The 60,948-nt window shown below is 34.8% G+C and overlaps 5 protein-coding genes across 6 annotated transcripts in view; 2 read left to right on the plus strand and 3 right to left on the minus strand.

The window, feature by feature from the left end:
* LOC144433849 (serine/threonine-protein kinase Nek1-like) overlaps positions 1-1,013 on the minus strand; it is a 12,293-nt gene extending 11,280 nt beyond the window's left edge. The window contains exons 1-2 of the mRNA XM_078122229.1: positions 900-1,013; positions 1-100 (exon numbers count right to left, since the gene is read on the minus strand). The exon at positions 1-100 is cut by the window's left edge and continues 77 nt beyond it. Of these exons, the coding sequence (XP_077978355.1) occupies positions 1-6 (6 nt within the window). The 5' untranslated portion in view covers positions 7-100; positions 900-1,013. The remainder of the gene's footprint in view (positions 101-899) is intronic.
* Positions 1,014-1,238: 225 nt separating this feature from the next.
* LOC144433851 (E3 ubiquitin-protein ligase RING2-like) lies at positions 1,239-9,879 on the plus strand. Of its 2 annotated transcripts, XM_078122230.1 has the most exons (10): positions 1,239-1,267; positions 1,386-1,422; positions 2,685-2,880; positions 3,372-3,495; positions 3,766-3,870; positions 4,419-4,700; positions 5,668-5,802; positions 6,260-6,422; positions 7,099-7,178; positions 8,122-9,879. In XM_078122230.1, exons 1-10 carry the CDS (start codon positions 1,250-1,252, stop codon positions 8,218-8,220), a joined length of 1,239 nt encoding a protein of 412 aa, XP_077978356.1. In that variant the 5' UTR covers positions 1,239-1,249; the 3' UTR covers positions 8,221-9,879. The 2 variants fall into 2 exon arrangements, with proteins under 2 accessions (XP_077978356.1, XP_077978357.1); XM_078122231.1 differs by lacking the exon at positions 5,668-5,802.
* A 9,745-nt stretch (positions 9,880-19,624) lies between these two features.
* Positions 19,625-27,392, minus strand: LOC144433690 (vacuolar protein sorting-associated protein 26B-like). The gene is made up of 9 exons (XM_078122042.1): positions 27,344-27,392; positions 26,819-26,959; positions 25,945-26,014; positions 25,150-25,306; positions 24,656-24,820; positions 24,275-24,381; positions 23,329-23,397; positions 21,696-21,838; positions 19,625-21,266 (listed from the first exon to the last, which is right to left on the minus strand). Exons 1-9 carry the CDS (start codon positions 27,344-27,346, stop codon positions 21,174-21,176), a joined length of 948 nt encoding a protein of 315 aa, XP_077978168.1. The 5' UTR covers positions 27,347-27,392; the 3' UTR covers positions 19,625-21,173.
* A 3,072-nt stretch (positions 27,393-30,464) lies between these two features.
* On the minus strand, positions 30,465-35,293 carry LOC144434595 (TBC1 domain family member 7-like). Its single transcript, XM_078123066.1, has 7 exons — positions 35,180-35,293; positions 34,029-34,109; positions 33,494-33,678; positions 32,519-32,659; positions 31,683-31,828; positions 31,025-31,154; positions 30,465-30,759 (listed from the first exon to the last, which is right to left on the minus strand). The coding sequence occupies exons 1-7, from the start codon at positions 35,289-35,291 to the stop codon at positions 30,673-30,675; spliced, it is 882 nt and encodes a 293-aa protein (XP_077979192.1). The 5' UTR covers positions 35,292-35,293; the 3' UTR covers positions 30,465-30,672.
* A 492-nt stretch (positions 35,294-35,785) lies between these two features.
* On the plus strand, positions 35,786-58,920 carry LOC144434637 (uncharacterized). The gene is made up of 8 exons (XM_078123135.1): positions 35,786-35,892; positions 36,183-36,379; positions 40,926-41,083; positions 43,556-43,708; positions 43,962-44,080; positions 45,132-45,242; positions 47,764-47,831; positions 55,755-58,920. The coding sequence occupies exons 2-8, from the start codon at positions 36,225-36,227 to the stop codon at positions 55,966-55,968; spliced, it is 978 nt and encodes a 325-aa protein (XP_077979261.1). The 5' UTR covers positions 35,786-35,892; positions 36,183-36,224; the 3' UTR covers positions 55,969-58,920.
* The last annotated feature ends 2,028 nt before the right edge of the window (positions 58,921-60,948 follow it).

Consider the following 60,948-nt stretch of genomic DNA (forward strand, 5'->3'; position numbering starts at 1 on the left):
CTCCATAGCTTCTAACTTCTATTGCATGTTACTGACTGGTGTATTTCATATGACAATGCTGGTTTTATCAAATTACATCATGTCTGTGTAGCCAGGTTTTCTGTGAGGCACAAAATGTTACTTTTTTGTTAAAAATCAAAGCTGGTATTTGTGAAAAGAGAAGAATTGGCGAACTTTACTTTGGGTTATTTAACTGCCTGGTTTTAATTCAATTTTATGACCAAGTAACACTATCAGAAAATGAACATAGAAGTCGGAAATACAGTCTTCTCTACTAGAGAATTTTTCATCACAATTTTTAAAAGGAACATTAATATACAACTCAGCTGATCAGGTAGATTCTATAGAGTTTTATATCTCTAACAAATATCTGTACAAGATATGTTTGTAATATAAATATATAATAACATGGTCTACGATTTCCCTCGTAATGTATTAATTCTACATCAAAGCTAAAACTATATGTATGCACGCATGGAAGTATAATATAGTGGGTTATACTTCCATGATGAACAAGGCCAGGCCATGGAGGTACAACTTACACGAAACTGACTCGGATGTTTATGAATACAATGTATTGCTTTGTCGTTACATATATGGGTTAGAATGTTGAACAAAAATATAAAGGCAACCAAAGATAGGTTGAAATACTGCTGTTATTGTTGCACCACATTTTGACGTCCTTTCGTTTTAGGTTACGGGGTCATGAAGTGCATGTTGCAGTAGCCCCCTTCACACCTTTGTATGTGTTGTTTACGTTCATAGTGTACACAGTCGAGCCTACATGTCGACACTGCAAAGGTCAACGAACAGGTGATCACAGATGCACGATCAGTATGAAAAGATCACCGTGCTTTCACTGAAACAATAAAGATGCCAGAATTAACTGATTCACTTACTTTTACTGCGCGTACGCGCACCTAAAAATAATATTTGGCTATCGAGACATAGCAACGCGTAATCGGATTCCCCTGTTTAGGGACAGGAACCAGTTCATCATTACTAATTTTAGACGAATGCGAGTACTATATTTATAGTTTGTTAATTCGAGTACTAATTTCATTTATACAGATTTTAAATAGTATTGATTTTGTATTTTGTAATATGCAAACTTTAAATTATTTTATATGTCATTTCACTTCATACGTTAGATGAAAAATGCAGGAAAAGCTGAACAAATATAATCTTGATCAATCTGTACCAATGGAAGAAGTGTACTACAAATGTAACGATGTATCTGTGGTCAAAAATGGCGAACACTCCTGTGGTGAGATTGTCTTTCGTGCGCTTTTTTGTACATTTACAATGTATTCTTGATGTAATTGTGTAATGTAGAGTATTCCTTCTAATTTACCGATGTACTGTTCATCTCCTTTTCATTTTAGACACCGGGATCAAGCCTGCAACCCAACAAAACCTGGGGTATGTATATTTATACTTCTCTTTAAAAAGATTTGCATACAAATGATCCGAATCGTCTATTTGTGAAGTTAAAAACAGACAGAGGAGTCTATGTGGTGAGGATACAGCGATAGAAGCACAGAAATTATGGTGTGGCTGTTAGTCGTTGTCTGCCAACGTAGTTGGCTAATACAGCGTGCATTGTTTTTCGACGCTGCCTTATATTTTCATATTACGAATCCGATAAACAGAGTCAATATTATCGATATTGCTATATATCATATGCTAATGATCGTCCTGTTTTGATAAATATGTTGTCACTTGCCGCCTTGCGTTGTTATCATCTAGTTTCAACCTATAAATCACCACTGACAGTAGTAATATCTGTAAACTATATAATCCAGTTAGTGTGTTGCAAAATCCTTTCTGTACATCATTTCGTGTTTTTAATGAAGGCATTGTGAGATGGGGAGATCGACACAAGGTGAGCCAAACAGGAAATGCCTCATTTGTATAGATGATAAAATAAAAACAACAAAAATGAAAGAATTTTTACCGACACTGTAAAATACATTATTTTTTACTGAGTATTTAGTATGCTAGACTACTGATGTTATGAGATTAAATGAAAACCCCAGTGAATTTTTTTACAATTTTGAATGTGTTCAAATGTTATGTTTGACTTTTTCAAATAAGTCACAGCCAAAAAATTGCAACCTCTCATTAGTTGAATCCTTTGAAAATATATAAAATACATTTAGTAGCAAGGATACAGGTTTTCAATTTTTGTTTTTGTACCTCATTAGTGTGTACCATAATCCATGTCAAGCTACTGATATTGATTTCAATTAAGTCATTGGATGACCCAGGAAATGTTCTACATTTTAGTGACTGAGTGCCAAATATTGTTTTCAAGAATTTTGAGGATTGAACCACTTGGCTCTGTAATGGCCCAGAAAATGCTGTTTTGATTCAGTGCTTTACAGTGAATCACTTCCTGAAAATACCGAGTTGTGTGCATACTGTAAACTTATTGTAGATCATTCAATATATTCAAGTAGTACAATACAATACAATACAATACAATAAAACTTTATTGATCCTTGTCAGGAAATTATAGTGTCTGCCATAAAAACAAAAACAATTTAAAACGAGTAGATAAAAACAATAAAACGAGCACACAAAAACCCCCCAAAAACAAGACTTTCACAATCAAAACACGTACATAACCAGGATAACAGAATGACGATATTAACCAGTAAATTGTACATTTGATGCTTTAGAACTCAGTCTGTATGAACTTCATCGTACACCTCAAGAAGCTATTACTGATGGTACAGAGATAGCAGTATCACCACGTAGTCTACACAGTGAATTGATGTGTCCAATATGCTTAGATATGCTGAAAAATACAATGACAACCAAGGAATGTTTACATCGCTTTTGTCAAGAGTGTATCACCACTGCCCTCAGAAGTGGGTAAGTACAAATTATTACATTTCTGACATGATTACAGGAACAACTATGTGAGCTGATTTTTTTGTCAGATGACAGTTTTAAAAGAAATTACCAAGCTTTTTAAACTCCAATTTCTCTATTGGAACAAATATTCTCTTTTTATAATTTATATTTTATTTTCTATTCATTTCTGTTATACTCATTGAAGGCATGTATGTTAATTATAGTTATCTAGTAAGCAAACTCTATTAATATCCCAGAAATGTAAGGTTTCCTGGTAAAACATAAAATAAGTCTTCTGTTCCGGTCATCATGGCAGTGCACAAAATACCATCAAGGATTGGTGATGAGGTAATTGAGCGAGTTAGAGTGATTGCACCATAATACCAGTACATAAAAGGTTACAGTTGCTAGGACTTCAATATTGATAGCATTTTTTGTACCTTAAGGTAACATTGTATTTCATTGAAATATAACTTACAGTTACACATGTATGTTTATCTTGTTTGCAGCAATAAAGAATGCCCTACATGTAGAAAGAAGCTGGTGTCTCGTCGATCCTTGCGACCCGATCCCAACTTTGATGCTTTGATATCTAAAATATATCCAAGTCGAGATGAATATGAGGCACAACAGGTAGGGTAATTTGTCAGATTTTTATTGACATGTTTTGAATTTTTCATGTAAATAGAAGAGTATTAGAAATCATAATATTATAGTGTGATGTCAAATTCAGGGTAATACATTACATTTCGTAAAAAAACCCATCACTTTTTGGTAATGACGTCAGTATATATTATATTTATAACCCACATTATCCACCTCAGCCAACATCTTTTGAAGACTTTGAGGTAGTACCTGATGAGTACAGTTTGAATTACATTATATATCTATATTTCTTTGCAGGAAAAATTGCTGGCAAGATTGAGTAAGCATCATAATCAACAAGCTTTACAAAACAGTATAGAAGAAGGTTTAAAAATCCAAGCCATCAACAGAGCCCAGAGAGTGGTATGTACTTTCATTATCAATTTAATCTTTTGTGTACTCTGAGACAATTGAAACATTTTTTCATGCACATGTCTGTTTTCACCCTCTTTTTCTTCCTGATGTCTTTATATTTTGTTATTGTATGCAGTTTCAAGATCTGATTTATTGGCTGAAACTTTCCAAAATAAAACCAAATTATAATAATGATAATGGTGTAATTTTGTTCTTTTAATATTTTTTTTAATTAATTAAAGCTTGTGAAATATCAAGAAATCATTCTTTGTCTGTGAATGATTCAATGGAAGGGATACCGTGTGTAGAAGATATAAAGATTTTGCATTTCTCCTACCAGTACACAATGAATTGAAAATCATCCTAAGATAACCAAGGCATTATTTTTCAGCCAATCTGGATAAATTTTGTATTCGTTTTACATTAAATTAGAAAACATTTTAAATGCAAGTTTTATCAGAAATGTTAACAATTCCTTTGTTTTCAGTATCAGTTTTTGAGTGTTGATTGTGTAAAGCTCAGTGCATTTTACTGTGATATTTCTGTCTCTTTTATAGCGAAAGCAACCAGTTGAAGAAAATAACCATAATCATGATCATGAACATGAACACGAACATGAACATGAGCACGAACATGAAAATGGAAATGGACAGGAAAATGAGAATGGTGGACATGAGAGCCCACCACCACAAGGAGTTGCAGCTGTTGGTGTTACTGGTTGTGATGAAGCATCAGAACAACACCAACCAAAGAAACCTAAAACAGCATCAGATGAATCAGGACCTGAAGCTGATGACTCTGTTGGAGAAGGATGCTCAGAAGTTACAGAATCTATCAATGTAAGTACTGATAAAGTTTACCATTGACATATATAACCTGGAATAAATGTCAAACTTCTCATGTACCCAATCAAATTATTAGATTATTTAGGTACATGACAAATTCAATGTTTATTACAATTAGTTGCCTGTCTAAAATAACAGCACAAGTGTGACTCATGACAACTGTTGAACTTCTAAAGTCTTGAATCTAATTCTAAATATTAAACCATGATTCAGTGCACCTGTCATTCACAGTCATGTCATATTCAAACGTATTGGCAGCAACATCAAGATTATGCATCAATCTTAAAATTAACTTCATCTTCCTTTTTTGTACTGAAATAGCATGATGCCTTGACATTTCTTTCTTCCATGATTTTGTGTGTCAACAACAGTTCCACCATATGATTTGACCCCTAAGCATGCCATACACCACTAGACCCTCTAAGCCATTTGTTTTTGTATTTAATTCAACAGATTGAATTTGATGTCTATTCTGTGTCGTATTTAATATTGTACATGTTAACTTCAGTACAAACAGATGAGGTGCATGAGAAGTTTGATATTTATTCCAGGCCTTAAGTTAGACACAGTTAACAACTAATTGCATGTAGTGTTTTTGTGTATACAGTAATAGCCCCAATGTAAGTACTGGTGAAGTCAAACATTTTCAAAGTTATCAATATTACTTACTGCACGATAAAGATATGTTACAAAATTTCACAAATGTCATTCACCTTTACTAAGATTCAGCAGATTCAAGAGATCTTTTGCTTAGAATTTATTCCAGGTAAATAATTAACTGGTAGAAATTTGACTTTGAAGGGACTTCTCGTATTGTAGGGATACAAACTATTTGATTTAACTGTGAATGATAACTATAGTGATTTATATGTCATATTGTACAGACACACTATTCTGACAATCAAGGTCTTGGTTCACTGAAATAGACACAAACTAAAACTATTGTTGTTCAATGTGGTAGATTACACAAGTGGGTGATAGTGGTGCCTCTGTTGTGGGAATCTTATCACCCTGTGATCAAGATAGTGTAAACATTGGAAGCCCCCCAAAATGTACCCTGCAAGATCACAGAAGTCATCAGAAACGCCACCCTACTGTGAGTACAATTAAACCAACGTCCATTCAATCACTTATATATTGTATCAACATGTCACAACAATAGTTTTAGTTTGTTTCTATCTTTGTAAACCGAGACCTCAATTGCCAGGCATCTTATAATTTCTTGAGGATCTTGATTACTATTATTTATAGCAGTACAGTGTAATAGTCAGTCCTATAAGCATGTTATTTATGCCCATATGATCAGTTTTCTGTATTTGGAAATACATGTATATTACTTTGTTAGCCCAACTTTTAAAGCTGGCACACAAGAATAAAACCAGAACCTGGTAATGTTATATTTATAGCAGCAAAGGGCTTTGACCCATGATTAGAGCCACTCCCAAACAAGAATATAACAGTCTATTGGTTGTTTGATAAATAGTTGCATTTTCATTTTGTGGTTAGGTGCAAAATTAGATTAATATCGTGAAATTGTATTTGTGTTGTTGCAGGAAATAGAGCTTGTATTTAAACCTCACCCAGATGAAGAAGAAGCAGCCAGTGAACCCACCTCATCCCAGACAAGATTCATCAAAACTACAGCCAATGCCACCATTGACCATTTAGCCAAGTATTTAGCCATGAGAATGGCATTAGAAAATGTTAGAGACAGTGGTAAGTCTTTGTTGTGTACCTGTGAAAACGGTTAGCAGTGGTGAATATTAGGAAAAAAAGGCCAATACTGTGTGGAGTGTGTTTTTATAGCCATATTAAATAAGTCATCACAATAAACTGTACCAGTATGACATAAAAGTTAAACTCAATATAAAATTGCCCAATTTTTGTCAAAATGCTGTTTTACCTGTTGTAACTGAACTTCAGAAGTATTATTTTTTTCAAACAGACACTGACAAACAACAATATATTCTCTGAAAATTGTTAAAATACCAATATTTAAACACTGTACATGTTAATTAGAGGTTAGTTCTATCCATAACTAGTGTAGCATGAGTTTGAAACATGGCCATTTATGAAGTTATAATGTTCCAGATAACCCATTCATTAACTGATGTACCATGTTCACTTATAATCTTTGTGTTTACCTTTAATTACACCCTATATAGGATGTCAGGCTTTAAAGTGTTAAAACTCAGAATATCAGAGCCATGATCCACTGTACAATGCAACATTTATACCGAAACTAATTCTTGTAGGTTAGAGTGTGTAACATTTGATTAACAAGTACACCAATTAACAGTGTATATTGATAGTTTGTATGATGAAGTCAAGGACATATATATAAGTAGATGCCAGTACAAATAGTATCATTGTTGTATTTATACCGTTACAGACTCTATGAATGGTGATGGACCTCCACAGGATGATTCTGATTTCACCATCTACATAGCAAGTACACCTGGACAGTACACTGTAAGTGTGTGTGTGTGTGTGTGGTATGTGTGTGTGTGTATGTGGTGTTTGTATGTGGTGTTTGTATGCGGTGTTTGTTTGCATGTGTGCATGTGTCTGCCCATGTGTGCGTGTGTGTGTGTGTGTGTGTGTGTGTGTGTGTGTGTGTGTATACATGAATGCGTAAGTGCAATTCCAATCTGATGTACCACTGATGCACAATAACTTCTGGTGAATCACCAAAATGTAGTGTTCCGCTATCCCTTACTATGGGGTAGCTTAAAAGAAAACCCAATTTCTATCATTTTGATCCACAACATCAGTTTTGTTACTCTAATATTAGAGGGTGCACTGTAAACCAACATATATAGAAAATTCCTCAAAATTGTATCTTTCATTTTTAACTTGAATATAATTAGCATAAATTATGTTCATCCATTTATTTCATACTGATGAAAAAAAATCTAAATGAATATCAGTTTTAGAATACTTAATGTAATATTACGGATATTTTTGTCGCAACATTGTATAGAGAATGGTATGAAATGACGTTTTGATCCTGTATTTCCAAACTTTATCATTTTTATGTACAAACAAATACATCATGGTAGACAGGTTAACATGCTGAACTTAACAAATGGTTGATCAAATTCATGTAAGACGACCTTATAAGGTCACTATAACATATCTGAAATAATCTAAAGTGTTTTTACTAAGTCTAAGGTTTGGGACTTGGTAACAAAGTAGGGAAATGAGGTAAAACTGGCGAGTTTCCCATAAAAATATACCGATGTGTTTGATTGCAAGCCTGGTAAAATGATTGGGAAAGCCATGTATGTTTGACCTACTTACAACTTACTGGTCAATTTTATTGTCCACCATAGGATTCAAAACTACCGTGATGAAATGATAAAAGTGGCATGATGCAATTACATGATATGGTTCTTTTTTTTCTAATTCACAGGATTTGAATGGTTCAATGACTCTGGATCAAGTCAATGAGAGATACTGGAAAGTCAACAAACCACTAGAAATGTTCTACTCTTGGAAAAAACAGTCATAAACGAAATTGGTGAAATCTAATATTGAAGATATCCCTCACTGCATGTTTTATACAATAGGACAATTGGCATACAAGGTTGCGACCTTTGACCTAAAACAGTTAGTTGGTTGATATTCAGCATTAAATGACCACAAGTCCAATGGAGATGTTTGCCTCTGTATAAAAATATGAGATGATATTTTTTTGTGCACCAGTGGTATTTTTGGCACAACGTGTAAGGCTATGAGTGTTGCCAAATAAAATAGCGATTCCAACACTGCAAAGAACAGGAACTGTGGCACAAAGTGCCAAGGAAGCCTCTATGCCCAGAGAGGATCATGGAAACAGTATGTTCAATACATAAGCAATGTTAAAATGTTGTCTTACTGTCTCAATATCATAGGGGCAAGTTTTGATATGTTTCCCCACGAAATAAAAAGGTACTATTGATAGGAGCTGATTTATAGTTTCAAAACTCACCTCAACTCTGTCAGTGTGTGTCTCAGTGTTATAAAGGTGGAAGTTTATAGTATACCAATACTACTGTATTCAAAGTTAATATAGAACACCGTAGGAGTGTTTGACATGTATCAGTTCCTATACCTGCTGTGCATACTTTTGATATGAGTATTTAGACAGTCACTGCAGTGTACACTTTTTTTGATAAAGAAAGGTGAGTTTGGCAGAATAGCTATACCTGCATAGTTCTATGTTAGTGCCAATGTAGTGATATATTTGAGAGGGGAAAAACAGAAGCCGTCAATACCCCCAACAGTAAGGCCAGGAAAGATAGTCCAGATTTGGGTATTTTATAAGTAGTTTATGTTATGTATATACTTTACTATGTCTTCATCATTTCATTTCTTGTGTTATTTACTTTTACTGAAATGTTGTGAACCATTGTGTAGATCTTTGTCATACAATAGTATTTTACTTGAGTACAAAAAATTACTCCTGTATGGATTTCCTACTTTTTAATAGTTATAGCTATTTCATACCATATTAGTAATTGAAATGTTGGTCAATCTTGTTATTTCATGTTTGCACACATATGAGATTTCACTTGAGAACAGAATAGTTTGGGTTATTTTAAATAACTCATGTGAATTTTCCTGATCATTTCACAACTTTCAGGAAGTATTTTCCATGTCAAATTGAAAATGTTCCACAATATTATTGATAATGGTTGTGAGTTGTACACTTAGATGATAAAGACTACTCTCATTCAATTTCACATTTAATCTAGTATGTCTGTCCTGTAGTTTATGTGGAGTCATCAGGGAAGAAGAGTCACAATTACTGACTCATAATTTGCATATTGGTGGCACAGTCACTGCTTCTACTATTTGTTGTGAATAACTAACATGAAAAGCGGTCATATAAATTGTTACATATTTAACTTGCTTAGGAATGATGATGGTCATGTGACAGATTTCATATTGTTGGAAGAAGTTGCAGTTAGTACCATCAACTGTACAAGGAGTTGAGACAACTATTGATTGTATGATGTACAGTATTTTAAAAATGTTACAGGAAAGCCCTGTCGAAAAATTTGCATTATTATATAACTTTATTTTACAAATTACAGAAAAAATTCCTTTTTGCCATTTAAGACATTCCAGTGCTATCAATACTTGCACTTTAGTATTTTACATAAGCTGCCTTCACCCTCTCACCCCACCCACCCACCCCCCTCCCAAAATAGTATTTTTGTGTATTAAACTCAGTAACAACATGAATTGAATGCTTGAGTGGCATTGTAGTCAACCTACCATCAGCAATCCGTCTTTTAGCTATACTGCCAGCAGTCCTGTATAAATGTTTCATTATTCTCTGTCTTTGATATAATCAAACAAAGTCTATGGATAGTCTCTCTAGCCAGGACTGGTGTAGTTGTCATGGTTACCAATCCAGAATTGTCTTTTATTTTGTTTATTCAATATGAAGTACATTATATAAAAAGAAAATGTTTTTGCTTCTTCAGTACTGAGTTGTAGTGTTTTCTTTCTGGTGTTCTTGTAGATGGATGTACAGTTAGTTCCCCTAAGGTGGGGATGGGGGTGGGGGTGGGGGGATATTACATTGGGCTCTGTATGTGTCCACATATATATAATTATATATATATATATATATATATATATAGTTTTGGTAGTACTGGAACTCTTTCTTGGGTGTAACTCGGAGTTTCACGCATATTGCGATCATCAGACATATTGCGATCATCAGGTATATATATATATATATATATATATATATATATATATATATATATATATATATATATATATATATATATATATATATATATATATATATATATATATATATATATATATATATATATATATATATATATATATATATATATATATATATATATTGTAACCTTATCAAGTTCTTAATCCTGGTCTTGGTAGCGAGTTGACCGGTGTTTGGCATAGTGGGTAAGGTAAGATAACCAGTGTCGTAGAGTACACTCAAAACACTACATTCTTTATTGCTACATGTGGTACACTAACAGTTACAAGCCAATGATAATGGTAATCCAACCCCTAATTAATATTCATGTACCTGCTCATGAATAGTAATGCACTGGAATAGGCAGGGCACATGTCACACACATACATACATACATACATACATACATACATACATACATACATACATACATACATACATACATACATACATACATACAAATATGAACACTTTCTAAATATCTGTCGCATGGACCATCCAAAGCCCTGTATCATTTTGAACCAGCGTAATACATCCAAGTAATAGTTAGAACCGACGACGTTAGACCCGTACAGAGCACCATTACATTGATAACATAAGCAGTTCACAACAGATCAATCTTTAATATTGATTAGGGCTACTGCGAAGCGAGAGGAATCTTGGTAACCGTAACTGCCAATGAACATATTGTTTGAGATGACAACGGAATGAAATAACATTCACCAGAAAGAATTGTAAGAAATGACAAATCAGATATACTGCAAGTAGATAGCTGAGTTTATTATACATTTAAAATCTGGTACAGTAGTACATTAGTAGTAGAATACATGTCTTCCTTATTTGTCATCGACGTGTATGTTTTGGGTACGACTGAGCTAAATCATCACTACCATCATCCTCTTCCAGGTGAAACGAATTTGTTCGGGTAAAGGAACGAGCATAATTTACGTAAGGGGGTTAAGGTGGTAATAGGGTGCCACGAAAATATTTGGGAAGCGAGGGGGAGGTCTTGAAAATTCTAATGGCCTGAAAGAGGGACTGAAATATTTGCTCTTGTTTATTTATTTTTTTTTTTTTTGCGCTTGAAGTTTGGGAGGGCGGCGAAAAAACATTTGATCGAAATATTTTCTACTCAGTCTCCTACTCAGAGCTCCCACTGTAAATACTGCTCATTCCCTAAAAACAATGACAAGAATCAGATAAAATCAATATGTAAATAGATAACTGGTTAACTTGAATGTATTTGATACACTCCCCTCTTGTAACAGATATAACATCCATTTGGTATGCCAGTTTCGACACAATTATCAATAAGAGCATAATATACGCTGGGCGAACTAAATCGAACAAATAGCACACGTCAACTCGTAACCATCAACGTAAGGGGCGCATGGTAACCCACCACCTGTTGAACATTTACTCTCGACTGGATAAAGTAGAGCTCCATAGACGTTAATGGACGTGCCCGGCAACACCTCGCCGTTCACATCAACACAAATGTACTCTGTCGTCTTATGATCATTATCGGCCGACATCAGATACCCATAATACTCTCTGGTCCAGCCGTTGGGACAATCATCACGACCCGGGTACATGAAATGATTATTACGATATTCTTGAAGACAGACAGCACAGGGCACATCATGGTAAAGTTTAGAAGCGAATGGGCCGGTAGAAGCATAGTACTGTGCGTGATATAGAGTGGCACGATCGCTTTGTCCTCCATGTACAACCACATCGTCGTCATATTTGGGTATTTCTGGTAAACACAGGTAGTTACTTCCACCTCCACCATGGCTATAATACTTCCCAGCCATCATACCTAAAGTAGGAACGAATACAAAAGCCTAATCATCATTCGGAGATGAAATTCTACATTAACAAATATTTGAAGAATATTATCAGTTTATTCACTGTGAACATGAAAAGTGTGTCTCGTGTGATTTCATATGGTGACCTGCAGTGCCAGTTTGTCACACATTACGTTACCATTGGCGATGATGAGAATTGGTATGAACAATAAATGACTACAGAGAACAAAAATGGATTTCGCGTACGAAAGGTTTTTTTTTTTTTTTTTTTTTTAAATCTGATTTCGAATGTTTAAAGGTGATAGTAAAGCTACAACATACCGTGGTAGATAAGTTTGGTATTTCCGGGACATGAACTATGGCCCCACCGTGTGTACACAAAACCAGTTCTGGTAGAATCTGAAAGAATATGGAATCATGACGACAACGATACACACATGTAGTATCTATGTTCTACTGTCTAGATCGATGTAGGATGTGGCGAGGTCAGAAACGGGGTGGAGTGCAAGACAAAAACTCGGGGGGGGGGGGCTTCTAATGGTCTGAAAGGAGGCGTTGTCTCGAAAATTAAATCTCACGAGCAGTCATTCACAGTGTACATTTGCAAAATGATCAACTGAATGTTAATTTACAATTTATCTGCATCTAATTATGTGGGATGTGATAGCCAAGAAAACGCAGTTTTATATGGCTTGTAGATTCATACTTTATGCCTCTAAATCGCCTCCTACATGTCCCCACTTTCAAAAAATCACATACCCCTTCCAGCAGACATCGCGGTGATGTTGTCTAACCCCCCCCCCCACTGCAGACCAACTATCTCAAAATACAGGTGATGGCAATATTAGATTTCACTTTGCGAAGACCACATCTATTTGTATAGAAATACCAGTTGTACACGTAATATCTTATGGACTCTGATTGTCCATGTTACTAAAGTAGTGAAACCTTTTATCGTACATCTTCAGCTTGTGTTTTTTTGGGGCGAGGGGAGTGGGGGGGGGGGTATCTAACTGTAGACTTCGAAATTGCTATTACATTCGGAGGAGGGAGCTACATCATTCCGTTCATTACAGAGGGGCCTTGATATTATTTGAGAGGGCGCGGGGGGGGGGGGGGGGCAAAATGGCAAAATGGATCTAAACAAATAAACCTCCCCTGCCATAAATTCTGCTCGCCCCTTTCGCAATCAAAATACACAGTATAATACAAATGGTGCACCCACCCCAAGTATACATCTCTATATGCTCTACTCTCAATATCAAGGCGTTAAGAAGAATCCCACCCCTCTCTCTACACACACAGTCACACACACACACACACACACACACACACACACACACATACACACTCTATCTCTCACACACACACACACACACACACACAAACAAACAAACAGACAGACAGACAGACAGACTGACCGTACACACACACACACACACACACACACACATACATACATACATACATACATACATACATACATACATACATACATACATACATACATACATACATACATACATGTACATACATACATACACACACATACACACATACACACATACACACATACATACATACATACATACATACATACATACATACATACATACATAAACCTCACTTACCATCGGCACACGAACTTTTTGGACTCCCTACATCACAATATTCCCATCTTTGTGCTTGGTCAGTAGTGTAACACCATGGATCATCAGCATCATCGGGGTTACGACAGTAGTTGTGATCTCCAAGACCGGAATTGGCGTAGTTTTCTGGTAACACTGTGTGTTCATGTGGGTACTGGGACGTCCACTGCTGACAAGTACGGCCACTCAGGGTTGTAGATTTTGTACCTCGATAATCGGCACCATCAGATAAGGTGTAGCATTCGTTGCCTGTATGTGAAATAGAACAGTGTTACTTTAAACACCTCCTCACCGCTATAAATTTACAGTGTATTACCATCTCATTTTATTATCAGAATGGAACGCTTTCTTGACATTTGTAGAATCATGATGATGTTGGCCCTTGCCAATTGGACAATGTAGACATATATATCGACTGGACATACATCACACACAGTTGCAATTTAAGCTCTAGTACTGTTGATAAACCAAGATTTCGTAAACTTGTCACGGTAAAGCATGAGTGTGTGAATGTTTGTACGCGAATGTGTCAAACGAAAACACTCTCCTCAGTCATGTTGGTGTTTCGAAGGGATGTAATTCATAACATAACATAACACAACATAACATAACATAACATAACATAACATAACATAACAATTAAAATGCACAACAGATTTGGTACTATACTATTGGGAGTACTCTTGATTGCCTAGCTTGTTTGCACTCGTTTCCCTAATTGAGCATATGGTAAATAGATCTTACCGTCACCCGGTTCTTCTTCAAAACGTAGAATGCCGACACTTTGAACACCATCGACGTCTTCAGCCTGAAAATACACGTTAATCAAGTTAAGTACTTAAAATCCGGAAGAAACAAAATTTACTGGAACAATTCGCAATTAATCCTTGACAACTATTAATGCAAGTGTTTAAGAAAACATTACATTCGTTTACCTCTTCTAGGTCATTTGCTTCGGGAATTTCGTTCTGTGTATCTTCGGCAATTTCATTCACTGCTTCTTCTGCCAACGCTGGTGCCTCGTTGTCTTTCACAAGAGCACAGAAGGCGCTTGAAATGAAAAACAGAGAAAGGGTGAGAACTAGAAGTACACTGTTCTTGTTCATGATTTACGAATAGAAGTGAGTTACTGTCAAGTTTAGTAATGACAGTTTAGGAATATAAATATGCCAAACAACTCACCGATCAATATTGGAGCTAGATTGTTTAAATACTTGAAAGTAGATTGTGTCGTGTATAAATGATGGGGTATTAAGAATTGATTCACTTATGAACTTAGAGATAAACATACCTAGGCAAATAATATCCTTACATTTGTCGCTTTTGGTTCGTTTTTTTAAATACTATATCTAAATTCTTAAACATCTTCAGATTTATCAACAATAGACCACAGACAAGTAAGTCTGTGAGTAGACATATAATAACGGTTCTATGACAAATGCCCCCCGGACAAACGCCCCCGGACAAATGCCCCCCGGACAAACGCCCCCTTAGGACAAATGCCCCGGTGGGACTGTCATTGCCTAAGAATAGAGATCCAAAAAATCCTGATTTTGGGAGTACAATTAAAATATGGTTTTATCACTTTTATTGTATAACGAATGAATAGACAGAAGATGTTCAAAACATGTTGAATTCGACCAAATAGGGCATGCTTTGATTTTATCACTTTTATTGTATTATTACCAAAAGCGTGCTTATAAAGTGATTTCGGGTGGTGTACTTTTGTTAAAAATGACTTAACAAACCCAGTCATTATTATATACACATACACATTATATTTCTGACATTACACTGAAATTGTGAAGACTATAAAGAAAAATACAAACAACAAAGTGTGATAAACACGGGATTTGATTTTTAAATAAGGCAATTAATAGGAATTGCTTAAGTGTAGAACTCCAGAATCTGATTGCATAAATACTAAATATTACTATAATATTCAAAACTGGAGGTAGTAGGCTATTCCCCTCAAAAAGTCAAGCACATGACGATTCTTGAAATCGGCACCAATTTGTGTAGAACTCTGGAATGCGATTGCATAAATACTAAGTGATAAAACCATATTTTTAATTTTAAGTACACCTCCTGAAATCACGTCTTTCAATCACACTATAGTAGAAATGCTAAACCCTAAAAATATGCCTTTCTTGGTTGAATCGTGAGCCATAGTCCTACCGTAAGCATTTGTTCGGGGGCATTTGTCCGGGGCATTTGTCCGGGGGGGGGGCGTTTGTCCGGGGGGGGGGGGGGGTTGTCCGGGGGGCGTTTGTCCTGTTACCATAATAACATATAGTAACATGATAAACACTGGCACAACCAACACAGTAGTTTGAGGTTCTATGATCGATGACGTGAGGAGGAACAAAAATGCTAAATTATCACGAGGTTTTAAAACAAACAAGGAAACAGATTTTATCTGACATTTTTCATTGTAAACAGAGACCACGACCTAAATCAAACAAATATATAACATACAACAAATGATTTCGTGTATTTGGTTATTGATATTGCACTTATTGTTATCAGATTTATGCCAATTTGTCATTATAGAATGAACTTTTCCATGAGCCCTATGCTGTCATTCGAATGACTTTACAGATACTCTACTTACAAAGTCACTAGTGCATATATTGACTTCAAAGTTTAACAATAAGTAACCATCAAAATTATCTGCTCAGTTACTACTAAAATACGTAAAAGCAGGACTGTGTCACTGCCTTTCAAAAATTGCATCAACTGTGAATTTGGGCTAGTTTATAAACTAGTCATAATAACATTTCAAACGAATGGAAAAATCGTCAGTGGCAACACTCTACTCAACTTTGACAAACTCAACTTTTGTTAGGTGTAATAAAATCACAGATCATAAAAAGAAATAAAACATGGTAAACAAGGCAGTATCACAGCTCCGGGCTAGTGCCGTAACCACTACATTCTCTTGTTATAATTTGGAAATGACGGGCATAATGACATCTAGATGTACAATTATCGTATCAATGTCGTGTGATTTTTCGACGGATACATGTTGCAACATTCTATGTTGAGGAGGATGGCGAACAGATGCTACAAAAGTGGAATATCGTGTAGACGAGGTAAATATTATCAAAATCTTTAATTCATACAAACGACAATAGAATTTCTCCTGTTTGCTCGACAGATCGTCATTGCAAAAGAATGGATGACATTTGTGATTGGATTTGTTTAGTGCAATTTGTTGAGTCACATCATATGAATGGCACGCCTCAATTGTGTTACTTGTTTTGCATTTCAGCCTAAGTGTCGGAGAAGTTGGCTTCAAGGCTGCTGACTGAATTTCGAATCCATGTTTTGTATCGAAATGATAATGCAAGTAAAAAAGGGGATTGCATAAAAACCTCTAAAAATGTCTCATTAAGACATGGTTTCAGTTACCGAAAACTGAATTAGAATTTTGTGAGACTGTCTATCTGTACCATGATTATTTATCTAAAAATTCAAAATCAGTCGAGAACTGAATAGTGTACACGTGGCCGAAATTTGTTCATATTAATCATCTGAATTTTAATATTTTAACATAGTTTGTGGTATTTTACACTTGGACCTAACAATGGTTTTTTCATTAATACTCTCCATGTATTTTGACATTAGATGGGACACGTTTGAGATACCAAATCTAAAACTGAATGTTGTTTTTCGGAAGAAAAGTAACACAAGACTTCTAGAATCAAACTCTGAGAATCAAACTAATACCCCCAAATAGGAATGAAATGGGAGCATGCATGGTGATAGGCCACAAATCAATGTTTAATACTAGTGTTGATTGTGATAGATGGTGCCTGGCGTCACATATTTCAATGAAGTGATAACAAGTGACATTTACTATTTAAAGGATTCCCATTGTTTGACTGAAAATCGTGTCACCAAAACTTGATGTATCAATACAAGTATCCAAGTTGTTAGCTTGCTGTCATTTATCCACAGTTTTCTACCCATTCACACTGAACCTTGTGGAAAGCTTATCGTTTTATCTTATAAGGTGTATACCACAGACAAGTAAGACTTGTATAAGTAAGACTGTGGACGTACATAAGTATACAATCTGAGTAAAATCTGATGTGGTAAAAGCAGCTATAGATGCCTTTATTTACCTCTATATGTCCATCATTTTGTGTCGTTTGTTTTGTTCCGAGTGATCGCTGCCTTCCCAAGAAGAAGAAGAAGAAGGGAAGGCGGCGACCACTCGGAAAAAAACACTGAACGACACAAAACGATGGAAATAGAGGTAAATAATGGCATCTAGCCGCTTTCACCACATCAGATTTTAATCAGATTGGTAAGTATAGTAAAACCTCTATAGTTTATTCGTACGCGTGATCCAATTTGAAAATCTTCGCTGTCTGAAATAAAAGCCGGTACATTATCAATACATATATCAGTAAACTTTAGTTAGAATATTTATTGTAAAGTTTTGTTTATTTTTATTTACAAAACAAAGCGTCAAAACGCCATTTCACTTCATTTATGGAATTCAAATTCTGTTGTCTCCATAGATTCCTCTGAATAATTTGCTCACTGCACAGAAAGACAGACAACACTATAATTTAATCAACATACGGAATCTCATGTTTCGCTACTTTGTAGTACAACTGTATTCTCTGTCTGTCTATCTCCCCCCCCTCTCTCTCTCTCTCTTTCTGCTATCTGTTAATTCTCAATAGCACACTCTACAGCAAAAACTTTTGCTCATATATTTCAGATTATTTTAGGACTACATCGTAGCGCCCTCAACGTGCGCGTCCGATTCGCGATATGATAATTTGTAACATTATTTTGTTTTCTCAGTGAATTGATCCCCACTTTGCCCATAGTAGACTAGTTCACAACAACATTCTCTCACCCCTAAAATGTCGACCCTTGTAATCAGTAACTTGGTAACTATCATGGTAGAAAGGCCTTTACAAGTTACGTTATACCGGAGTGCAACAATGAGAAAATCATTTCCAGACAACATTGTACACACACACACACACACACACACACATACATACATACAAAGACAAACATACAAATGTCATTCTTTATTATGCCTTAATGTGAACCAATTGGTGAGAAGCAGATATTTATATGCTCAGTATTTCAATGTTAAAGAAAACCAGAATCTTCATTTTTGTAATTCGAGTCTGTGGACTTAGAAGTTACACTTTGTCGACACGTAGTACCAATACAGTGGTGAGGTGTTAAGTCATTTTCTCTCTAACTCGCTCACATACCCACTCAGTACAGAGTGACACACATTCTGAATGCAGTTTACTGCCCTTGTAAAATTTACTGTTTTCAAAACAAAAATTTGAGAATTTGACTGGAAATGACGGTGATGATTATACAAATCAAAGTCATGTTGTTACAGAAGCTACCAATACATCGCTGTCAGATACATGTACAAGATCTGTATGTTTGTTAGTATGTATGTGTAGGTACATAGTTCTAAATAGACCAAGGAACAACATGGTACCTATAGCATTTATTTCATTTGGTACTCTATTATCTTAAGCATTCTAAGTCAAGCTCTAACTTGTAGTATTTGCGAAGTATTTGTGTGATATTTACAAAATGAAATGAAACAATCAAATTTGCTATTTATTATTTCATACCTACAGCAAAATGAAGAGTTAATTCCAGGACTGTGATACATGGAAAGGCTACAACCTAGCACAACCCCCCCCCCCTCCCTACCACCTCCTCCCAAAATATCCCTCATAAAATTACAAGCGCACTACTGTCATCTCATGACAAATGTACACCACTTTTAATGCTTACGGTTTGAAAGAATACCAAATAATGGTATCCATCTAAATAATAGTTGTACTAAATACATAAGTAAAGGTTCTGTTCTGAAAAAAAAATAATTCGCAAAATTATTGATTGAATGTCTCATGAATTATTGATTCTAAATCACACAACTTGTAACTTATTAAAGCGTTTTTTTTTTTAGTTGCTGCCCATCGTTTTATGGCTGGCAGTTACTTTTGTCAATGATACATGATAATAAGATGCTCGATATCAATTTGCTTTTTCTGTATGTAACCTGGGTCATAAGACATTTGAAGACACTTAGTCTTTCCATCACCTGGCAAATTGCATCCATGCTATGTAACATCTGCCTTCAATATAAACAGTGTAAGACACAGCATGTCATTCAGCCCAAATCAGGCTTAATTCTATTTCACTAGTAGTATCTGATAGGGTGAGAGGACATGTTGTATCTTACAGACGTATCGGTATATTTAGATGCAAAGACAGGCCCAAAGTTTTAGTTCGCTGTAACAAAAAACATTGCTCAAAAGAAAACAAGTGTGCTGTATCGCAAATGGACAATGATATAACAACAGTAAATGTATGTAGCTAGTGAGTTTCAAAGTGGTCAAATACATGTCTACCTTTATATGTCACATTTCTGTATGTATTACTTGATAGGTGGAAAGTACTCAATTCTGAATTTAGTTTCATATGCCTTCTTCAAGCGTTATTTTTCAAGAGAGCGTGAGTGCTAAGCCATTATGTTTGTGAAAGTACAACAAATAGAATAGAGCGTGCTAGATTCGTGAACATGAAACGATAGGAGATTACATTTCTGCTAAAATTATGTAAACAATATATTGTACATGGAACTAATATTTCAACATGATTGTGATATGAATTAACAGTATAGTAATTGGGAAAAATTTCATCTATCATATTTCACTTGACCAGGAATATACACAAACATACACATATATATGGGGTGTAGATTTCCTAACTTACATCAAAATATCATGTTGAAATTACTGTCTCTGGAAATTAAATCCAGTACAGTTACAAATAATGTCCACGATAACTACCCTTCAAAAACTGAAAAACCAATGAAACTCTGTAGTTTTATGAAGGACTCCTGATACTGTTGACTATGTACATTGAGAGATAACCATCAATTAAGGAAAACATATTATACTGTTCTAATGCCTTCAATTTCACATATATATACTCAGTATATTTCATAACGGTTTGTTTCTGTAATCTGACCTTTAACCCCTTCTCATACTTCCATATTGGATTACATCATTTTGGCAAGATGTAAACTGAAAGGGGTTAGTGGAAAGACGTTATTTCCGAGGCAAATTCAGACATCTAACTGGCTTTTACACTGTGCGTATCTCTATAGCAAAACAACTTAGTTTTTGTTTGTAGACCTCTCTTTGTTACATAGATAAAATCCTTTTATACAGTGATTATAAAATACATTGATTTTTATCCCATCTTAGCTGTCCATGGGGTGCGGTGTGCTTGGTGTATATGATACGTAGCCTGGTTTCTTATTTCCCTTGTCAGGTTTACGCCATAATGTGATTTCCTGTAATATACAAAATAGTGGTAGTAATTAATAACTGAAATTGGCAGACATGTTGGCATTTGCTGCACATAATAAAATAAACAGTATGTAATGCAGTTAATAAGCAAATGACTGCATGCTGGGATTCTCCTGAAATGTACAATTCAATTGACAATAAAACAGAAGTTGACAAAATGCTTGGATTTACTTTCATATACAAAACAAATGTCTGAGAAACTCAGACTTGTTTGACCTTAAAGGAACGATGTTTGTTTGTTGAGCTTGTGCAACATTGTGTGACTGTCCCAAATAATGTCCACAGTGTAAAAGCCACTTAGATGTCTGAATTTGCCTTGGAAATAACGTCTTTCCACTAACTCCTTTTCAGTTTACATCTTACCAAAAAAAGAGATTCATGTTTTATTGGAAGTTACATTTTCAACAGCTTACCTGTTGTTTGAAATATCTCCTCTCTTCCTCATCAACTAAGACTAAATTGAGATAGTAACGGACTGAAAATTTCTTGTTGATGTCCCTCATAGTTGGTGTCAGATCATAGCCAGCAAGGAAGAGACGAATGGGAATGGACTCTCCTGAAATATGTACACAGATAGAATATATCAAAATTGCACTTGTGTTAGAGTTATTGAAGGATAGTGGTGGATTGACCATCTTAAAGTACCTGACATTACAGTCTGCATGGTTTGGAGTGTAGCAATCTTAAAGTATTACAGTCTGCATGGTTTGGAGGGTAGTGATCAAAGGTGACAGATCAACTCGTCCCAATTTCAACTCGTCCCATTTCAACTCGTCCCACTCAACTCGTCAAATTTTCAACTCGCCCCATTTCAACCCGCCCCAACTCTTACAATATAATTTACCTGTGCATATATGAAATCGAAGCTAGTAGTACTCAGTTTGGAGGGTCTGTGGTATCTCGTATTCCACTAATGAAGTACCACTTGCGCTGTAAACACATACTACAATACTTAGTTGCGTTAACTAGGGAGAGGAGACACGTCTCAAAAACCTGTACGCACAGAAGTCATAAGTGTATCAGTCACTAATATTCTCCCTGGTTATTATCATTATTATTTCTTATTTGGGTTGTAAACATTAAGTCCTAATGTGGAAAGTGATATTCCATGACTGAGGAAAGTTGTTGTGCTAGTATAAGTTCTAGATCTAGCAAACACTTAGCCAAAACCCACACCACTTTCTGCTACGAAATGTTACATTTGCTACGCTTCAACTGGCTGGCCACAGAGGTAAAATCACGTAAATTTTTCAGTCCCTGTACTTTGAGTCCATGTATCGTTTACATTTATAAACATTGACTAGTGTTCTTGGGGCGAGTTGAAAATGGGACGAGTTAAAAATGGGGCAAGTTGAAATTGGGGCGAGTTGAAATTGGGAGAAGTTGAAATTGGAACTAAGTGAATCGCAATCGTGATCAAAGCGCCTCAAAGTACATACTACTCTTTAATGGTAATAATTAACAATGCTGGAAAAACACTAAGTAGTAACCCTAGTATTTAAACAGAGTCATCAGATGGGATTATTTTTTAGGTGTACTACATGCTTGTCTTGTAGAGCTACTCAATCAATAGACTTGAAAACAAGACAATAACCCTTAGCATAATTTTCATGTCCCCTTGACTTCATCCCTCAATTTCTGACTTCTCCCTTCAAGTAATATAATAAAGCCACTGGCAAATAAAGTCAGAATAGCTTTTACACGGTATTAATACACATATTCTGTACCAAACCTACTTCAGGCTCTATTACAATAAAGTTTATCCAATATCAATACAATGCATTACTACTAATTAGACACAGGTCACACAATGTCTACCATATTTCAAAGATATTCTGTCACAAGAGGGTGCTGTTCCACTAGAGTTTTACAGTTGACACAAACTGTTCATTTCTTTTCCTCCATATCTGTATGCCTCACACCATGGTCTATCACAGGTGCAATTTTCAAAAGAACATGATAAAATTTAACTTCAAAGAACATCATGTCTTAACAGATAAGCTGTGACAAAAGAGCACTACTGACTTTGAAAGAACCAAATCTTACCTCTGACAGGGGCACCATCCATTATTTCATATTTTGCAATGGTTTCATTCTCATTGAATGTATTTGGACCTGTAAAATGAATAAATGACATTTCAGACAGCAATCACACAAAGCCTGTTTCTATGACAACCTGTACTATATTTCCAGACTACTCCATTTATTCACCAACCCTGGTTGATTGACAGAGTTTAGTAAGATTTTTTCTTCTACATACACATTTTGAAAAAAATGAGATATCAGACCCAAATAAAGTAATGAAATAATCTAACATCATATTTCCATCAAAAATAAATCCCAACTTCTTGAAGATTTTATATCCCCTCAAATTTTACTGAATTACTTGGTGTGAGAACTTTGTACTGGTAGATGTAAACTGACGAAAAAATGACAAAAAGACTTGTACAGACAAGACTCCCCAGTATTTACATGTACCTTACTGTACGTAAACTTTAAATTCTCTTACCACCTGAAGTAGGAACAAGGAGTTCCACAACCTAGTTGCCACTAAGACTGTTATGAGGTGACTATTGTCACATACAAACACTGACTGGGCTAGAAGTACACTGTCTAATAAAGCAGTATGCGTCTCTCTATACTCAATGAACATGCTAGCCTACCAATACTGACTGACAAACACACACATGCACACATCCACATACGCACACACACATCCACACACACACACACACATACATACACACACACACACACACACACATCCACACATGCACACACACACACACGCATCCACACACATACACACACACACACACAAATCCACACACATGCACGCACACACAGAGACACACATCCACACACACACACACACACACATCCACACAAACACACACATGCACACACACAGACATCCACACACGCACACACACTCACACACAGACACAGACAGACACACACTGAAAAAATCGTGTATAGATGTATGACTCACCTGATCCTGTTGTTTCTCGTTTAATAATGGCTAACTCCATGTGTTTTATCTTGATTCGGACTAACAAGAAATAAATCTTGCCCACTATCACATCTTTGAGATGATATCTGTTTGACAGATTACAGGAAAAAATAAATTTATTTTGTTTTTTATTTTAGTGCAGCAAAATAATAATAGTAATTGTGAACATATTTTATAAATGGGAAAAATTAGCATTAACTGTTCTACAATGACATGAGGTGTCAATTTCTTGTGTTGAAATCTTTTCAAATGATCCTTAAGACAGCTTGTTCTTTTTCTACCCCTACCTCCACCACATGGATAGCTCCATCAATGATGAGTGAAACAGAATTACAGCAAATATACATAGTGACAACTTACTTTGATTTATTGTATTCAAATTCTATGTGGAGACAGTCTTCAATTCCCACTTCCATTTTAATACTATTGTTCATTTCAGGATACTGTGAGAGTGTATGTACAATAATGTCCATTTCCCTAGTCACATCTGTCAGTCTCTTTGCTATTGTCACACGCAAGAAGTACCTATAACAAAAACGGAGTATCATCTCATGAAACTTAGAAAGGGTGTACATTGTATCATCTCATGAAAGGGTGTATCATCACATGAAATGGCTGTATTGTCTCATGAAAGGGTGGTGTATCCTCCCATGAAAGGGTGTATTGTCGCATGAAAGGGCGTATCATCCCATGAAAGAGTGTATCGTCTCATAAAAGGGTGTATCACCTCATGAAGGGGGGTATTATCTCATTTTTACGTAATCCAGTATTTTTTTGTGTGTATTCCACAAACACATTTATCAAAATTTTACCTTGTGTATTGTTTATATCTATAATTGACCTGTGCAACTTACCTTAACCTAACATTGGCACCTGTGTACGATTCATAGGGTTTCTCAACTTGTATAAACTCAAAATCAAAAGTTGTACTTTGTGATAATTCACCTGGACGAGCCAACTCTTTGACTAGTGAGGTAAACTCATGGTGATTTCCTCTGTCATAATACAACTCTGTAAAACAAATAAACAGTTGTTAATAACAAAGTTCTACCTCTTCTGATTTGTCACTCAGTAACAATAGTGATGGCAAACTAGTGACACCATCCATTTGTCATATATATAAATACTTATATACACAAAAACCTGTATAGTATCAGGTTTGAGATTTGTAAAAACCTACACTTTTACCACTTTTTACAATTTGTGATTATTACGGAGCCTTTTATGTTTAGTATAATTTTATCTAGTTTGTATTGTTCTATTATTACATTGTATATTTGTTGTCTTTAGTTGTTTTTGATATTTTAACATCACCGAGACACAATCCTAGTAGACATTACAGTCCTTTTGGTTCATAAAGTATTCTACACAAATGAACTACTGTGTACACCATTGTGACCACATGTTATTTGTAATGGCTGAAAGAGTGTGACATCATGATGTTTGTGGTAGAAACTGTGATTTTTAACTTATGTTGATATCAAGGCTTTGTTTATTGTGTGTGTGGGGGGAGTACACTGACACCTTACTATTACTATTTCTGATTAATTTATCAATGAACTTTGCAAAAATATCAAAACAATTTTGTTCTCCAATTTCATCCAAGTCATTCCTATACCGTAAATACAGAATACAAGAGTTGAACTCACCTATTTGGCCAATGAATTCTATTTTGATTCCTTGATGTTCTAGTTTTTTGCCTTTAAGTGTAATGTTGACCTGAAAAAGCAAGAAAAACTCAAGTTATAATATCTTTTCATTCATTCATTAACTGCAACAAAAAGGCAACTTTGCACAAGTTAGTTTTGTAATTAAATAGCAATTAAAAATACATGTTTACGTCTTGTAACCAATAATCTTTTTGTATCTGACAATTCTGCTGTAAAGATGGACAAATTGACAAAATGACAAAAGTGTCTCTGACAAAGATATCACAGTTGTTCAGACAAGTGGGAAGAATAATTTGTAATTTTAATTTTTAAACTTCATAAGATAAAATGTTACAAGTCATCTGTTGAAATATTTCATAATAAAATACAATGAGTTATGTTATTGACATTCACATAATGATGTAATATTTAATTGTTTAGCATTATTTTCATATACAATGTATACTATATACTTCAATAGAAATAATGCAATTTCTTCATTTTCATAGTAAAGCTAGATCTTAGCTATTAAATAGTTAAAAATTATTGCTACAGATTTCAGTAATTTAGCATCACACAAAGATAGAAAAATCAGGTAAAGTACTCCTTTGCCATGATATACAAGTAGCTATAAATTAGGGATAGAATTAACAGAGAGATAGGTGGTTTGGGTCATGGACATAATATGGAAAGACCTGACTTGAATAAAATTTGTATAATCAACCATAGGCAGAGATGGTGTATGTTCCGATCAATGAACAATACTAACTAGTTATTCTAAGCATGAACTAGTGCAGAACAAATAGTCACAATAAATCTTGAATTGAAAAGCAGTGATTCATATTTTACATGTAAATAAATTACATTAGTATACCTTTCCAGTCACTGTCTCGCCGTCATAGTAAAGATATAGTTTTTCTTTCTTTCCATCTTCGGTCTTAATCTCGGCCTGCTTCCTACTTGCTTGACCATCTAACACGATGTCAATTTCTGCACTTGACCCAAACAGGAAACTCTGTGAACAAATTATTGAGTATTAATTTTATAGTTGTGCTACTGTATATACACGACAGCGATGCGTGGATTTTTTTATGGATCGAAATAGATACACGACAGCTACAATTAACTGTTCGCCAATCAATCAAATACAACTTCAACACTGACAATTTCAATAACATTGCATGTGTATGCTACACACTGTCAATGGGCGTTTTTATTTCATCCATCATCAGCTGCCTCAAGTGAAAGAGACCTCACGTCCTCGACACACAATATTTGATAAACAACGGTTATATTACGAAAACATAGCAAACGTTAGATCATGTATTATGTGACTTTTAAGGTGCCTGTTCGTGTTGTTACAAAATTCAACACAGTGAAATAAATCGGCTAAACTTACCATTTTGGATCTAGATCATTGATCTCGTGACGATTTCCAATATGGCCGATGTGCATGTGTGCTCGCACTCTCATCTCCTCTGCTGCTCAGTGATTCTTTCGTTTTTTGTTTTAGTTTTCGATTCCTGACTGTAGCGGCGCTATCACCATGAAGTTGAACGTAACCATGCAAAAGTCCTTATCAATATACTATTACAAAGAGAATGGACTCTCTTTCATTCTCTGGCGTGGAAAATCAATGTTATGTGTTAGCTATATGTAAAATGAAGTCAGAAATAATAATTTTCTTATATTTCTAAGGATTTGTAGTAATTCCTTGGGGTATTCCCTTTGAGTCTTATAGAAGTGCCAAGCATTGTATGAGTTTACATTTTTGTCACAATTTTAACAGTTGAATACTACAGAGTGATTTGTATATGAGATGTATCCAACACGTATCACCATTACCTAGTATTTTTCCATGTATTAGGAGAATTTGCAGTGCTTTCGGTCTTTGAATATAAATAATATTTTTCAAACATTATCTGCATATCACTAGCACTAGTGTGATAACTTTGCCTTGAAAATTTCCCAGACTTAATGCCCATCCATTGCAATGGAAGGAGTCTTTTTTCCCCTTTAATTTATATAAAAATACACACACACACAGACACAAACAAACAAACAAACACAGTTACACAAGCTTTCATGAAAGTTGTCTTTATTAATGCATGAAAACAAACAATGCTATCATTATTGCACACAGCCACTTATCATGCATCAAGTAAATATTTGTTGTGTCTTTTAACACATTGATGCACTGTACAAAAAATACCTGAACAAAATTAGAAACTGTTATCACACAATGGCCTGAAACTGTTTGCTTAAGCCCCCTGACCCTGCACAGCATAAATGTTCTCATTACATTTTGACATTATCTTTTTGATATCTTTGCAATATTTGGTTATCCACAATATCACACAAGGGCATCTAGGAGTAGGAGAAATGAGGGCGAAAAATGTGTTTGTATATGCCAATCGTAGGGTAGCTATACGAAGTCATTAACAAAATGTACCTTAAACAACTCAAGAGTTCCTAAAAACTATTTCATCCACAGCAGCTCTATTTAGACTGGCTGAGAATACCATCCCATGTCAGCTGAGATACACTGACATCTTTCACAAGAATGTCACATTGTTCAAATATCAATAATAAGCTCCAAATAGCACTCCTAGTGGCCAAAATAGTTAATCTTTTGTCTTTATATATATGGTGTATTGCAGATGGTAATTACAGTAGCTCAGACGTATAGGTGTCTTAATATATCAGTTTCATTATGGATGTATAGATCTCACTAATACATCCATGGTTGGACTATATGCTATAAACTACAAATCCAATCTAACCCTCAAAGGTTACATTGACTGTCCACAAATGACAAAAGCACACTCACTGCGAATTTGCTGAGTGGGCTGTGAGGGATTTCTAAAAATTACTATATAAGGTGTCATATACAAATTTAAATACCAGCTGTCTATTTACCATCTGTAGAAAACTTTATCATTACTTGTATTTGTCAGTGGCTATTGTATAAATTTGCACCATTTGAAACTAGCAATAGTTACATTTTAATTTAATTTAATTTATACTATCACAATTTCACTTTAAGGTTATAAATATCTGCAATTTATATTAACTTAAAGTTTAGATATTTCACAAAATTCTTGAGTACACTTAAATATTCTGGACATTTGGTTACCAAAATAAATTATACATATTGTACTAGAAAATATTTATCACATTCAAAAAATTTAGAATAAAACACTTAATAAATAATGCTCATTGTCATATTTTAACTTACAAATGAAACCCTGGAAGATATTTAAATTACACTGCATATGTACATACTGTCAAAATATTAACATATTGAATAGTAACATGAAATGTGTGCCTTGGAAATAAACTATTTAAACTTTTGCTGGTACATGTACTTTGTTCAAGAAAACACAAACCCATTCACTGTTAAAATCAAGAAAAAAATTCAGGGGTCACCGTACAAATTTTTGAAATTGAGGTCAAAATGTTATCATTTAGAGAATTCAACATGGCCGCCACATACTGTGTTATAAACTCTATGGGAAAATAAAAGATTGTCAGCTTCCTTGAAAACAAGACGGTGGACCCCCTAACTTTCTGTTATTATTTCAAAAGTACAGGAAGCTTTCATATGGCAATGATTCGAGAGATTTGAAGAACTTTGATTTTCAGTGACCTTTGACCCCAAGGCACTCTCTACCTTAAAGTAGAACAAAATTAATAAAAGTCTTACTTGGTGAAAATACTGCATGGTAGAATCCTTTCAATTATTATGACTTACTGAATTAACTTAAAAATGAAAAAAAATCAAATGGCTGAGGCTGCTAAACCTCAGCTGAGACAATCTTATTAAAGGGGAATGCCGCTCCAGGAAGTAAAGTATTTTCATAAACTTTCACTCGATTGCCAAGACACACCAAATTATGAATATTTCTCTCACATCTATTGTTCTGTTAATGGTGCACCATGATATCATGGGTCTTGGCAGACATGAATATTTAGATGCACAATACCTATTCATGACTCGTAAGTGCTTATTTCCTTCAGCTAAATAATTTATGTGATATGAAATCATGAAGTGACTCTCCAGAACTCAAAAGTTCACAAAAATACTTTCATTTTCTGGAGTGGTTTGCCTCTTTAATGAAGTATTCTATTTTAAGCAAATCCTTTCATCAAGGACTTTTGGGTGGAGTAGGGTCGATTGAAGCCCTGAATTCTATTCAAGTTATAACTATTCTTTAATCATCTTAATTCTGAAAGCCAGCCACAGTAATTTGTTCATTTCTTTTAGTTGTTAATAATTACCATGACCATAACATGGAATTTATTGCATAGCATATTCTAATTTCACACTCAGTTAAATGGGAGTGAAATGGATTTTGATTATAATGTACATGACACATACATATCTAATTGAGGTACTGTATCTACAAATATTTGAGTTGAAATTGACCACCAAAATTTGCATATCAAAAGCGAAAACTCAACCACAAATTCAAATATTATCAAATAGTTACTATCTATACAATCTATATCTGTGACCATTGTAAGGTAGTGACGACCATCATGAAGGTCCTCTTCTCTTCCATCTCTCTGACATCTATTTGCATATAATGTGTAGTACCATGCTAAACATCTCATCTCGCTAGAGATATCTGCATGTTTGTCAACATCTATGCGCATACTGCCATGCTAAACATCTGGTTTGAGAGAGCCGACATAATTGTCAACATCTATTTGTATATTATCATACTAAACATCTGGTTTGAGATAGCCACCATGTTTTTCCCACAATTCAATGGCTTTGTTGATGATTAGATCAGCATTGTCTTGTGGTATCTGCAAATAAGTTGAAAAGTTAATTTGCATAAATTGTGCACTATGAATTGACTACATGATCATTATACAATCTTGTGTAAAACTTCAAAAGCAGATATTGGAAATATTGTCAGATGGGTAAACAGAAAACACACAAGAATTCAAGAGACATTTGGACAAACAATATCCCGGTTGCAAATTTTGCAGAGAGTTCAGGAATCATATTTTTTTACATGAAATAAAACGATGAGTTCAAATTGTCAACTATATCTACAGCTGTACGTACCTTTTGTAAAAACTTGATGACATTCTCTGGTGTTTTCATATTAAGTAACGGTCGTTGCAATGTGACAACTATTGCTACAGCTGTAAATATTAGTATTGCACAGGCTCCTCCAATTATTCTATCCCAAAGTCTATGAGGAATAGAAAAGAAATACTAATTGATTTCTGACTGTGAAGCAATAACAATGTATCACTCATGTATATGCTGACCACTTGAATGAATGTGAGGACACAAACACTAATCCAAGGTATACATTATATGTCATCCATTCCTGACTACAGTGTAACCATTAATTCCTATCTTTTCAATTGACTCATGTATTATATGTAAAGACAAGCAACATGGTTGTATAGCACTGTTGAAACAGTGGCTCCTGTGACAACAGATGTCTGATTACACACAGGTAGATTTTTATCATACTCTGCTAGGCTAGTCTGCAACGAGTGCGAATATAGGAATTTCACTCGGCTAGGAATAACAGTAATAGCACCAAGGGGAAGTGAACACTACACATGGTGTGAGGACCAACAAGACAGATCATATGTAAAATTGATTTATGAACCTATGATTTGATAGATGCATGAAGTGTAGAAGCTGGTAAACAAACTGGTGTATGAAACTGATCAATGCTAAAACTGTCATGAGATTACATTCTCACCTTTCCAAACCAGGGACTGGAAATATGGCAGCAAAACACTGCTGAAACCAGAGATCATACGGCAATCGATTTATCAACTGGTGATCTGACAGGTAGTTGTACAATTTTTCATCTTCCTTCTTTAAATAAAACTCAAACCTTTCATTCTGGAATCAAAGTACAACATAAATATAAATATGTATCCGTTGTCTAATGGTTGCTATGACAACAGTTATGGCTCAAGATTAGAACTGCCAGGACATCACTGTATCATACATACATATAACTACAAATTAAAAAAAAAAAAATGGAATAGTTATACAATATTCTTTACAAATACATATTTTTATTACTGAGCAATGCAGACAATAATTGTACAAGGATATTCATTTTCAAATTATTTACAATTTGATGAATAAAAATTACTACAAGAAAAGAATTTTTTGCAAACACTTTTGAAAAATTGAATTCTTTAACAAAATGTAAATAATACAAATTTAGATATTTCATTTTGTAGACAACATTTAAACAGAAAGATAAAAATAAGTCACTCTACAGACGGAAACTGTCATGACTTTTTGAGGCTTCATCTGAGCAGACAAATTTTGTCTGTGATTCGAGCAGCAAATATGTAAAGTGAAAACTATACTAGTTTTCCTTCTACAAATTTATGTTGTAGATGAGTTTACATGTACATTGTTGTAGCAACCTCAACAATTGTTGAAGAGGTTTCGACCAAAAGTAGCAAAGAAGTGAAGTGAACTTCCAGTTGTTTCAGTTTGAGCAAGAAATATATGCAGAACACTGTAACGGTAGATGAGTCTTTGCTAGCAGACATAAATTGACACTAAACTTACTAATTTTGATATGACATCTTGTTGTTTTTGCAGCAGTCGATAAAACATGATACTTAACCAATAGGCATCTCTGTCACAGTCAACGACTTCAATCATGGACCTTGCTATAGCTTCCAGTGATTCAAAATCACCATGTGAAAACTACAACATAAAACAATATAGTTTTGTATATTGACAAAGTATGGAAAAACACAACATAAGCTATCTATCAAAAATACAGAAAAGAACTTGAACCAAATGTAGGTGTATGAGATATCATTGCATATTTCTACAACTGTGAAAAACAACTACGAACGATTTAGATAAAAAATACTCCATTATATTTCAAATTGTTATGGTGCTAAAAATTATGAAGACAGGTTCACGGTCGGTGAAGTAGAACTGTTTGGAACTTGTTCTGCATCTGAGTATGTGTGACTTTGTTGTATGTATTGTCGTACATGTACAGCAGATGAAAGTAAGCTGAGCTGGAAACGTCAGAATGGATACAATTGTTTGTTTACTCTCTTGCAGAAATTGATTTATATACATTGTAATACAATCGTTGCATGTTATAGTCTGCATGTAGTGTTCAATCATTATATGATGAATGTTTTTGTTTTGTCTCTCAAAATAATGACAGGGACACGTGGAATCTTTTATGTAGTCCTTGTTTAGTTAATCAGCAAGAGATAGACACATGCAACAATTGCACTACTACAATGATAATGTATATGAATCACCCTCTGCATAGACTCTCCAGGGTCTATGTTGGTGGAGTGCATATGTCCTCTGCAAGAGACAGGTGAAAGCAACAATTGTATCTGTTCTGACTTTGCTCCTGCACATTCTTCTTCTATAAATGATGCAAAAAATCATTCTAACTGAGGTAAGAGTTCCTGGTGCCAACATGTACACAGAGCTCTTATCTCTTGTCTTCAGACTTATTCTCTGAAAATGTTGCATCGTTGATACCCACTCGTAAACCACTCTTACCCCTTTGCTTTCTTCTAGTGGTAATTTGCCTTCTTCCAACTGAAACATAAGTCGGTGAGTCTCTGGTAATTCTGTTGCATTGTTAGTTTGTCTCATAACACCCAAGGCATGGCTTAAGTCTTCATACTGTTCACATCTTTGCTTCATAACAAACTTGTGTATGGTTTGATGGACAGGCAGTACACCTAGTAAAGTCACACAGAATCACAAAGTAGAAATAATAAAAGATTAGTTTGTAATTTTATTGCTGTTCACAGAACTAATTCAATGCATACAGAAATATGAATCCACTATCAGGTTCAAGGTTGTGACCTTTGCATATAGTAGGTGTCATGAAAAAATATACTATTGTAGCAAAAAATGAAGTATAAATGTCACTAAATATTACAAGCAAATTTTACTCTTTGTAAATCACTCATTTTTTGTTTTGAAATGATTTTGGGATTTTTTAATTGAGCAAATATGACTGGAACATATAAATAAATGTTCATTGCTTGTATTTTGCCAAGGACAGGACAAAATTGGAGTAACCTACCCAACACTACTTTCCATACAAACGGTCGGTGAATAGCTGGTACTGGAAAACGTTGACAAAATGTTGTCAGTTTATCAACATCTACAAATACAAAACAAGAAAAGAAAAAAGAAAATATCACAAGTAGGAAAATTTTCACTCACTCAAAATCCAACCAGTTTCACCAGAATTTACCACTGTTAGAACTTGACTGGTTGCTACACAGCTAATTTTTACCTCCCTTTCAAAGTTTCCCATATCAATAATAGTCATATTAACCTTAAAGCTCTTAACAGTGGTATATACAACAATATAAAAAAGAATACAACATTTTCACATTGTGATAGTGTGAGTTAATATGTATCACGGTATTTATATATACTATGCTAACATAACACACACTGGATGACCTTATAACACAGTTTTTGAAATTCATGCTGAGATTGGCTGTAAATACAAAAAGATGTATCACGTTCTATATACAAAATATAGATGTATGTGTGAGTGTTCTGATCATATATAGGGTTACACCAGGATATTGGTTATTTCCTGTCTGTTGGATTTACTGGAAAGTAATCAATAGGAAGCTGAGGCAATAGAGAACCAAGGATGGATATTCAGTGTTATTACGTCTATGTAAATATGGATCCTGCTACAGGTATCTGTATAGGTAAACTTGTGTATGTAGTTACACATTAAATGATATATAAAATCATGATGAAAAATAATATTGGATACTATGTACCCAAAATTAGAGCATGTGACCTCCACAGGTCAGCTGGAGTATAGTTGCTTGAGATAACTTTCATCACTAATGTTGTATGTCTGTATCCATTTTTGGTAATGGCATGTATTAATGCTGAAAAACATATTCAATAAATTGAATAATGAGATGTGTTTTCTGTTGCCATGGTCACATGACTGGCTTCACTATTTGAAAATGACATAGTGCCCAAAATCAAAAGCCTGCATCGAGTAAAATTTCAAACTGACTATTATAGTATATTACTAATGAATAAAATCAACCACTAATTGGCATGTATGTTTGACAACTTATTGAAGTTCAATGAACTACATATGTTCACCGTCTTAGTATCTTAAAGATACAACTATTGCATCATCAATTCTGTATTTTGAAAAATGTCAATTTAAGAGTAAGTTAGTTTACGTACCAAGTGGGTCTTCTTTCAGTAAAATTTCAAGTGATTTTTTCTCTTCCACACCCTTGAATCCAACTTTTTCGTAATAATGTGAGCGAAAATTCCTTTCGTCTGTGTGCGTCATTGTTTTTGGTTTCCCCCCAAATTCAAAACTACTTTTTTCCTTCACGTGACTTCAGTCACACAGATTTACAAATTGCAGTCATTTTTGGCATCTTATGAACTGTGTTGTTTTGTGCCTTCATAAATATATTAATGACCTGCATGCACCCGGCCCCTCTCGATCCCCGACCCCTTGTAAGTTGTAAAACCCTCAGCTGCAGCTCCGACCCCCGTCTGATGATGAACGGTCGGTGTTCCTACCACCGATATTCTAGGTCAATATGCAGTCGTTGCGAGAAGATCAATATATTGCGCCAGTCACAGATTGTTCAGTAGATAACTAATGCATTCACAACGTCTTCCAAATATCTGCCTTTGCTAGTACATCGAAGAACTTGGAGGAGCTCAGCGTTGCTGTTACGGTGTAGTGGTCTCGCGCTCAATCATGTCATCGCTGCACCTAGTCACATGTCACATTGAGGTCAGCGGTTAAAGGTCATCAGAGGTCACGCGTAATCGAACAGTGTACAGAACTTGTGTATGTGCGAGTACGTATGTGTAGATCAAACAACATGATAACAACGATCTAAATATAGCCTTCCTGCTGATTTTCGTGAATGACTGTAAGTATTTCATGAAAATATCTGCCATCCTATAGCTGGCTTTATGTTAATATCGCCAACTGGTGCCTTTATTCGGAAAAAAGTATTTGACTTCACATCAGTGCACACGTCATAATTCCATCACGGAGAGTGACTGATCGTGAGCCCGGATGATTCAGCGACCTCTATCTATTACACTCTGTAAAAGGACGTCGAAACTGTGACGTGTGTGAGTTGTGAGGCAACTATCGGCCGACGCGCTTTAAAAGTGCTGTGTTGACTGGATCGGTCACTTTATGCTTTCTTGCCAGGTGATGTACAGCTGAGGTGTGTCGTTTACAATCTACGTCATCATGTTTGGATCGGAACCTACTGTACGAGTCTTAAATGTACCACCGAGTTGTAATCAACCTACAACTTCTAGTACAGCACAATCAACAACTCCCAAACAGAAAACAGTTACAGATGCCGTGAGTGTATCCCAACAACTCCAGAAGTCGATGTTGAGGTAGATACTTTTCTATGTTATCATTAGTAGACACACCCATGTATTATTGTGTAGACTTTATTTACTAGTGTTGTCTCTTCAACCGTATTTGTTTTGCTCCTGTTATCTTTCCCAGCCAAACGACGTCGAATGTAAAATCGCCTCTAAATTCATCCAAGGAAACATTTGGTCATCATAATTGATGTATTTTTAGTGATAGTGATAGTGTATGTATACTGACCCAAATGAACTTACACTGCCCAAACTTATACTAGATGTTAATTTTGAATTAGGTGTAAAGCTTTGTATGTTTAGAGTAAAAATTATAGTTGAAAAAGCTATGAATTTCTTGAATGCCATTTTCCTGTAATGAAAATAAAGGAACACAACACAGGGTCATGTGAAGTTAATGTGCATACTAGTTCTTACAATGCTGTCACTTGTGTAGCACATTGATACCAACTGGTTTAGTTAAAAAAACAAGTTGTCATAACATTACCAAACTCTAACTTCTTGTCCCTCTTTGCCAAGTTGCAGTTTTTATCTATCCCATTCAATACACATATGTATACAGTGTTACCGATAGTGGTTATCATTTCCAATGAAATACTACCCCCTCCCTCTCTCCTGCCATTACTGCAACCCCACCCATGACCTCTCACCTTTACAGATAATGATACCTGAAATGCAACACCACTTGACAAATAGATAATAAAGTAAAAATTCTACTGTTAGAAAGTAAATTTTGAAATACAACTGTCCAATATTTACTATTCATCGAAACAAATGTTTTGTCCTTTTTAGTTTTATGTCAAATAGTGAGAACACACACACACACACACACACACACACACACACACACACACACACACACACACAGATGTAGTCCTTATGACAGTCACTGCTAAGTTAGGTGTAGTGTGGTATGGGGTGGATGGGGATTGGTTGATGCTTTGTTATACAAATTATTTTTGAATTAACTAAACTGCACATTCATAACATCTATAGACATCACAATGTGCAAACAACACAACACTTCCAGTTTGTAAATTAAACATCAGAGGATTTATTTGTAAATTTGTGAGGAATTATACAGAAAAATAAAAAAAAATAATAAACAGCTTAAGTTTGTGATGAATTATACAGAAAAATAAAAAAAATAATAAACAGCTTAAGTTTTATCACTGAATATACATGATTGACCTCTTAAGGTCATCATCAGTTTTATCATTTTGACTCTCACCAAGATCTTTGTGACATGTACATAATCTGGTAGATGATAAAATATTAAACTTAATCAGAAAAAAAAAATGTAGTTTTTTTATTACTGGTTTCACCATGACTTGTTGCTGGTTGGTCATTTCTGTATCATACCACAGACCAGCATTTACACAATAGCTTGTCTTGATATATGATATCTCATAAAACAGAATTCAATGCCTGTCAGCCAACTATGGTATGAATAATACAGTTGTCAGTAAATGTCAGTTAGTGGAATTAAAAATATCAAATCTAGCAATAACTTGTTCAACCAAGTGAAACAACACACGACATTCATTAATTCATTAATTAATTAATTAATTAATACTGTTTTCTTCAACCTGTAGTTATTTGTCCACAAAAAATATCCCCTGGTAGAGAGAGGTGCTTACTATACTACATTGTATTCCTGCACATCCCTGCAGGATACTGGGCATTTTACATTGAATAAAATCTATTAATAGCTATCATGTATCAACATAGCCTGTATTCTACATTCCTTGGTTCATTTCATTCAGGTTACAAAGTTTATAATTATAATAATTATAATAAGTATGGCCTTTATGCCAACATCTTATAACTCAAATGTTACCTGTTATCTTAATTTTGTTTTCAAAACCACTAAGGTACATAACATGTATTGCACCAGGTTTTCATTAGTCTAGGCATACCCATGAGTGTAATAAAGAGATATTCAAATTTTGTATGAAAGAGATATCAATTAAATATTTAACAGTTTGGGATGAAATTTTCATTTGTTTAATTATAATAATTTATGTCCATATCTTGTGACCTACTGACATTGGTGCTGATTAAAAACATACCTACATCATACTGAACACTTATATGCAGTTATATTTTATACATCATTTGTGTCTTGTTACCTAACACTGGTGATGTTCTCCCCTGATTATTATGTAGGTGATAGAATTACTATCCATGTCAACACCATTAGAATCATTGTTATTTAAATCGTTTGTAAGACAATCCAGGGAAAGAGCCAGGCCACATTGTTGTTTTATTTATCTTTGCTACCAGTATATTTTGTGACAAATTCTTGATAGTGTTTACAGTTTTGTGAGAGTTACTTTATAGGTGTAACCCAGTGTGGTAAATGAGTTTTTGTTTGTTCACTTGTTTAATGAGTCAACACCAAGTACACTGAATTCCAAATATAGACAAAACACCTCTTGGTGAATATTGATCAAAGGTGACCTGACCTAAGGTACACATCTATGCATTGTTAGTCTAATGATCCCGTCAAGATATATGAATAATGTCAATCAGTACTTTCAAAAGTATCCAAATCATCAAATTTACTCCATCATTGTCAAACCGCTATGGCAGCACTTAACAAACACCTCCACATATTATATTATACTCTGACTTGGAAATCTTCATAATCACCAGTGACTTATGCCTGATACAAAAAGCTGTTCATGTAAATTTCTCTTGTGTTATTCCACAGTAATTTGTTTCTGTTTATCGCTAATTCTTTATTTATGGGTTACCATGACAATTGACACTTTTATAACATAGTTACAGGACCCTAAATCCAGACATAACCTTATCACCAAGGTTGCATTATTAATAAATATCTGTTTAAATGATTAAAAATCCTGATGTGCTGTAACTTGAGATGATCACAATATGTGTGTACAAACAAATTTCATCTTGGTAGAAAAAGGATTTAATAATAAAAGGCCATTTTAATACATGTATGTCACAAAAATACAAATCAAATGGAAACTGGATGATCTCAACAAAACTCAACTCAATGGGTTTCCAAGAGTCCTGACTAGCTTTTGCCTTGTTAACAGAGTATCAAAGGTATGAGGAAGAAAACATAATTATATAATTATATATAAGACAACATACCATGTGTGTTTGGTGTATGGTGATATAAATATTAATTACCTCCACTGTATATATTGTAAATATGACTCATTGGTGAATTGTTTTGAACTAAGTAAAGTCAGAATGTCAGTATAAAAAGTCGAACTGAAACTGAACTATTCAAATATGATTATAATTGTAAACCATACATGTACCTTGGTTTCTTCATGAAACCTACATGTACCAAGACACACTGCCTAGAGGCAGTCATTTGGTGAGCACAAAATTATGCACTGGCTGGCAAAAATGATGATTATTAGCAGTGTAAAATATGATCATATCTTGATAAAGCTCCAAAATCATATTCATTTTGAAAATATGTTTCATAGTATTAGAGTGCAAGTCAAATTAATGTGTGTGTATATAATATGTACAAGAACTACAAGGTGTTGTGGGAAATTTGATCTCAATATGTAAATGACAACCTTCTGAAAGTCAGCTTAGTTGTCTTTCAGTGTTGCAATATGATATCATCATAAATGTATGCCATATTTAGATTTTAGATTTTCATCATAAATGCTGTATTATAGTTTTAATTGCAAAGTGCATAATTCACTGTAAAGAGAGTAAGATTACTAATATTGTTCTCCTATTGACACAATATAATGTCTTTATTGTTGTGTTACTTTCATGCTCTGTCAATTATCATGATTATATTTCACTTTCATGCCCTCTAAATTATAATGAAAGTCTTTCAGTTTATTAATATATGAATTATTAATTGCAGTTATGTAATAATTGGCAATTGTGCATAAGTACTAGTACTGGTCCTTCTTTTATCACCAGTGTGTGAGGAACATGTTGTGGTGATCATAGACCTCTTTGTTCAGATATGTCTGGTTAGATGGTGGAAGAGATGAGAGGAAGGGATGACTGACTATATTATTATGTATCACTTTCTGGACACTAAAGATATCCAACAATTTCTCTTTCTTCCCAGATATTATCTAATTATCTGTCCTTCAGCTTATACAAAAAAAAACAGCTACATTAAACAGCCAACCACAAACAGATAGACTGACCACCCAATAGACAGACAGGCAAACAGACAGACAGACAGACAGACAGACAGACAGACACAGACACAGACACAGACACAGACAGACAAATAGACAGACAGACAGACAGACAGACAGACAGACAGACAGACAGACAGACAGACAGACAGACAGACAGACACACACACACACACACACAGACACAGACACAGATAGACAAATAGACAGTCAGGCCAGCAGATAGAGAACATGCTGACTGACAGGCTGTAACATTAATACAACTTCAATGTACTGTTAGGAAAAAATTAATTTATAAATTTATGCAAGTAATTATTTTCTGTTTAAATATGATGATCATAATAATTAGTATTTGTCAAATCTGAACTTTCTTTGTTTCAACTTTACATTGACAGGATGAAGGGTGAGTTTATGAGTGAGAATGGTACTGGAGTAGACTATAAAGCCTTGAAGACTAGTGATATTTTTACAGCATATAAAATAATGACTCAAGACCTCATTGATGTCAACTTGGATTCATTCAACAGAACTCAGAAAATGGTCTTCTTTATTAGTATCCTTATCATATTGAACTTTATATTCCACAGAAACTTGTACCAAATCTATCAAAGAATATGCCACCTTGAACTTTACCACAAAACCAGAATGACTTATATATAGAGTTTAAATTATGGCATGATGTTATTAATGTTTGACTCAACATTTTGTGCAAGCAGGCACATAAAATAATACATTTGATCCCACCATGAACACAAATCAACATCACTGTCAGATGAGACATTAAGGAAGATTCTAAAATAAAACTGTTTGTGTTCACAGTGAGAAAAGATGTTACATTTTATGTGTGTGCATGCTATTAGCATCTGTATTTTTGTTTGTGTAATTCATAACAAAAAAGGTGTGAGACATTAAAACATTCTACTGCCTATTTGAAATGCTATAGTCACTCTGGTTTTGTAGTATATTCCTCAAAACTTTAGCCCAGATGTATCACAGCTTCTGGTAGTAATCTGAAATTCAACACACCAGGTTCATATGCTTACTGTGTGTTGCACCTCAGCTAGTCAGGTGAAAGTCAGCACATTAACTGTCAAACCTGATAGTCAAGACTATGGCCTACAGAAATTTATACCTATTCTGTTTTGTTCTTAAAGCATATAATGGGTAAAGCAGTCAAAGTGGTTTTTGTGTTGTTACATTTATTAGTATTGATGTTTGATTAATAAATGTTTTAAAAGCCAACCAGGTCAAAATCAGACAAATTTATTGATTTAAAAACTCTCCCAAATTAAATTTTGGTTCCTCCGTGAGTTTAAAATCAGCTACTACTTACAAATATGGCCAGACAAATTCTGATGGAATTATTATTTAATTATCACTGAACAGTACATTTTATAGTATGTTAAACTTTATATTTTTACTCTCTGTAATATGAAATATTGTAATCTGAATCTGATTGCATGGGTGAAAGGTCATAGGTCAAAATACAGAAAGTATCACAAATTCACAAACATTAATGTTTGTATGTACATCTTTCAATTGTTATCATCGATGTCAGCCTGATCAATTTTTTGTATGAATGGCAGTCATGTGTATAATTTGATATAGATGAAAATCATTACAAATAGTACTTTCCTACCAAGAAGTCTGTCACAAATTTTATAGTCAGAAATCTAAACTGATTTTACTAACAAGTTTTAATGTAAAAGTGTAAGGTTGATTATTTTGGTACTGTGAGGGCATGTCCTCTGTAAACTCTGTTTGACCTTTGTATCATCTCTCACTATATTGTATAAAACATCAGGAGATTAACTTGTTTGCTGTGTCAAAATATTCTATTTGATTATTCTAATGACTATTGATTGTATCTTTAATAGTTAACTGATAAAGGGATATAATTTTAAACTCTAGCAAGTATTAACATTTTAACCAATACACACAAAATACTAGTACTTTTGATAAACCGAGTGCTTTCAACTGCAAACTGTCTGTCTCGTTCCCTTCATGATAGATTTGAGAACTTTAACAATAACAAATATTGCACAAGTTGACCAAATTACACGATGAAATTGTGTCGTCTAAGAGCATTGTCTATAACTGATATGTCTATCAGTCTACAGTACAATCTATGTACAGTTAGTATTCTTAAGTATTACTTGGTTACTTTCTAAACACAAATCCTACTTGAATTTCAACCAGAGTTAATTGCCTCTGAGAGAAGATGCATCCTTGGTCTGAGCTCTAGGTTCTCCCTCAGTTTATGTTAGAGTCCAGACTTCAATTCATTCTTCCAACCAGAGATGAAAGAAGTCAAATCTTGGATTTAAAGTTCTGCTTTTTTATTGTTGTTTATTGTTCATAAAACCCAGGTTACAAAAGAAGATGTTAAAGGCGAGTCATGTTTAATTAGCATTAAATTTTGCCAAGGTGTAAAGAAAACTGACAGAGCTACCAAAAAAGTTTGTCCTAAACTAAAGAATGGTCCCATCTAACTCTTAAGACTCCATGCCATGCCATGATGTGTTGTGGTCATTAACATAAATTAGCATAACCGCGTATAATTTTACGTGTGATGTATGTAGCGTTGTGAGGTTTATACACCCCAGACAGGAAGTCTGCATTACCGTTATACGTAATCAGATTAATCATACATAATGTATGCAAACGCACATCGCTTCAAAGGAAATGCCGCAGTTGCGTATCCTGTGGGTGGAGGGTCTATAAGGGAACCAAAATGATTATACATTGTATATAGCTATAACCTATTTGTATCTGAAGAAAGTAACTCTTTGGAATCTTTAATGAATAATCTTATCTGCTAAGATCTATTACTGAAAGAACAACAGAGGTGAAAAAGAGTTTCAATTTGGTGTTTCTTGGCAACCAAGTGAAAAGTATGTGATATGAAATATAGGACTCTCTAAGAACCCACTTAATGAAAATATTTGTATTTCTTGGAATGGCATTCCCATTTAGAGCCTTTAGCCTTTTTTGAGTGTTGTTTTCCTTAAAGATATTTGTATAGATATTTACAATGCATTGACAATTCATGGTTTAATAGAATGTGACAGTCTTCCAGCCTCTGTACTTGATGTCAGACAGTTTTGGCATACGACAGCTTACAATATTGGTGGTCATGTCTTCTCCCTAGATGACATTGAACATGGAATTCTAAGAGGTAAGCTTGAAGGAAAGGTAGGGAGGGAAAGAGGTGGAGTGGGGCAAAAATGATTGTTGGTTGATTGATTGATTGATGGATGGGTGGATGGATGGATGGATTGATTGGTTGGTTGATTGATTGATTGATTGATTGATTGATTGATTGATTGATTGATTGATTGATTGATTGATTGATTGGTGATATGTATCAGTTATTGCAAGTATTACAGTCAAACAAGTAATGTAACTATATATCTGTTTACTGTTGCTAGGTAACAGACCACACCCAGCTGCCAATGATCCTCATTTTCCTTCAAAAGATGCCAGACTTAAATATGTTATTACAGATGTGGACCCAAGAATTCATTTTGCTTTAGTGTGTGGTGCTAAGGTAAATAACATATCTCATATATTAACTGCCGTGATGTCATTCTAATTTACTGTCTGTTTCAGGTTATTGATAATACACCTTGTTCCTGATTTTATTACAAATATTCACCATTTTTTGTGCATGGTATTTATCACATTCTGTGTTACCATAGCTACAAAACTGTCAGTTCTAACAAGACATATAGACTAAAGTCACGCAAACTTTCCAAACTGACTAAATGCAATGACAGAACCCCATGATGAATGAGTGCAAGTGTAGTATTTGCATGAACACTTGTGTTCTCTGCAGTCATACATGAGCGAGAGTGCAGCAGAATACAATGCAAGCATGAGTGCAAATAGCCCTGTAGGTACCCACACTGGCACTCACATGGCATGGCCTATATGTTTATCTGAATCAGCAAATTTTCATAGAAGTAACACTGCAATCATGCACTTTCATATACAACAAATAATCAGCCCTCATTTACATATAATTTGCATGCAATATTTTCGGTATTGCACTGTAGCAAGTATTGATGGTATGCATGTGAACCGATGTATTAAGTAATCACTGGTATTGTAATAGTATTTCAATGTTCCACATTAACTTCTTTTTTTTTAAATTTGCTGAACGATATCTCTTTTGTGATATGATAGAATCCCAGAAAAGCTGTTCTTTTAGCTTGTATTGTCAATTAATGTATGTTAAAGTCAATAGATTAGAAGGAAAATAAAAAAGGGCTTATTTCTGTTTTTAACAAATATGACAAAACTTCTTGAATAAATGACAATCTTCAGGTGATGTTCTGAGTGAATGTAATTGAACGTATTGAGTTTGAAAAGTGTGCCAAGCAAAGTTGATAATAAGGACACCAATTTTAGGAACTTGATTCAATATAGTTTGGTTCCTTTCTCAGTTAACAAAATACAAGAAGAATAAGGCTCTAAATCACAATACACCTGGAAATGTTTCTGAAAAGGTGTGAAACTGTTTTCCTAGTTTTTAACCCTGTGAAAGTTTAGAGAATTAATTATTGATTTCTTTCTGTGTTCCTTTTTTTATTGTCTAGTCCTGTCCTCCTATCAATGTCTATACAGAGAAGAATCTAGACCAAGCTCTCAATTTAGCGACTACAAACTTTGTAGAACAGGAAACACTTGTCAACATGAAATTCAAAGAGGTAAGTGATTCATTCATAGAAAAAATATGGTCATATATGCCTAGCAACAAAGACCACACCCATGGCAACAGCTGAATGCCAGTATATTACTAATGTAGCAACACTGATGGGAATATCACAAATGTGTTCATTGACAGTGACCATACCCATAGCAACAGCCAAATGGCACCATCTTTTACAAAGATAGCAATGCTGATGGGTATATCACATAAAGAGTATGGCCACAAATATGCCTAGCAACAAAGACCACACTCATAGCAACAGCACAGGACACTTTCTTTTACAAAGATAGCAACACTGATGGGTTTATCAGTGAATGCAGCGTTTGGAAATAAACACAAATGTGCAACAACGATTGCCATACCCATAGCAACCATGTCAGTCTAACCAACCGTGTAGTGTGTAAAGCTAAAACTAGTGCCAGGTATCAATCAACCCATCTCGGCTGAATGATGTGCCATTTTGACTTGTATTGTTTATTACAGTTTTACTTCAGTGCCCTTGGAAGAATTTATTGAAACAAGAATTGTATGATAAACTACTCTCTATTTTAAATTATGGATTCATCAGCTTCACTCTTTCTATATAATACTGTAATCTTGGAAATTTGAGTTACTTCGCTGGAAAACAAAAACACAAAAATAAGTAGTGACTAAAATGTCTTCTTGTACATGAACACAATGTACTAGTCTGGTAATTAATAAAATTAGTAGTGACTAAAATGCCTTCCTGTACATGCACACAATGTACCAGTCTGGTAATTAATAAAATTAGTCTTTTAGAATTAGCTTATGACTGTAAAATAGCAAAATTTTCTAGTGGTGAAAATATCTAGATTTAGAGTATATGTGAAAGACTGAAACCTGTAATCTAAAGTGAAGTGGATTTTATCGTTAGGAAAATAAGGGCTTGAATGTTGATTTTCAAGTAACAAAAAAGATGCATTGTGTGAGGTGACATTATGTGTGTTTTACTTGTAAATCATTGGTGTAGTCAGGTGACAACCATCCCCCTGAGTGGGGTGTGTACAACCATCCCCCTAAGTAGGGTGTGTACAACCATCCCCCTGTGTAGGGTGTGTACAACCACCCCCCTGAGTAGGGTGTGTACAACCATCCCCCTGTGTAGGGTGTGTACAACCATCCCCTGAGTAGGATGTGTATAACCATCCCCTGAGTAGGATGTGTACAACCACCCTCCTGAGTAGGGTGTGTACAACCATCCCCTGAGTAGGATGTGTACAACCACCCTCCTGAGTAGGGTGTGTACAACCATCCCCTGAGTAGGGTGTTTACAACCATCCCCTGTGTAGGATGTGTATAACCATCCCCTGAGTAGGGTGTGTACTACCATCCCCCTGAGTAGGGTGTGTACAACCATCCCCCTGAGTAGGATGTGTACAACCAACCCCCTGTGTAGGGTGTGTACAACCAACCCCCTGTGTAGGGTGTGTACAACCATCCCCTGAGTAGGGTGTGTACAACCATCCCCTGAGTAGGGTGTGTACAACCATCCCCTGAGTAGGGTGTGTACAACCATCCCCTGAGTAGGGTGTGTACAACCACCCTCCTGAGTAGGGTGTGTACAACCACCCCCCTGTGTAGGGTGTGTACAACCATCCCCCTGAGTAGGGTGTGTACAACCATCCCCCTGAGTAGAGTATGTACAACCATCCCCTGAGTAGAGTGTGTATAATCATCCCGTTAGTAGGGTGTGTACAGCCATCCCTCTGTGCAGGGGTATACAACCATCGCCCTGAGTAGGGTGTGTACAACCCTCTCTGTATGTGTAAAATACATGATTTTGTACAGGGAGGTTTATGAAGTCGATGCATCAACAGGTCTATTGAAAATTGATTTCTTCTGCTTGTGCTTTGAGACTAAGAACAAGAAAAATCCACCACTCAATGAATCATTTAAAATAGAAAGTGGAGAGAATATCCATTATTGAATTATATATAGTAATTGTTTTGATATATACTGTGTGACAGTGACAAATCTATAGAATTGTTTGAAATGTCATATCTTAGTTCTCAGGAGGATATTAATACTTACAACTCTCATTCCTCACTGATATTTAGAATATTGCAAATTAGAATCTTGACAGGGCTTTTTTTCAGAAGTCGTCAGATAGCATTGTAACAAATTTTCTTTTCTCAAAAGCATTTACTATTCAGACTGTACTCAATTCATTTTAATGACACAGCGTAGAGTTCCATTGAAGCCAACAAATAATCTAACATATTTTTGCTTTTAGATTTAATACACATTCATAGAATCTTTCAGCTGTATAAATAATATATATTTCTAATTCAAAGTTGTCAGCCATCATTATCTGTTCTGTTCATCAGTAAAATTTACAGAGCAGTTTCTGTGTATTTAGAAGGTCAGAGGTCATGTAAGGTCATGTAAAGTTCATAGCATTGGCATGGTGATGACAAAATGGAGGATTAAACATATAATACCTGGACAAACACCTGTACCCTACCAAATTTTATTTTCAATTCTTTTTCCTTTCTTAGATTGAGTTATCCAGGTTATTTCAGTGGTACAGAACTGATTTTGGAGTTGATGAACTTGAAGCTGTCAGGTGAGTTTCTCCAGAAAAAAAATGAAGGTTGTATGAACAAATAAAACCGTGTGTAGCTTCCTCTTTTTTTAATTTCTGGTATTTAAACATTTCAAACCATAACCTCATTTCTATAAATAAATCAGGTAGAAAGTTTCGTCCAGCAATACAGAAATGGAAATATTTTCTGCCAGGTCTCTTTTTCTGATGTAAAATAACTATGGTAAAGTTAAAAAATAACTGGGATTAATGTATAGTATTCAATGAACCCTTATTGTAAATTTGGATAGTAGATTAGTTCTTTATCACACTATAAGAATTGATCAGAATTAATACCACAAATATGGATATGAGTATTTTTGTCTCGCTCCACACAAGTATACAGAAATGAAAATAGTTATTTTCAATGAGTTAGTTTGAAACAAATCTCTGTATTTTGTAGAGGTAGAATCGCCATAGTAACACTGAAGTTAGTAGTTGATTTGTACTTTCATTGTACATAAGGATAGTATGATCTAGTAGGATAGTGGATCACTGAGTAAGATTTGATCAGAATTAAGTTTTAATTTAGCACAAATGTTGGCATTTCATTGTGTTATTACATAATGGGAGATAGGCATACTTTATCATATTGCAGCATTTACAGTATTAACAGTGGCTTTAAATGTACCTGTACATGTCAGATATTGTTAAATTGTATGGTTTCTGTCCCATACTGTGTCTATGAATTGTCAGTGTAAACTGTGCTATCAAATTCCAGTCATTGCTCACACCCAGGTAGATAGGCTAAATGTAGTCTCTTCATTTATGTATGACATACATACAGTATTAAATTAATGAAATTCTTGCCAACTTTGGGTCTCATTTATGTTAAAGGGATGAGTATTGATTTGTGAGAATGATTGATTTGGGTTGAATTAGGGTCAGTTCTCTGTATATGTAAAGTAAACACTGACAAACTTTATAACTCTGTATGTACACATTGTAAACTTTTATTGGTGCTTTTAGGCAGAATACAGAACTGAGTCATGGAAACCATAATATGATTTAAAAATAGCAGTCACAGCTTTGTAGAACCCCCCCCCCCCCCCCCACAAACACACATACACACAAACAGGCACAGACAGATACAGACACAGACAGACATACATGGACACAGACACAGGCACTGACACACACAGACACACACACTGACACAGACATATGTACACATGCCAAACCTCAGACATTAAATGAAAGTAAACTATGAGATTAACAATAACCACCCCCACCCCCACCTACCCAATCTATTTTTAGTACATTGGCATTTCAGAGATATATTGTATCGTATTCCACCTCAGCTAGTGTGTTGACTCCAATAAGTAGTGTAGAGGCTATTGCAGTCTGTATTGGTTGGATATCTTTAGAATCAAACCATAAGGGATAGCTAATAGCCTCTAGACTAGTACCCAATGAGGTGTATACTACATTGTGTCAATGTGGTCAGAGTATCTCTTCAGCACCAACAAATAGTGTTTGTAACCCAAGACTACTGAGGTCAAAACGTTGGCTTGGACTCAGAAATTTATTGTTGAAATATTAAGGATTAAGTTACCTGTGTATATCAATACTTATCTCTTAGAGATTCAACTGAAATATGAGACATTTTGTAGTACATGTTTTTTAAAATGTCAAACACACTAATTAGTATTAAACCTATATCAAATTTAATGATAGAAAATTTTGTGAAACCCCCTGCAGGTAAGAAAATTTTGTGAAACCCCTGCAGGTAATATAAGTTTCATTTTCATGGAATTTAGTTGTGGTATGAAGTTGTTTGTTTTTGCAAATTTACATTGAACTTGATACATGTAAACTTTTATTATTTGTGCAAATATTGACCAAACTGTCTGTAAATATTCAAGCATTTAAAAACTCAAAATATGGTCCAGGTAATGAGTCCCTAACACAATATGGATGACTGTATAACACAGCTATCAAAAATTAACTACAGTTACCATGTCCACTGGTTATCAAAACTCTTGTAAATATTACATCTGTGTTTGACACATACTAGTATGTCTGTTTCACAAGATGTATACATTTAGGTCTTTGACCTGTATGGATGAATGTCACATTATGTAACAGATTTCAATGAATTAGTGCACAGGGTTGGTGTTCTACAGATACTGTAGAAGGTTTTGTTAGAGGTATGACATACATATTATGCAATCAGACTTCTATTCACCAGGGTCTAATGCACCCAGTGTTGATACAAGGTCACAGCTAATACTATTTCTTTAGGTAGTAGTTGATATTTCTATAGGATAATGTAGAATGGACAATATGTCACATAACTGCCATTGCTATAAAAGTCTAGGATCCAGTCATTCAGGAATTTTGCTCTCACTTGTTGTACCCTACCACACCTGGCATTTTGCTATAAGGGTGCTATATTCCAACCTAGATTACATTCCCGCTGTGACACTGAATAGAGTAATCATGTTTATAGCATATAGCTCAACCATCCAAGTTGGTTCTAGGCACATGGTGATAAGATTGACGTCATCTCACAACGGGAAGAAATAGAAACCAATAAGAATTTGTGCCTGTTTTCTGTCAGTTGGTTAATAGCCAAAGTGCTAGTTAGGGGTAGGGGAAAAGTGAAAGCAAAATCTCCACTTGACTGAATTGTAGGTTATACCATAGCCTGCTAACCATAGGATTATCTGATGCAACTTTAACTCATTCAGTGAATGTCTGTGACATCTGCTGTTATGTATGTCATTTAACAATGGGAGGACTCATAAATGAGTGACATGAGTAAGGTAATGCTAGCAGCAGAGACTTGCCTATCAGATTTGACATACTTGCCTATCCGATATGACATTTTCGGGCATTCGCATAATTTTCCATACCTTTACTACTACCTTACTTTTGATTGGCAATCTAATTATTATCAGTGAACAGTACATAAACAGCTTGAAATTTTGACTAGTTTTTGCACCTCAGTGGGCTTTAGCTTTTTTGAGAAGTTTTAAAAGCTAAAAATATGAAATAGAATAATATGACTTGTAACATGAAGGTGTCATGATACAGCAGAATTATAGACTTTTATGAAAATTTACATTATAATTATAAATCCAAATGTGAAATTAACTGGTACTGGTATTATTCAATTTGGTATTATTCACAGGTAAATATAGGAAATAATGTTTCACCACTAGAGGGCGCACTACACATGAGGCCATAATGAGCTTAGCATAGAATATCTGTTTACTTCATGTTTGTTTGTTTTACTGTCATATATCATGTAAATTTTCTGAAAATTGATTTAACTTTGTAGAATAGATAACATGTATGATGACAGTAGGATAAAGATACAATACACTATGTGTTGAATTATTTGTATTCTGTATGCACTTTGCTCTTTTTACAACCATGGCCTACTACCATGGTGTCAAAGTTCAAAGTATTGAAGATACTACAAATGGTTACCATAGATTTTTCTAGGAAGACATACTGAGAGAAAATTGTCAAAGCCATGAATAACCAAACCATCATTTAAAAAAAAAATATTATGTTTAGTTATAACTTAGATGTTGAAATACACATAGCATGATATACATCAATGGATATTGCCTTAATCAAAAGCACTTGAATCAATGTTTATGATTTAAAAAAAATGTATAGTGAATATTCACTATACGTTTTTTTCCCAAATCATACAGATTGATTGGAGTGCCTGTGGCCTTAATGGCAGTTAGAGGTACTTGGACTTTGGAAACATTACAGTTGTGTGTAGGCGTGATGTGATATAAAATCAAACAACAGAGTGAAAATAAAACATACAGTGATAGCCAAGAATTTCTTAAATCAATATCAATTATCTATAACTTTACATTCTACTGTATTTCAATGAGTTTAGCGTATTGTAAAATAAACCAAACTGTCACTATAAAGACAGTTCAATCCTTACATTAGCTGAGTTACTTCATTACTAATCATTGCTGGTACTCTATACATGTACACAGCATGGCTTTATGTGTTTATAAATTTAGCCTACTCTGAGTCAAGTCATTGTGGAGACTTTCTTTCTCCGCTCTGCTCACACCTAACATTAATGGTCATGTATTCAAACCTAAAAATTAGACCCCTTTGACGTTGTGATATGGTCATTATGTTTACAAGGTATTACTCCACTCTCCTTGTTGGTTAAATAATGACATGGTGAATGCTGTTGACATTATTTCACAGCAGGCAAATTTGAAACCCAATAACAGTTTGTGCTGTCTTTCTGGCCAAAGATTCAATTGATAGGGAAATGCTAGGTGAGAGGGGAGACGATAGTAAAAATATGCTCAATGACTTCAAGTGACTTTAGGCTAGCACTGATAAGTCTGGTACATCTAGGCTGGCACTGATAAGTCTGGTACATCTAGGCTAGCACTGATAAGTCTGGTACATCTAGGCTGACACTGATAAGTCTGGTACATCTAGGCTAGCACTGATAAGTCTGGTACATCTAGGCTAGCACTGATAAGTCTGGTACATCTAGGCTAGCACTGATAAGTCTGGTACATCTAGGCTGACACTGATAAGTCTGGTGCATCTAGGCTAGCACTGATAAGTCTGGTGCATCTAGGCTGACACTGATAAGTCTGGTGCATCTAGGCTAGCACTGATAAGTCTGGTGCATCTAGGCTGACACTGATAAGTCTGGTGCATCTAGGCTAGCACTGATAAGTCTGGTACATCTAGGCTAGCACTGATAAGTCTGGTACATCTAGGCTAGCACTGATAAGTCTGGTACATCTAGGCTAGCACTGATAAGTCTGGTACATCTAGGCTAGCACTGATAAGCCTGGTACATCTATAGGCTAGCACTGATAAGTCTGGTGCATCTAGGCTAGCACTGATAAGTCTGGTACATCTAGGCTAGCACTGATAAGTCTGGTACATCTAGGCTAGCACTGATAAGTCTGGTACATCTAGGCTGACACTGATAAGTCTGGTACATCTAGGCTAGCACTGATAAGTCTGGTACATCTAGACTGACACTGATAAGCCTGGTGCATCTAGGCTGACACTGATAAATCTGGTACATCTAGGCTGACACTGATAAATCTGGTACATCTAGGCTAGCACTGATAAATCTGGTACATCTAGGCTAGCACTGATAAGCCTGGTGCATCTAGGCTGACACTGATAAGTCTGGTACATCTAGGCTAGCACTGATAAATCTGGTACATCTAGGCTAGCACTGATAAGTCTGGTACATCTAGGCTAGCACTGATAAGTCTGGTACATCTAGGCTAGCACTGATAAGTCTGGTACATCTAGGCTAGCACTGATAAGTCTGGTACATCTAGGCTAGCACTGATAACTCTGGTACATCTAGGCTAGCACTGATAAGTCTGGTACATCTAGGCTAGCACTGATAAGTCTGGTACATCTAGGCTAGCACTGATAAGTCTGGTACATCTAGGCTGACACTGATAAGTCTGGTACATCTAGGCTGACACTGATAAGTCTGGTACATCTAGGCTAGCACTGATAAGTCTGGTACATCTAGGCTAGCACTGATAAGTCTGGTACATCTAGGCTAGCACTGATAAGTCTGGTACATCTAGGCTAGCACTGATAAGTCTGGTACATCTAGGCTAGCACTGATAAGTCTGGTACATCTAGGCTGACACTGATAAGTCTGGTACATCTAGGCTAGCACTGATAAGTCTGGTACATCTAGGCTAGCACTGATAAGTCTGGTACATCTAGGCTAGCACTGATAAGTCTGGTACATCTGGTAATGTGTATCCGCTACAGACTTGATTTGATTACTTTTGTCAACAAATGAGCATTTGTGGGATATTGATATGATTTGATTATACTTGCCAGTCAGTCGATCAGTCAATCAGTAAGCCATATTTCATAATAGTTAAAACAGAGTGCAATGACATATCTATTCTATGGCCCTCCTAAGTAATCATACATGAACAGTGAGTACATCAAAGGTAGATAAACAAAATATAGGCAAAGTAAACAAAGTCTTGTTCCTACGGATATCGACGGCTAAGAACCATACGAGTTAACTATATATATAGTTGTCCTGAATCATGACTTGCAGCTACCAGTTGTGTGTGTGTGTGTGTGTGGGGGGGGGGGGGGGGGGAGGGGGGGGGGTATGTTTGTATTTGTGTATGTGTGACTGTGTATGTGTATGTGTGTGACTGTGTGTGTGTGGGGGGGGGGCTTCAAAAGCACAAATTTGCTAGTTTCCCTTGCTAACTTATAGCTACCTTTATAGTCAATAATCTGTGCATGACCTGGTATCACCCTGTCTTCCTGCCAATTATCTTTTACTCTTATCTTTTAAAAGTCATTCCTTAATCTCGATATGAAAATTAAAAAAAAAGCAGCTTAAAGTAAAAGTGAATTTTGTACATGAAACAAAATAAACATCTTTTGTTATAATTTCAATTTGTAGAGTGCCTCATTTTATGATATGATATGTTGTCTGCAAATTTGATTCATATCCTTTTTTCAGTTGCCATGTATATCCTCTAGAATTTATACTAAAAAAAAATATGAAATTAAGAGATTGGCAAACTGACTTTGTATTTTATTCAAATTGTTGTCATAGCACTGGTGTCAAGGGTCAAATGTCAACACAGTTTAATATATCTCTTTTCTGAAGCATGTAACAAGAGATACATGACATTGGAAAACAGGCAAATATGACATAAATGTATTGTAGTGCTAATTGAATACATCCATTTAATATAGGTAATGTAAGATAACAAGGAACTTAAAGTCAAGTGATAACCATCTGCATTTAATTATAATACTCTTTGCCTTTAATATAATAAACTATTGTAATGTTTCTAGTTTATCTTCAACAAAGAGATATGATCCATATGGCCTTGTTTCTTGTGAACTGTACTGATTGAGATATGCCTTGTAATATCTGATAGTGTAGTCTACATTGTTGTATGGATGAGTAGTAGTGTATTGATTGTACCGTGTGTGTGTGTGTGTGTGTGTGTGTGTGTGTGTGTGTGTGTGTGTGTGTGTGTGTGTGTGTGTGTGTGTGTGTGTGTGTGTGTGTGTGTGTGCATGTCTATAGTATATCCTGGTAATACCCACTATCAGAGAGTATGGTATGATATACAAGAAACACAACACACATGTTAAATAGTAGTCCTGTTTGCTGATGGAGTAAGTTGGGACTCAATTCTTACATTGTCCCATATATAGCATTCTGGAGACCTGTGTAAACAAACCTATTCATAGCACACTGATGTGCCAATAACGAAAATAACATCAGATCCAGGAGTCAAATATTAGCAATCAATTGACTATCTACCTATTTCTCATCTCTCTGATGACTTCCTTGGATTACCTAGAATCTTGAAATCAGAACATATCATCATTTCAAGGCTCCCTCTTTATGTACACGGGCATGTGATGCCATTTGGTTAAGGAGGGACTTTCATGGTGTAACAATGACAACCCACAAACTATTACACCAAAATGTAATATACATGGTCTAACAACGACAACCCACAAACTACTACACCAAGACTACAATATGATTCACAACTTGACAATTATATGTATGTTTTAATGATGTAATTATGCCATCATTTCAAAGAGGAAATCAATCAAAACAAGAGATTTGCAATCATTTAATTGTTTTAGTATATGATTATGAGGACATACAATAAGATAAATAGGTCATTTATCTACTACTTATCAGTGAGAGATTAATATTTAAATGTAGTTGCCATGGGAACAAGTTGTGGAATATATTTATAATATTAATCATAAAAAATTGTGAAATTTGTCTTCTTTGTCAAACACTCAAGTACTGAGATGCATTTCTTCACCAGATGGATTTTTCTTTCTTCCATTTTGATACTTTAATATATTTGTGTGTGTGTGTGGCTTTTCATTTCTCCATAGATGGACATTGAAGTACTTGTGTGAAGACAAGGTGTATGGCATTGAGGTATTGTTAGATGTATTACAGTATGAAGGCGGAGTCAGAATCACATACAGAGATTACAACTGGCAGCTGAATGAGTTTTCCAGCCCCTCTCAAGATGATCACCCTCAAATCAAGAAAGGTGGCAAGAAAATGAACACAGTACCACAACATGGACCACTCAATTTATAAAACTTTATTTTCTTTCCTTGGTCTATTTCAAAATGAATTCATTTTGAAAAAAATCAAATAAATTTGATTTTTTGAGTTCTGTACATATTTTAGGGGTTTTATGCCTTTCCCCAGTTTTTGGTTTAAAATGTTTTAATATATTATGCATTTATTTGTCATATGTAGTTGTTTACAATATTGTTTTGCAATTGAAGCATGATCTGGATATCATTGGGGTATAATTATGCAATGGCGAAATGCATGACTTTGTTGATTATAAATTTGTAAATTGGACCAGGAGTTGTGAAATTTTGGGGATGAGGGTGAGGACAGGGGTGTTCATTCTGGATTCCTATTAGATGTAGAAACTTTAACCAATAGCTTTACATTATATGATCACTGCCCCCAGAATGATGTTTAATGCATTATATTCTTACCATCAGATAACACTTCTTTTTGTGATTTTCTGAATTGTTTTGTGTCTGATAGGATGGTCAGATATAATATAAAGAGAAAAATAACAGAATAGCATGCCTAGTGATGAATAGGAATGTAGATGGAAATATTCCAACAGTATTGTCAATTAATTTTTGCCTTAAAGTCTACATCTTGGTGCAAAAAGATGTCCAACTATGGTACTGATATGTAGGTACATGTAATATGTATTAAATACATGGCATGCTCACAGTAAAATGGAAGAGGTGAAGCCATTTCTAAACAACAAACTATGCGGTATGCAGGCAACATTTTAATTATATACTTAGGGAAGAATCTCTCCTAACTCACAAACTGAAGTCATATTGATATTGTGCAGAAAAAAGAAAGCTCCATATTTCCAAACTCAGAGTGTAAATAATTCACCTACTATATTTCAGCTAAATCATGCAACCTTCTTCTGAATCAGTTGTTATTGTACTTATGCTATGCACAAGCCATGTAAAACAAAAACTATGGAATATGGTCATTCTATATTACAACAATGCGTGTCTGTGTCATGACACTGGCTCTAATGTGTTTGAAGCATTGAAATTACCATTACTTTCCCAGATTTTCCTTTGATATTACTGGCGCTGGTATAATTATATTTTTACATTTTTCTTCATTCAGCCAGAAAATATTTGTGACCTAAAGACCCTTTTAGTAACTTGCATTTTCCCTGGCTGAACGAAGAATAATATTGATGACTAACATCTAACTGTGATATGACAACAGGAGGGTGTTGTATATGACTAGTATTTCCATTCGCTGTCTCATATGACAGTTGAAGAAGACTATAAGTGCATGATTTAGCTGAAACATGCCAAGTTACTCTGAGTTCAAAAGTTCTACAAGATAAGATTACAAAGCAAGGAAACAGTTTTTTTTGGTTGAACTCTATAACATTGTGATTTAAGTACCAAAACAAATTAGAAATAAAATACTAGAAACCGAGGAAGAATACTGTATACATTGGTCGTTAGTAGACCTTTCCTAATAACACTGCCTAACATACAGTAATTGTAGACTAAGTAATAGCAGTGTATTCAGTTATATCATCTAGTAACAACTCACAAATTTGTAGATCTCGTCAAACAAGATGGCATCAACATGACTTATATTTAGCTTTCACTGAATTAAAGATTTCTTTCCATTGCTGAGCAGAGCTGCAATTTTGTTGGTTGAATAATTTACTAATAAGTTCTGCAACTACAAAGAATAATTTGACTTGCCAATTTCAGTTGATACATATTATATTGAATATTGAATTTTATTTATAACAATTTGTAATCACTGCCCCCTGGTTTCACCATAAAGTTACAAGTAAATTTTGTTGATATCATTATGCTGATTGGCTAATAGAAGAATTTCTAGCCAATCACCAAAGCTATTACAAAACTCTTCACATCAAATGAAAAAGAGTGGTCAGAAGTTAGGGTTTCACATCGTCTTCAAAATGACAAATAGCCAATCACTGAAAGTCTTACTAGTCACTGGACATAGTCTTCAAAATGACAAATAGCCAATCACTGACAGTCTTACTAGTCACTGGACCTAGTCTTCAAGAGGTCATTTAGCCAATCACTGAAAGTCTTACTAGTCACTGGACCTAGTCTTCAAGTGGACATTTAGCCAATCACTGAAAGTCTTACTAGTCACTGGACCTAGTCTTCAAGAGGTCATTTAGCCAATCACTGAAAGTCTTACTAGTCACTGGACCTAGTCTTCAAAATGACATTTAGCCAATCACTGAAAGTCTTACTAGTCACTGGACCTAGTCTTCAAGTCTTACAAACATACTAATCATATATAGTTGTCATATAATATTTATCTTCCATAATTTGTGATGAAGTGTGGTTTCTTAAAAATGATGAAAGGTATCTTTTCCTTAAAAAATGCAATAATTTGCAAAACATTACAAATTCTTGTTGTGGCAAGCTGCCAAGTGCAGACCATAGTTCTGTTTTCGGTCATTATTAAAAAAAAAAATTCATTTGATGCATGATTTGTACTTTTTGACAAGTATGTTTGTGTTTTAGTTTGAAGTTTAAGAATTGAAATGTTAAATGACTTTCTGTGATTATCATTATTTAATTTGTTGGATTGTTAAAGACACAGAATGGTTATGCTCAACTGGTACAAGAGTAAACATTAGAAATTTTGAAAATTCTAAATAAGACTGTTTTATTCAGTATACTTTAAAATACTTTCACGGTAAAATAATGTGAAACCCATGGAAATAATGTTGGCCGGAAGTTCGATATCACACTTTTACCACATTCATGGTTCATCTTATTCCTATGTGCTTTATGCACATACAATGAAATTCACAATATGTGTTTTTACCCTAACCTGTTTGAAAAAATTCTGGTGAAAATATAAACTTTTCTGTTTGTCGGATTTGATAATAGTTACACTCAGAAATCTATGTAAATATCTTACAACTGACTGACCAAGACAGATTGAAAGCTCAATGCTAAAAAAACTTTGAACTGTTTGTGTGTTATAACCTTTGTTAAAATCATAATAATAATAATCTTTATTTATAATAATAATAATAATAATAATAATAATAATCTTTATTTATACTGGATAGTTCTTTAAGTATATAAACACTTGTCTCCCAAGAAGTCCAGTGAGGACCATCCTTCATGGGTTCAGTGTTAATGCAGGAGGAAACCGAAGTACCCGGGGAAAACCTGCGTTGTTCGATAGAGTCAAACTGAACGAGTCTTCTTACGTACAGTGTGGTAAATTTAATTGAACCCAGAATGGGGTTCAAACCCCGACCGCAGTGATTAGAGGCAAGTGGTTTAACCACTCGACCACCGACAACTCTTTACAGTTTAGGAAAATTCCTCGTAAGACAGTCAAGATATTGGTGAAGAATTATCAAATAAGTATTGTCCTGTTATCTTTCCAGGCTATTAATGTAATTTCCACAGTTATTATCTATTCATTGAGATTTGCTAAAATTATTTAGCAAGCAATATTTTTGATGTTAAGTTATGTCCCACCTCTGATAAAGTTCATGAACTTGTATTATATATAAGCTGCTTTTGATAGTACTTAGAGGGCATATTGTATATTTTGGGAAAGCTTTAATATTCCAGCATTTTGTACATTCTGCATGTAGCAGTCAGAGAATATTATTTCATTATGTGTTGGAATTTATTACAAAGTATTAAAAAACATGGCAATATTTGTTACATATGTATCAGAGATTACTTGCACAGTACACACACATACTAGTGGTATTTGCACTGCTGTGCAGTACTGAAAACATTAATGTACATGTATACCTGCATGCAAATGATATGCAAATGAGGACACGATAGTTTGCTACACACAAAAGTGATCATACTGTATGATTTTTGTGATTTTTATGGAAATTTGCCGTTTCAGATAAACATATGTAATAATAACAGAACCCCATGCCATGTGAGTGCCAGTGTGGGTTCTCAGGGGTATTTGCACTCATGCTTGCTGTGTTTTCTGCTGCACTTTCATTTGCTACGCTTGTGAAAGTACGGGCACAGAGAACAATGCAAGCACTTGTACAAATACCCCAAGTATGCCACACTTGCACTCACATGTCATAGGGTTCAGTTATAATTCTTAGACTCATTATGGCTAGTAATATCAGCTTGACTTTTAATGAGTTTGACCCAGTCAAATTGTCTTGATGTGGTCAGACAACTTGGTCAAAGGCATCCAATAGTGAAAAGTCTATGATAGTACTTAGAAGCAGTCACATGTTCTTTAGACAACTCTGTTTTTCATCTTCTTCTGTTCACATTTGTCTCCTACTCTCAACCCCATATATTACTGAGTTTTTGCTACTGTTAAATTTATACTGTTTGTTTGGATAAAACAATGATTCTTTGCTATCTTTGTGAAGCTTAGACACAGCCTGGTGGGTTAATTTTAAATCCTCTTTCTCACAACTTGTACTTAGTCGTGTATGAACAAATACCCCCAGGGAGAAAGAGGATTAACTCCCACACTTTTGTATATTGTTGAACTTATCAGCTGAATTTCAATAAGAAGTGTGCGAAGCATGTGCCCCCAAATATGCCAAAAGTACACATCAACAAAAAATAAATAAAATAAAATAAATAAATCTATGAACAAAAGATTGTTCATAGATTTATTCTCATAAACAAATTCTAGAGTAGGAGTGCATGAATGGTACAGAAGTATAAGTTTATTATCATCACAAATGCATGTGAACATCAAGCATGTTAGTGAAGAGTCACAAGTTCTGATGAGACAAGTTCAATATTTGATTAGTGTTTTATCTGTAGATATTGGGATACATTTTTCCTCTCTTAAAATGCTATTCATGCTGTGGTACTTACAGAAATTGTCCATGCATATATTGTATTTTTAATGGAATTATTTTAATGAAATAAAGTTGAATAAGATAATAATGTGCTTATGAGACAGGACTCCATAATATACAGAAATATAGATGACCGACTGCCCTACCCCCCCCCCCCCCCAAAAAAAAAAAAAAAAAAA

The sequence above is a fragment of the Glandiceps talaboti genome, chromosome 4, assembly GCF_964340395.1.
Source record: "Glandiceps talaboti chromosome 4, keGlaTala1.1, whole genome shotgun sequence".
NCBI classification, from domain to species: Eukaryota; Metazoa; Hemichordata; class Enteropneusta; family Spengelidae; genus Glandiceps; species Glandiceps talaboti.

Excerpts from the sequence above, each read along its gene's own strand:
- LOC144433851 (XM_078122230.1), top strand. Across the intron at positions 2,881-3,371 it reads ACCACTGCCCTCAGAAGTGG|CAATAAAGAATGCCCTACAT; the intron begins GTAAGTACAAAT and ends TCTTGTTTGCAG. Across the intron at positions 3,496-3,765 it reads ATGAATATGAGGCACAACAG|GAAAAATTGCTGGCAAGATT; the intron begins GTAGGGTAATTT and ends ATTTCTTTGCAG.
- LOC144433690 (XM_078122042.1), bottom strand. Across the intron at positions 24,382-24,655 it reads TTTGAATACAATAAATCAAA|ATATCATCTCAAAGATGTGA; the intron begins GTAAGTTGTCAC and ends TCTGTCAAACAG. Across the intron at positions 21,267-21,695 it reads GGAGATATTTCAAACAACAG|GAAATCACATTATGGCGTAA; the intron begins GTAAGCTGTTGA and ends TGTATATTACAG.
- LOC144434595 (XM_078123066.1), bottom strand. The coding sequence starts at position 35,291 with ATGACGCACACAGACGAAAGGAATTTTCGCTCACATTATTACGAAAAA. Across the intron at positions 32,660-33,493 it reads CACTAGAAGAAAGCAAAGGG|TTTTCACATGGTGATTTTGA; the intron begins GTAAGAGTGGTT and ends TTTATGTTGTAG. Across the intron at positions 31,829-32,518 it reads AAGATGTCATATCAAAATTA|AATGAAAGGTTTGAGTTTTA; the intron begins GTAAGTTTAGTG and ends CTTTGATTCCAG.
- LOC144434637 (XM_078123135.1), top strand. The coding sequence starts at position 36,225 with ATGTTTGGATCGGAACCTACTGTACGAGTCTTAAATGTACCACCGAGT. Across the intron at positions 43,709-43,961 it reads TGAACATGGAATTCTAAGAG|GTAACAGACCACACCCAGCT; the intron begins GTAAGCTTGAAG and ends TACTGTTGCTAG. Across the intron at positions 47,832-55,754 it reads GATGAACTTGAAGCTGTCAG|ATGGACATTGAAGTACTTGT; the intron begins GTGAGTTTCTCC and ends ATTTCTCCATAG.